The sequence below is a fragment of the Pinus tabuliformis genome, chromosome 3_2 (assembly GCF_031772625.1).
Source record: "Pinus tabuliformis cultivar Carrire ecotype Pingquan chromosome 3_2, CPIR1, whole genome shotgun sequence".
NCBI lineage: Eukaryota > Viridiplantae > Streptophyta > Pinopsida > Pinales > Pinaceae > Pinus > Pinus tabuliformis.
Window position 1 is genome coordinate 788,957,759 of NC_142302.1, and position 72,089 is coordinate 789,029,847.

General features: G+C 36.6%; 1 protein-coding gene across 1 annotated transcript; it reads right to left on the reverse strand.

Annotated features, from left to right (window-relative positions):
* Window positions 1–22,452: 22,452 nt before the first annotated feature.
* LOC149182971 (vacuolar cation/proton exchanger 3-like) lies at window positions 22,453–53,294 on the reverse strand. Its single transcript, XM_089417020.1, has 13 exons — window positions 52,729–53,294; window positions 52,343–52,444; window positions 50,903–51,154; window positions 50,423–50,490; window positions 50,254–50,282; window positions 49,648–49,844; window positions 49,312–49,524; window positions 47,014–47,145; window positions 44,622–44,738; window positions 44,228–44,281; window positions 43,275–43,391; window positions 24,621–24,714; window positions 22,453–23,042 (listed from the first exon to the last, which is right to left on the reverse strand). Exons 1-13 carry the CDS (start codon window positions 52,756–52,758, stop codon window positions 23,029–23,031), a joined length of 1,419 nt encoding a protein of 472 aa, XP_089273146.1. The 5' UTR covers window positions 52,759–53,294; the 3' UTR covers window positions 22,453–23,028.
* Window positions 53,295–72,089: the final 18,795 nt, after the last annotated feature.

Here is a 72,089-nt window from a genome sequence, read left to right on the forward strand (position 1 = left end):
GAGTCTTGCACTCCTCGGTCTTCCTAAGAGCTGGCATAGCTACCAAGACTCGGTTAATGGAAGAGAAAAACTACCAGATTGGGAACGACTTTGGTCGGATCTGATGCAGGAGGAGATAAGAAGAAGCACCAGAGACGGTTCTTCATCCAAGGAGGATGAAGAAATTGCACCTTAGCGAGTAAGGCAAAGAAAGGGAAGGAGAATGATTCTCATCCCAAATCGAGTTCTTCCCATGGTGGAAAGAAGTTTGACAAATCGAAAGTGCGATGCTTTCGTTGTCATGAGGTGGGCCATTTTGCTACAAATTGTCCACTGAAGAAATACAAGAAGGGATCCTTGGAAGGATCAAAAGGTGAGGCACTTGCCTCATAGTTCAAGTTGGATTTCACCCTCTTCGCATGCATGGTTTCATCCATGGTGGGATGTGGTTGTTTTCTTAACAGTGGAGCTTATTTCCACATGACCGGCGACAAGATTTTGTTCAGTACCTTGGAGGAGAAAGATCTCCAGATACTCATAGCGATGGGTAATGATGAAAAATATAGTCTCAGGTGTAGGCATGGTTGTTTTTAAGAGGGATCATGGAGCTTGCATTACCTTAACAGATGTCAAGTATGTACCAGGACTGAAGAAAAACTTGGTGTCGATCGCAATGCTAGAAGACAGAGGCTATGATGTAGTCTTCAATAAGGGAAAGGTTTTCCTTAGACACATCATCACGAGACAAGTGAAGTAGATCGGTTCACGAGTCAAGAACTTGTATGCTCTTGAGGTTCAAGATGCATGCAAAGCCTTAAGAAGCAAGGAAAATGTTGGAGACTTGGTGGTTGAGAGGGAGAGTACTCTACCTCTCAACATGCAGTGCCAGAAGAAGTCTCAGACAATTGTGGAGAAGCCACAGTTGGTGAAGCAGCTTCAAGAGGTTGTGGAGTAGCCACAACTAGAGAATCTAAGAGGAGGTTGAGTGGAGGCATCCATTCATCCAGAGACCTCTAATAGGGGGAAATTTCAAGCCAAGTGGGCAGAGGGATCACATGCAACCATACCTCCAGGTGGGAGGTGGTTCGATGTGGAGTGATCGTCCCACGAAGGCTGAAATAGGGGCTGGATCCTTGAGGTGCCCAACCTTTTGGATTTGAATTTGCTATGTGAGCCCCAATGAAGAGTATCAGGACTGGTTGGGTGGGTAAAGACAGATGCGGAAGGAGCGGCAGAGAGAGCTACAGTGTGGGAGTCCCAAGACTGTGCAGAGTTAGCAAGTTGCAACACTGTGAGAGGCACAGGAGTGTTGCACCAGTGCAGGATGGCACAGAGAGGTGTGCAATGGTGCAAGATGCATGGAGTGTTGCAGCAGCTCAAAGGTCAGAGAGGGAGCACTTGTCAGCGGCAGAGGGAGCTTCAGCATCAGAATATGTTTCTAGCCCAACGGAGAGGTCGGTTGGGAGTTTTTTTGTTTATAGAGTTGTTGAAGCAACCACATTGGGGAGAAGTGTTGCATGCAGAACATTACAAAGGTTCAGGATCGGGTTCGAGTTGAATGTCTTTCTTGTTGAGAGGGAGTGTTGAAAATGGCAACAAGAAATGATAAAAATAGAAGTGCTAAAAATAGCACTGCTATAAATAGCAGTTTGGGTACCAGTGTTGGACATAGCAACAAGGAATGAAAAATGGAAGTGTTAAAAATAGCATTGCTATAAATAGCATTTCGGGATGGATTCCTATTTTAGTTAGTCCGTGAACTAAAATAGAGAAGTAAAATTCGAATTTGATCTTAGAAGCTGTTTGTAACATAATTAATTAATTCACCGTGAGCTAATTAGTTGTAGAAAATCAAACATGAAGTCTATGTGGGGACATGCAATAGTTTCTCCATTGATTGAGGAATTTATCCATCAGTTAAAGAGATAAGGATGAGTTGTAATATTGAGTTGTAATTAATTGGCTTAGTTAACTGAGTCAAGTCCAATTAGATTAATTCAAATAGTTTGTTGAATTAAGTGTGAGTTCAAATAGTTAATGCTTGCATGCATGTAACTGCTGCTCTCCAAATAATTGAATATTCTCTCATAAATAACTCATGCATGACAGTTCAGACAAAGACCCAGTTGAGATCAGAGGAGGGACAGTGTACTATCAGTTGGATGAATTTTTACTATAATGGAAACTCATCCATGCAGAAGGATTTATCTCTGTTAGGTTTGTGCAGTTATTCTGAGCCAAGTGAGTTGTGTGAGGTGGGAATTCACACAAGTGGAAGCACTGGACCCCAGGAAAAATTGCGCAAGGAAATAGGAGGCTTGGAGGGCAGAGGAGAAGGTTGTGATAGCCTTTCACTGTCTATGAGCAGTATTGTTTTGATTGCAGAGAGAGCAGGATAGCTTGAGAGCTGATTCTTTTTGTAACTTGAACAATATTTCCACTTGTATGATAATACAGAGATTGAGGTTTTAGGTTGAGGCTTTCCCCGGGTTTTTTCTTCTGTGTTATGTGTGATTGATTTCTCATTCTCAGTTATATGTGTTCTCTTGATCTTGCTCAATTTGATTAATCTTCCGCAAAGTGTTGTAGAAGTAGATCTTGTATTTTGTTTTAATATATTGCATAATCTGTTGGTCTACAGTGAGAATTTCTAAAATTTCTTTAGAATCTTTGTCATGCCATTAGCGTTGATTATCTTTCCTTGTTTCCATGTGATGCACCTTAATTCAACTTCCTTTCCTTCCCAAAAGAAATCAAAAAAAGTTCTTGAAAATTAAAAGCTATCTGTTGGGTCCCTATAATACTAGTGATTACCCCATTACTATTGTAGTTATATCCTTATTTATATTGTCGTGCCCCTATTACCCCCATATTGTTATTTTTGTGCCCCATAGAATCCCTCTATTGTTATTTTTGTGGCTTTATATTATTATTGTTAGGTCGGCTGGATTATATTGTGACTCCTTAGACTCCTATATATAGAAAGGAGGTTTTGTCATTTGTATCATCCAAGAATTGTTCATTTATGTAATGTAAAGGAGGTTGCCCCCTCGAAGAGGCTGAATTCTAAGGCGTTGATCTATCTTTTCTATCTTTTCTTGAGCTGGTTTCATAACATTTGGTATCAGAGCTTTGGATTCTAGGGTTTCGCTGCTCCAAACAGGTCATCGTGGCATTTTCGCTATAATTTTTTTTCTGTGACGTTTCAGAAGTTTCAAAAAAAACCCATTTGAGAAGAATTGGCGTTGAACCCTGGGTTCTAAATTCAGAGATTTTCGCGTGATATTTTCGGAGATGTGATCTAAGGAAGTTGGCCTTTTTGCAGACTCCTGAATTACATTCAAAACAGGTGACCTGGGGAAAATCGTCATAACTCTCTCTCTGAGGATCGGATTGAAATTTTGTAAAACGGCACAGAAAGAGGACGAACTGTAGTTTCTTGTATGTGTGTTTTAGATTCAAAGGTTGAAACAGTGACTCGTGGCACGTCGTACAAGTTCGCTCTACTGAACCAGTCTAAAAGCAAGTCACTGTGGGAGATTTCACATAACTCTTCCTTGGAGAATCCAATTTGGCTCAGACTTGTGGCATTGGAAAGAGGAAACAGAAGGCTACTACAGGTAGCAATTTCAGAACTGGATGATCCGAAATTACAGAGATACATCAGATTCAATATCAGGCTTCTATAAAGTGAAAAAAGGTGTGTAGTTTTTTTTTTAAATTTTTGTGTAAGCTTGGTTTAACGGAATTCAAAGGGCATAGTAAAGCATTATTATCGGTAACTGATGCCCCGAGGAAAGAAAATGCAAACACCTAGTAAGGAACCTGAAAGCTCTAGCATGACTCATGAAGAAGAGGAAGAAATGCTACATGATATATCAAAATTACAAGAACAAGTGCAACAAATGTCACGCTCACAAAAGCTAACAGAAGCTAAGATAAGTGGTGTGGAATCTAAGATAAAGGGCATGGAAGCTAAGATGGATGATTCGAAGACAGATTTGAAGAGAGACATGGCAGATTTGAAGACAGATATGGAAGAATTGAAGAAGTTGCTACAAGAAAGGGTCACTAATGGTGAAAAGGTAGTAAAGGAAACTCATGATGAGAACAAAAGAAATGTTAATCATGATTCCATAGACTCTAATGTTGGATCGAAGACTCACCATGTTCCAAAAATCGATATGAGGAAGTTTGATGGCAAGGATCCCGCCACATGGATATTACAGATGGAGCAATTCTTCGATCTCAATAATGTGCAAAACACACAAAAGGTACGTATGGCAACTTTATATTTGGAACCAAATCAGTTTGTATGGTATCAATGGCTTTGTTCTCGTAAACAATTTATCACTTGGGCAATTTTTACGGAAGAATTGATAGCACATTATGAGGATACAAAAAGCAACACTTTTTTTAGCCAATTGATAAGTCTCAAACAAAAGGGTTCAATAATGGAGCACATTGAGGAGTTCCAAAAATTGAACATAAGGGTAAAAGATATTCCAGAGGAGCATAGGATTGATGTGTTCATAGGGTCTTTAAAGGATAATATCCAACATGATGTGCGCCTTTGGGAACCTGATTCATTAGAGAAGGCATTCAGGTTAGCAAGAAAAATGGAAAGCAAAATTATGGCAACTAGGAAGCATACCATTCACAACTATAAAGACGGAAGTGTTGTTGCCCATAGTCTTCCACAACCTACAAGGTTGACACCACAACAATTGGAAGAAAAAAGAGCAAAAGGGCTTTGTTACAATTGTGATAGCAAATACACAAAAGGTCATAAGTGTGCTGAGAAGAAATTATTCTACATAGATTGTGAAGAGGAAGAAGAAAAGGAGCAAGAAAGGTCAAAAGAAGAGGATATATTCCAGGAACAAAGCCTAGATGAAGAACAAATAAATCCGACCATATCTTGTAATGCATTGGCGGGAATTACCACTCCTCAAACCATCAAGATAGAAGGACAAATCAAGAAGAAAAAGGTAATAGTGTTGATTGATTCAGGAAGCACCCACAATTTTATTCATTGTAGGGTAGCAAAAGAATTGAATTGCTTCCTATATCCAGCACCAGAGTGTCAAGTGATGATTGCAAATGGAGGAACAATAAATTGTTCTGGAAAGTGCCATAATATCAAGCTATCCATGGGAGAATATGTATTGACTAGCCCAATGCTTTCCATTCCAATGGGAGGTGCTGATGTTGTACTAGGAGTCCAATGGCTACAATCCTTGGGTACAATAGCTTTTAATTTTCAAGAACTTTTCATGAAATTTTCTGTGGAAGGAAAGGAAGTTGAATTAAGGGGTATTGCAGGGAAACCAGGAAAGATAATCAGCTCTAATGGCATGACAAAGCTTCTAAAAAAGGAGCAAAGAGGTGTAATTGCACAATTATGTTCGCTAGATGTTTCCACATTGGAATCATCTATTTCTCCAGATCTCCAAAAAGTCCTGGACAATCATTCCAAGGTATTTGAGACTCCCAAAGGTCTCCCACCTATGCGTGATCATGATCATGCTATTCATCTGATTCCAGGAAGTGTTCCTCCAAACATCAGGCCGTACAGATATCCCTATGTCCAAAAAAGTGAAATTGAACGTATGGTTGCAGAAATGCTAGAGGCTGGTATAATTCAACCAGTCAAAGTTCTTTCTCAGCTCCAGTAGTATTGGTGCACAAGAAGGATGGATCATGGCGCATGTGTCCAGATTATAGGGAGCTCAACAAGCTCACTATTAAAGATAAGTTCCCCATTCCTGTCATTGATGAATTACTGGATGAATTGCATGGATCAATTTACTTCACCAAGTTGGATCTTCGTTCGGGATATCATCAAATCAGAATGAAGATTGAAGACATTCCGAAAACGGCATTTAGAACTCATGAGGGTCATTATGAATTTTTGGTCATGCCTTTTGGCCTTACCAATGCACCTTCAACATTTCAAGGTTTGATGAATTCAATTTTCAAACCATTCCTTAGAAAATTTGTGTTAGTATTTTTTGATGATATACTAATCTACAGCAAGTCTTGGAAGGATCATGTTGAACATGTTGACAGGGTGCTACAACTATTGGAGGAGAAACAATTATATGCAAAAAGATCCAAATGTTTCTTTGGAGTCCAGGAGGTGGAATATTTGGGTCATATTGTATCTCATGAAGGAGTTAAGGTAGACCCTAGCAAAATTAAAGCCATTAAGGAATGGAAAATCCCCACATCCATAAAGCATCTGCGAGGATTTCTTGGGTTGACAGGGTATTATCGCAAGTTTGTTAAGAATTATGGGAGAATAGCAGCACCTCTAACAACATTATTGAAGAAAGATTCATTTTCATGGACTCCGGAAGCAACAAAGGCCTTTGAACATCTTAAAGAGGCAATGTGCCAAGCACCGGTCTTAGCTACACCGGACTTCACAAAAACCTTTATTGTGGAATGTGATGCTTCAGGAAATGGAATTGGTGTTGTTCTAATGCAAGATGAAAGACCCATTGCTTTTGAAAGTCGTCCAATCAAGGGAAAGTTTTTAAGCAAAGCTATTTATGAGAAGGAAATGTTGGCAATACTCCATGCACTTAAGAAATGGCGACCCTACCTAATGGGAAGACACTTCAAGGTAAAAACGGATCATGATAGCCTTAAATACTTTTTAGAACAAAGATTATCCTCTGAAGAGCAACAAAAGTGGGTCACAAAGATGTTGGGTTATGACTTTGAAATCATCTACAAAAAAGGGAAGCAAAATGTGGTGGCAGATGCACTCTCAAGAAAGGATGAGGATGTGGAAGCATTGTTGTGTGCCATTTCTATTATCCAACCAGATTGGATAAACGAAGCAAGGGAGGAATGGAAGAATGACGAAGAAGTGTGGGCACTTATTCGAAAGCTACAACAAGATTCCAGTACTTCTGATACATTTAGCTGGCAAAATGATTCGTTATGGTACAAAGATCGCTTATACCTCTGTAAGAATTCCCAGCTAAAACAAAAGATTCTTATGGAATTGCACACTTCTCCCTTAGGAGGGCACTCAGGATTTTTAAAAACTTACCACAGGGTTAAGAAGGAATTTTTTTGGGATGGCCTTAAATCAGATATTCAAAAGTTTGTGGCGGAATGTTTGGTTTGCCAACAAAATAAAGTTGAAACAATTAAGACACCGGGTCTATTACAACCTTTATCCATTCCAAGCCAACGTTGGGAGGAGGTTTCAATGGATTTTATCACAGGTTTACCCAAGTCTGAGGGAAAGAGTGTCATCATGGTGGTAGTTGACAGACTTACCAAGTATGCACACTTTTGTGCATTATCACATCCATTTAAAGCCAGTACAGTTTCTACTGCATTTATGGAAACAGTTCAAAAGCTACATGGAAACCCAAAGATTATTGTAAGTGACAGAGATCCCATTTTCACTGGAAATTTTTGGACAGAATTATTTTCTTGTCTTGGTACTCAGTTAGCTCATAGCTCATCTTATCATCCTCAATCTGATGGGCAAACTGAGATAGTAAACAAATGTTTGGAAGGATATCTTCGTTGCTTTGTATCTGATAAACAGACACAATGGGTCAAATGGTTGCCTCTGGCTGAATGGTGGTATAACACTTCCTTCCATACAGCAACAAAAATGACCCCATTTATGGCACTTTATGGGTATCAACCACCATCCATCACATCATATTTAAGAGAAAATTCTAAGGTTCAGGCAGTGGAACATCACATCGAACATCAACAACAAGTCCTCCAACTCTTAAAGGATAACCTCGTGTTGGCACAAAATAGAATGAAACAACAGGCAGATCAACATCGCAGTGAAAGAAGTTTTGATGTAGGTGATTGGGTATTCCTACGGCTACAACCATATAAGCAAATGTCCCTAAAGCAAGCTAAGAAGGATAATAAATTATCACCAAAGTATTATGGTCCGTACAAGGTGTTGGAAAAGATTGGTACTATGGCATACAAATTGGAGCTTCCTGCAGCTTCTCGATTGCACCCAGTTTTCCATGTTTCATGTTTAAAGAAGGTTATAGGCGACAAGCTCCCAGTTCAAACAATATTGCCAGAACTTGACGAGGAAGGAAAAATTATATTGGAACCGGAAGCAGTCACAGAAACAAGAACTCGACAGCTACGAAATCGATCAATTTCAGAGTATCTTATCAAGTGGAAGAACTTATCCGCTGAAGATTCCACATGGGAGGATGAGAATTTTATGCAGAAGTATCCAGAACTACTCAAGCGTTGAGGACAACACTTTTTTGAAGGAGAGGGGCATGTTGGGTCCCTATAATACTAGTGATTACCCCATTACTATTGTAGTTATACCCTTATTTATATTGTTGTGCCCCTATTACCCCCATATTGTTATTTATGTGCCCCATAGAATCCCTCTATTGTTATTTTTGTGGCTTTATATTATTATTGTTAGGTCGGCTGGATTATATTGTGACTCCTTAGACTCCTATATATAGAAAGGAGGTTTTATCATTTGTATCATCCAAGAATTGTTCATTTATGTAATGTAAAGGAGGTTGCCCCCTCGAAGAGGCTGAATTCTAAGGCGTTGATCTATCTTTTCTATCTTTTCTTGAGCTGGTTTCATAACACTATCGTACCCAAAGATTGTAACCATTGGACTCCTAGTACAACATCAACACCACCCATTGGAATGGAAAGCATTGGACTATTCAATACATATTCACCCATGGTTAGCTTGATATTATGGCACTTTCTAGAGAAATTTATAGTTCCTTCATTTGCAACCATCACTTCACACTCTAGTGTTGGATATAGGAAGCAATTCAATTCCTTGGCTATCTTACAATGAATAAAATTATGGGTACTACCCGAATCAGTTAGCACTATTACCTTTTTCTTCTTGATATGTCCTTCTATCTTGAGAGTTTGAGGAGTGGTAATTCCTTCCAATGCATTATAGGATATCGTCGGATTCATTTATTCTTTCTCTGGGGTTGGTTCCTAGTGTATATCCTCTGATTTTGACGTTTCTTGTTCCTTTTCTTCCTCTCATTCACAATCTATATAATAATTTCTTCTCAACACACTTATGACCTTTAGTGTATTTTCTATCGCAACTGTAGCAAATATCTTTTTCTCATTTCTATTCCAATTGTTGTGGCTTCAACCTTGTAGATTGTGGAAGGCTACGAGTAGTAACACTTCCATCTGTATAGTTGTGAGTGGTATACTTCCTTGTTTCCATAATTTTTCTTTCAACTTTTCTTGCCACCCTGAATGCCTTCTTCAATGAATCAGGTTCCCAAATATGAACCTCATGTTGGATGTTATCCTTTAAATTCCCTCTAAAGACATCAATCCTATGCTCATCTAGAATACCATTTACCCTTATATTCAATTTTTGGAAGTACTTATTGTGCTCCGCCATTGAACCCTTTTGTTTGATATTTATCAATTGTCTAAAGAAGGTGTTGCTCTTTGTATCCTCATAATGTGCTATCATTTCCTCCTTAAAAATTGACCAAGTTACAAGTGGTTTATGAGAAGAAATCCATTGATAGCATACAAACTGATTGGGTTCTAAATATAAATATGAAATGTGTACCTTTTGTGCGTGTTGCACATTTTGGAGATCAAAATATTGCTCCATCTGTGGTATCCATGTTACCAGATCCTTGCAATCAAACTTCCTCATATTGATTTTGAATCTGGTGGGTCTTCAATCCAAAGATAGATTCTCTAAAATCATGATTAACATTCATTTTATTCTCATCATGGCTTTCATCAAATACCTTTTCACCATTAGGAAGCATTTCTTGTAGCAACTTTGTCAAACCTTCCTTAAAACCTTCCATCTTACCATCCATGTTTGCTTTTAATCCATCCTTCAAACCTTCCATGTCTAATTTTAAATCCTCCATGTCCCCTTTTAGTTCATCTTTGGTTGCTCTTTGTGAGTGAAATTTTTTGCACTTGGTCCCATAATTTTGATATAAAATGTTGCAATTATTCCTCTTCATGCGTCATAATAGAGCTTTCTAAGGGCTTAATTGGTGTAGATTTATTTTGTTTTGGAGGAATTTTAGAACCCAATACTGATATATATGCTTCAGTATGCCCTTAGAATCACTTCAAATTGATTTTTCAAACAAAAGTTACGTAAAATTTTAAAAAAATAATACACATTTTGTTCTTACTTTTTAGGAGCTTGATATTGAAGTTGTTGTATGTCTGTAATTTCGAATCTCAAAGGTCTGAAATTTAGTCATGTGGTATCCCTCTAAGTCTTCTTTCTAACCCCACAATTCAGACCACGATTGGATTCTTCAAGAAATAGTTATTCCTGATCTCCCACGATGACTTGATTATAGACTGGTTTAGTAGAGCGAACTTGTACAAAGTGACATGTGTCACTTTTTCAAACTTCTGCCCGAAAAACGGTATACAAGAAAATAAAATTCATGAAATTTCAGTAAATTTTTGCGAAATTCAAATTCTATGCTTTGAGAGAAATTTATGACGATTTTCCCGAGGTCACCTATTTGAGATTAAATTCTGGAGCCTGCAAAAACCATACCTTCCTCAGATCATATATCCGAAAATATAGTGAACCAAGATCTAAATTTTTTCAAGAATTTAACCATGATTTAGGCTCCCTGTGTAGAAATTCCAGCTTTTGAAGCTTGTAGAAAAAACGTTATAGCGATAGCAAGATGACCTGTTTGAAGAAACGAAACCCTAAAATCCAGAGCTCTAATACAAAATGTTATGCAACCATCTCATAAAATAGAAGAAAAGATAGATCAATGACTTGAGAATTAGCCTCTTTGAGGGGGAAACCTCCTTTACATAACATAAATGAACAATTCTTGGAATATGCAAATGACAAGACCCCCTTTCTATATATAGGAGTCTAAGGGGTCACCACAATATAATCAGAGCCTACATAACAATAATAATGTAAGGGCACAACAATAACAATAGTGGGCTTCTATGGGGCACAATAATAACAATATGGGGACTACATGGGCACAACAATAACAATAAGGGGGCTACGTTAACAATAAAATTAAGGGACTATACTAGTATTATAGGGACCTAACATAGTTAGTAGGCTTTGAAGAGAGGGGAAAGGAGGATATTCATTCAGGGAATCATATGTGCTCTCTTGCAAACAAACAGAAAGAGAGGAAGAAAAGTGTGACATTGGTTTGAGCCTTGGAAAAGGGGGAACCAACTGAGGAACCCTCTGAGTGAGGCTTGTTTGGTGACTTGTTTAGAGAATGTGGCTTGCCTGTAAGGCTGAAGAACCCACTTATATATTTTGGTTTGGTGAACCTGTTGGACTAGGAAGAATAACTTACGTGCTTGTTATGGTTGATGAACCACCAGGATTTCCCCTAAAGTTGGAGCTCTAATGCTTGATTCACCTATGAACCACCTAGAAAGGTGCTTGTGAGGGTTGATGAACCACCAAGAGTCACTCAGGGGCTGAAGCTTTGGTGCTTGAGTCATTGATGAACCACCTGTAATAGTGATTTTCGTACACATAGATAGCTTAACCATTGATGAACCTTCCTTATAGTGGGCTCTCTTCTCCTAAAAGTGAGTTGGAGTTCTTTGTATTGTGAGATGTTGGCATGATTGTGAGTATGCCTAAATAATGTGAGTTATAATGAGTTTAGATAGTGGATGAAAGCAACATGGCCTTGTGAAATCTCGTTTTAGTTGTATTGCTTGACTTAAAGCACTCAGAAGCACTCCACCTCAAGCTTTGGAATCTAGCTCAGGGGTGACAGTTGCAAGGCTTCGATGTGGCTGTCTATGGTTGGGTGGAGAGTTGTAGTCCCAATCTTAGTTTCCAAGTCCAATATTGATTTCAGATAAGTGTCTGCAAATGTATTTATAGTTATTGAGTTCATGTTGAGCTATTAAATTGTTATTGTATTCATTGTATGACTAATTCATGGTTCACTGTCATTGGAATGGTCAAATTATGATGAATTTGTACCTTGTTGTTTTAGTGTTGCACTATTGTTATTTATGTAGTAAATACACAAATGGAACCATCTATATGAGTATTGATTGCACTGAGTGATACCATTGGATGTGGTATGAGCATTTGGAAGTTCATGGTGTGGCTTAGGCCTGTAGTGATGTTTGTTCGATGACCATTTGTGTTGTTGTGCTTGAAAATTGAATCAACCTTAATGTGATGATTGTAGGCCTATCATAATGTTAAGCATGTGCCTGAATTTATGGTTTATGCTTATAATCGAATTGAGAATGGGGTTTCGTGTTTATTCATGGAATGTTGATCTCCTTGTAATCTTATTGAGCACTGCATCTTTCTGGTTGCTTTCATAAGTCTTATTATGCCTGTAAGTTCCTCAAAATCCAAACCTGTAGATATCTTAAATGATATTGACATGTTTCCCGCAATTTATTAAGATTCAAAGGGATTGTAGACGTATGAGAGGTTGAATGGACAATTCCCTTGACTGCGTCATGTGTTTTAGCCATCGAGAACTCGAGAAGGGTAATCTATTGTAAGCTAAAGAGGGATAGCACCAGTGTATGCCTAATATAACTTTCATGGTAATGGTTGATTTATGCCTTAAATCTAGGGAATTACAAAACCACCAAGGTTGAGCCATAGTGAGGTCACTTCGTAAATGGTTCATAATGTGAAGTTAAGGTGGAAGACCTAATACTATAACCCTTGTTCGTTAAACCTTATTGTGGGGTTTCATAGGGTTTACCTAAAGGAAGAAGCTCGATCTAACATGTCCTGGCAGTCATGAGCCCAAGAGTTCAAAATGAAATGCACAAAAGGGAAGTTGGGATGACCAAGACCGAGATGGCCTAGCGGAGGCATCGACCTGGAAACGGCTAGGGTGAGTTGGAGCCCTTGCATTTTTCGTTGAGAGAGTAAACCACCATGTGAGAGAAATATTGCATCATCATAAGGCTTGTGTCGGGGCCCGCTTAGACAAGATACGGTTGCAGAAAATTACGGGAATTTTCCCATCCCAGATTCTATCTCCTGGATTGTAGCCATGCGTAGTGCTTAAGGAAGGGTTAGGATTACTCCGCACTGACATGTCGTGGCAAGAGAAGGCTCGGGTGTTCTACTATTGTTGTCAATTGCAAGAGGATGCGTGGAGTGGGGACGCCAGAGCCATTGAGTAAAAGTGTGAGCTGTAGACCAATTGGAAGGTGTGAGTATTGCAGAGTGGACCTCCTTCCTGGGAGTGTAAGAGAAAGTGAATATGTAGGGGAGCGTAGGGTGACGCGACTCATGACACTGTGGGTTCCACGTGATCCCGATCGTCATTGGATTAGCGCAGGGTGGACCAACAATATAGGTCAGCCCGGAAGATTGACCCCGAAGTAATTTAGGGAAGTGTGTGAAGTAAAGGCTAGGTAACAGAACTCGAGAAATGGGAAAATCATCATTAGCGGATAGCTCATCAATTAAACATAACATTATAAATATGTATAGGCATTTAAATGTGTGACCCATGCTATGAATGAGTCGGTATCCAGTACCCTATTTCCAAGTGGAGTTGGGAGGTTGACTATGTAGCCGCATGGGCGCCACGTGGCAGGTTGATGGCATGGTAACATTTGATTATTTTTAAGTTCAAGTGGTCATATCTCTCAATCCCAAGGTCAGATTGGGACAAAATTTATATCACCAGAATCGTATCGACGAGACGAACCTAATGAAAGCATCCATATGGAGTTTTTAAGTGAGTTGAAAAAGATCAAAAATTTTAGATCCCATTTCCATAACGTTGTCTTGGATCTTGGGGCAACATAGTGACCACCTCCTTCTAACATGTGTTGTGGTGGGAATTAGGAGTGGCGTGTTACACCATCCTACCTAGACACTTCTTTTCTTTTTTCTGGCACAAGACATTCTCTTGGAGTAAATCGAATATGTTCTGGCCACCCAAGAAGATACTCTCTAGATCAAGAAACTTATCTTCTCTTCCAAAATCTGAGGTTTTTCTAGAGGCAGCAAGAACACAGCTTGTGCTAAACCAAGGATTTGTGGATTGTTTTTGTACCCTAATTAGGGCCGCAAAACCACTAAGGAATGTAGTGAGTTTGTTCCAAGTAGTTTTTTAGACAATGGTTACATTTTCAGTTCTATTGCACAATGAAGTTTGATCTAGGGTTGTGAATGGTTCCTTATAGAAGACTTCTTAAACAACAAATACTTTGGGACAAATTGTGATCATGACACCCTTGAGGCAATGATTTAGGGAGAGGTTTATTGCCCGATATTTCCTCATGGTAGACCCAACCAAGAAGGGCAGTAGTGGCCCGTCAAAATTTGCCAGTGGAAACACTGTGATAACAATCCCAAATAAGGCACATCTTTGTATAACCTAACTTGGCAAACATAATACTTTGAGGCAACTCTCTCACAAATCTGAAGTAGTGAATCAATGGTGGTATAACATGTCCTAGGAGGTGGATTATCACATTATAGAGGTCGTGTAATGATCACGGGATATTTTTACAAGAACTAGATTCATCCTTGAGTTGGTAGCAAAGAAATTTGGGACAAGCAGCCACTTACCATAGCACAAATTGTGCAACAGGTACAATTCCACGACAAGGGTAGTTGGTTAAGGGGAAAGTATAATATGAACCTCCCTGAACAATACTATGAGCAGTCTAAATCCTATAAGGTCGGCGAGTACAGCTAACAATTTTGTAACAACCCTGTAGTAAGTAATTGAAGTATTGGTTCACTAAATTTTGCAATCAAAACTAAATTGGTAGATTATTGATTCTTAGGTAGTAAGTCCTAACTTACAGTTCTTGTTGAATAATATTTTTTTGGGATGATATTTATTTTTGTTGCAAATATTTATACATATTATTGAATGAATAATGTAAGCGCAATGATGTTGTATAATATTTCTAATTCATCAAGAACCCTAGGCAAATAAAATGCTAAGGATCAAAAAATACCTTGGGATATTACTGTGGTATCAAAGTTGTGCATCTGCCAGCCTGTGAGTGGATGAGCCTTGTATGCTTCCAAGAGATACAAGTAATATTACAATTACAAAAACAAGAATTATCCATAGTATGCCATGGGGAATAGAGATAGAAATAACCAATTTCTATCCATGGGCAGATAGAAATAACCAATTTTCTAGTACAAAGGCAGTAGTAGATGGCCCAAGGACAGTAGCATAATGGCACAATCAGCATTGATTGATGGTGGAGCAATGTAAAAATTCATTGTTGCAGTCATGGTGGTAAGGAGAGGCATCCTTACTCATGAATTTGAAGGTTTCGAAGTGATAGTAGTTGATGGGTATAATATGACATGCACACAAGTAGTTCCATGTTTGAGCATCACATTAGGTAAGTATACATTGATGATTTTTACATGATATAATTGGTGGATACTAATGTGGTGTTGGGACTGCAATGGTTATACTCGTTAGGAAGATTCATAATGAACTACCAAGCGATGGAAATGGAATTTCGAGACCCAAATGGCAGCAAGAAAGTATTAATATGCATGACCAATGGTGGCCCTGTAGTTGTAATAACCAAGCAAATGGAGGCCATACCTAAGTAGGACAAAGTAATTTGCATGGCCTTTTGTAGGAGTGCAAGTCCTAGATCGTCAAATATCAACTTACAAACTTATGAGCCAAAATGAAAAGAGAACCTTGAACATGACATATTCACATTATTGATAGATTGGGGAACTCACCTCTTAGTAGAGTACTCCAAAAATAAGTATGTTTGTGAATTATTGGAAGGACTCATCCATGATGATAAGTACAAGGTAGAAGATGAGATCATATTAAGATCAAATATATTTTCTCCCCAAATCTACACTCATGGAAAAGCTCATTAGAACTACACGTGACAAACTAGCGGAAGTCACGTTGGAGCTTCACCCTCAAATCAGGGATTGCACAAATATGGAACAAACAGTGGGAAAAAACAAGTCACGGACTGATGGAAAAGACCACAAGGAAAACCATATCACAGCAACAAATGCTCCTGATGTTAATGGTAGTCTTCTAAAAGGGGGGAACACAAGGTATACTAGTTGTAAGAAGCTTCGTAAAAAGAAAGGAAAATGTATGTGGAGATAGACATAAATAGGGAAAATGCTAAGTTTTATCTGGACAAATTTTATGTTTTGTGTAAGAGCGAATGTTTACAGAGTTTGGTGGCAAAGGTTTTTGATTTTCTAGGAGGGCCTCATACCCTTGAACTATATACCAAAATTTGTTATGAGATTATTATTGCACTCAATGATTACAATGTTGCTACAGTTCACAATGTTGCCAATTATATTGGGATAACATAATCTATGAAAAAGGGGAATGTGAAGTGTTTTTCAGACGGAAGGATGCCATGATTGCATTATAAGCTACCATATCACTCTTATCATGGTCAGATAATTGCAATTTTGCAGGGAGATGTATTTTTATTGATCCCTCCCAGATCGATGGGCCCTTCACCTACCCAAGGATGAAGTTATTAAATGGCCAATCATTCATAGAAGACAACACTTTAAAAAATGGAAGCATGTCACCAACAAATAATGTGGAGACATTAGCAAAAGAAGGGCAACTTGTGAAAACTATTATGAACTTGTTACCTCTAGGAAAGGGATCAATTTTTGTAGCTTATTAGAACTATGGGAAGATGCTACTATATCAGGAAAATAAAATTTTACTTCAGCAATAGTACACAGCTGTATTTTTTCACCTATTATCCATTTAGAGGGAGCAGCAACTATTGCATGATGATATTTCGCACCGACATTTTGGCTATCAAGCTACAAGAGGAAAATGGGGGTGTTGGTATGCTCGATATGACAGTTTTCAGGTACCTAGACATGTCATTGCTTAAGGGAAAGCAATGTCGAGAAGGGGGGATTGTAATGTCCCCTATGGATTAATTTCCCAAGGAAGGACAAAGTATTACATTCATACTCATAGGCTATAGTCATTGATAAGGGGGGGGGGAGTGAACCCAATTAACCAATGTTCGGGGAAACATTAGGCAAATTTTGGGGTAGCTAGGGAAAAAAAACCCCAAATTGGGGGTTAGACTTGCAACCCCTCACATTGGAGAAAAACCATAAGGAAACCTATGAGGAGATTTGGAATTGTTTTGTCATCATCAATTTGGATTGGAATATCTCTAATTTTCTTGATCCTGAAGCTCTGAGGGTTTTAAGAACCCTTCTTCTTAATTAGTTTCAATGGAAGTGATCCCACCCTAGCTAATCCCGTCTAATTTCGGAGGAGTTGATCCCATCCTACCTAGACACTTCTTTTCTTTGATTTGGCATAGGATATTCTCTTGGTGTAAACCAAATATGTTCTATCCATCCAAGAAGATACTCTCTAGATGAAGGAATTTACCTTCTCTTTTGAAATTTGAGGTTCTTCTGGAGGCAGCGACAATACAACTTGTGCTAAACCAAGGATTCGTGGATCGTTTTTGTACCCTAATTAGGGCTGCAAAAACACTAAGGTAGTTTATTCCATGCAATTTTTCAAACAACAGTTCCATTTTCAATGTTATTTCACAACAAAGTTTGATCTAGGGTTTTGAACGGTTCCTAGTAGAAGACTTCTCAAACAACAAATGCTTTCGTACAAATTGTGATCACGACACCCTTGGGGCAATGATTTAGGGAGAGGTTTCTTGCCAGATATTTTCTCATGGCGATCCCAACCAAGTAGGGTAGTAGTGGCCCATCAAATTTTGGCAATGGAAACCTTACCTTAGCCACTGAAGCATCCCTGTGATAGCAATCCCAACCAAGACACACCTTTGTATAACCTAACTAGGCAAGCGTAAGTGACTTTGAGGAGGAAACTCTCTTTCGGATCTGAAGTAGCAAATCAATAGTGGCATAATAGGGTGTCCGAAGAGGTGGATTATTGCATTATGAAGGTGGTGTAATGATCACGAGATATTTGTACAAGAACTAGAGTCATGCTTGAGTTGGCAACAAAGAAAGTTGGGACAAGCATCCACTTACCATAGCATGAATTGTGCAGCAAGTACAATTCCACAACAAGGGTAGCTAGTTAAGGGGAAATGTTGATACAAACCTCCCTAATCAATACAGTGAGCAGTGTAAATCTTGTAAGGTCAACGAGTACAATTAACAGTTTAGTAATAGCTCAATAGACGGTGAGTAGCAATAGTATAGAACATTGGACTTTTTTTAAGTAGTTGAAATATTAGTTTACTAAATTTGCAATCAAAACTACATTGGTGAATTATTGGTTCTTGGGCAATCCACCCTAACTTATACTACTTGTTGAATCATATTGTTGTGGGATGTTCTTTATTGTTGTTGAAAATATTTATACATATTGTTGAATGAATAATAGAAGTGCATTGTTTTTGTATAATCTTTCTAATTGATCGAGAACCCAAGGCAAATAAAACCCAAAGGATCAAAAAGTTACCTAGGGATATTACACCACATGACTCCCTTTGAGGCGATTTAAGGTCAAAATCCAGCATTTGTTTTATCTTACCTACTAGGTGTCTCAAATATACAAGTGGACAAAACTCTTACATTTTTGGGTAACATTCTACACACTTCCAAAGGTAATTTGGCCATGGCTCAAAGCCAGAAGAAGCAACAAGTTGATCAACCTTGTTCTGAACTCCATTTTGTTAAGGGGATCAAATGTTTATTTGTTTACAACCATATAAGCAAATCTCATTCAAATATGATCATTTCCATATGCTCATTCCAATATTCTATGACCCTTATACAATACTCCAACGCATTGGACCTATGGCTTACAAATTAGAACTTCCCAGCCACTATAAAATCCATCAAGTTTTTCATGTTTCCTACTTAAAAAAAAAATGATAGGATCCAATTGCACCATTCAAACTGGTTTATAGAATTGGATGAAGAAGGTGCCTTTTGGTTGCAACCAAAAGAAATCCTCACCCATCGTGAGAGCCATCTCCACGAGTGCATCATTTAATAAGTGTTAGTATAGCAGAATGATACATCACTAGAGGATGCCACTTGGGAGCGCGCCAACATTCAGCAACAACTTCCACATCCCAAGCCTTGAGAACAAGATTTCTCTTTAAGAGGGTGAGCATGTTCAGGTCCTAACCACCCTAACCCCTAATAGATAGATTAATATATTGTTATGTAAGAAATGTCATCATTAATAAATAATGCTAGTAGTATGAACACAACTATTATAAGAGGGCTTACTACAAGGTTTCACCTACTATAAAATCCCTCCAGTAAAATTTTCTAGAATGATAAAAAATAGTATATATAGAGGTAGAAGCATTGTAAAAGAGGACTTGAAAAATTCTTGCAACTGAGCTCTACTCTACTAGATCTTGCCCCCTCAAAGAGGCAAGTGAAGATCTTCTCCTAATAATCAAGATATTTTATTTTGGCTACTATTACAATGCACTCGTCATTTTCATTACGTTCTATTAATTATCTAGATATTATTTGTTTTTATGCCCTGAATATTTCTATTGGTTACACTATACTGGGAAAAATCACCCTACCCCACGTTTATACTACCCAAAAAGACCCAAAACACAATAACACATTATGAACATCCTCCAAATGCTTTGAAATGGTTCAAGTAGCATTTCAAAATGTGAAAACATAAACCAAAACACAGCCTTGCAATTTAGATGCATTTCAAGTAGACAAACTAACTTGACTGGATAATGTAGCATTTTCTACCATACCTCTAAATTTAAAAATCAAGTGAATTTAAGATCAAAACCTAAAAAATAAATAGACTTTTCAATGGTGGCAATTAATCGAAACATATAGGTGTTCCATGTTGCTCATGCTAATTGATTTAGAACATCAAATGGCATCCACTATTGAAGCGAATCACAAAGGCAAACTTCATATTACAAAATTTTGTTTAATCAAACTAGTCAACTAAACTTCATAGAAGCACCTAGACTTCATAGAAGCTATGTACATCTATGTACACATTTGATTCTAGTATGATGAATTTTGGACTTTAAAACCCACTTGTAACCATAATTATAATGTATAGGATGAATTTTGGATTTTAAAATTCATTTATAACTATAATGTATATGCATTTTTATTCAAAGCCTCAATTATTTATATGATAAAACTTATAATATATATGCATTTTTATTCAAAAGCTTAATTTTTATATTATAAAACTTATATTAAATAGCTAATAGGACTTATATTTTAATCAAATTTGAGGATACTTTTCCCATCCCAACCATATAAAAATATTTTTTTGTATAATTCATTTCCAATAGTTTGGAATTTTGTTGATGTGTGTTTTGCAATATTTTAAAATAAACTCAATTTAGTAGTTTTTCAATGACTAGCATTTAAAATATTTGTAGTGTGATGCATTTAAATATTATTATATTTATCTCAACATACAATCGGAGCTAACACGTAGGCATGAAGGATAAGATGCTATGCATGTCATTACAGCATTACTTATACGTTAATCTATTTAAAAGGACAATCTATTTAAAAGGACAATATGTAGTGAATCTATTTAAAAGGACAATATGCTAACTCTCCAAAATGTCCCCACAAAGTCGGGTTTCACATGTGTCGGTCTACCTCAATGACACAAATGGGAGACATTTCAATTGCAACCTCAATGACACAAATGGGAGACATTTCAATTGCAAACGTCCAACAATCATTTCGTTTTTACCTTTTCACAAGTGAAAATTTGTGAATTTTTAAATATAATGTTGAATATAAAAATAGATTTATGGCTTTCATTGAAAACATTTAAATCTTACAACTGTAAAACTTAGATTTATCATTTTAGCAAATCTCTAATTTCAAAAAAAAAATCATTAAAAAATCAAAAACATTAACCTCTCATAATAAAACTAAATGTTTTCAAACTACTACATTTCAAGATTATCTCAAAACTATAGTTTATATGTTATTATTAAAATATTTATTGATGGAATACTTTGCATTCCAGATATTATAAACTTTTATTTGACTTTCAAGTTCTTATTGAATTTTTAGAAGTTTTTGCAATTAAATATAATTTAATTTTTAGATTGATGATGATTCTAAATGAAAATTAATATTTAAAAAAAATATAAATAAATATGTTAAAATATACAATTATCACATTTATTGGTTATATATTCTGAACTGGGGATGTGCTGGGTTGTCTATATGCCAAACACAAACACTTTATTGATTTATTACTTTTTAACTTTCTAATTGGGATTTATTATTAGAGCTGAAATCTAATCCATGTTAACATAGATGGCAATCTCTGCAACCATATATTTAATTATTGACTTGGATATCATCATTCTTATGTCCATGTAAACATTTTATTAATCCTTTACAACTAGCATATTTTTTCCTCTAGATAACCGTCTGACAACTTGGGTATTTTGTTTATATTTTTTTCCTCTAGATAACCGTCTGACAACTTGGGTATTTTGTTTATTAGGTGTATATTTGTTGGGACATATTAGCTTGCATAGCTTGCATATTTCTCTTGCAGACGACCTTCAACCAAGATTTAATTATCGATGGCCCTACGCCTTCACTATGTGCTTATCTTATTTTTCTTATAGACCATGTTTGAATATCTAATTATTTATTATTAATGTGTGCAACTCTTTCTATCTAATTTATGTGCTTATCTTATTTTTCTTATAATCCATGTTTGAATATCTAATTATTTATTATTAATGTGTACAACTCTTTCTATCTAATTTAACTACGCTGCAGGGACTAGCTACTGTATATCACTTGTTTCTACTAAATCACGATTGATATAATTTTTCTTCTTAGTTATCTAAATAAAATCCTAGTTAATAAAATATGTATATGCTTTATATAATAAAAAAATCAGAAACGACAATTACCATTTTCAAAATTTTATTTTGGAGTATTCTTTCCATGCTACACGTGTTCCAAAAGCTCTCACTTTTCCTTGTTTTGTATAACTTAATTTTATACATTTAATGATCTATTTCTTTTTTTTTCTCATATATCCCCATAGGCATGAAAGGAATGTCATATTCAAGCATCTAATGTATAGTGGGGAGAGGAAGACAGGAAGTGGTATTTTTGTTGACCTGTCTGCAAGGGAAGCCATCAAAGCTTCAACATACTCTTATTTTCAAAACTTAGCTGGATCATAAGTAGCCAAGCTCCAGATATTGTAAATATCAAAAAGTGAGCTTTTCATGTATGTAACAACAAATACTTAAGCAAGTCTATCTTCTTCGTAACTCTGTTCTTCTGTTTTAACCAACTTATGCATGACTTGAAATCCAATTCGTAAATTCGGCCTGCTTATACAAATTGTAAAACAAATTTTCAAGTAAATTCAATAGCATGTGTCTCTAATCTTACCTATAGAGCAAATATCATTAGAACATATAAATCCAAGGTACAAAAATTAAATGATCTGCTGTCAAAATTCTTGCACATAAAACCAAGCTGAATTGGAATGAAATCTTATATCATCTTAAGCCCTACTGTTAATTCATTATTCTTTCGTAGGGGAAATATATATAGAAATATTTATATATTGCCAGTACCATTTCATCTGTACAGCAGAATTTACAATATACCTCCTCACATACCACTGTAGTCACTTAAACACCAAATTCAATACCAACTACAGCAACTTGTTACTCCCAGAAGATACAAATGTCCCACTCTTGGAGCATCAAGAGACCCACTCTTGCAACATGGTAGCTAATTACATTTAAGAGACTCGCAAGATGAATTGAAAAGAGATAATTGCAAGGCAGAAACAATGCCAGAGAACCAATTCTGGCAAAACTAAAACTTAGGAGCAGCAAGCCATGCAGTGATCATCCTTCATTTGTAGGCATTAAGTTGCTCCTATAGCCCAATGAAGTGCCAGCCATAACATGCTTTCTCGATCGAATTTTAAAAAATAACTCATTTTAGCTATTCTCTGGAGCTCCAAATCTAATTCTGTCATTCACGGAAGCTGTCTCCTAGACGTTATCACCTAGAGATACACAAAATATTATGAGCAGAAACATTTAATGCCAAAACAGTTTCTACCTATACAGACAAGATTCTTGCAAGAGATTTATCTCAAAATTCCACCAATGGAATGCAAGTATCCTATCCACTGTATAAGCTTCAGACCACTATTTACATGTATGCATTTTTTTTAGTATGACCACGGACACTCTCAAATGAATGTACCATGATTGATAACGAAGATAATGATCTATAAAATGTGAACACCAACAAAGTGAGTAGCATCAGATTGGCATGTTAAATACTTCCATGACAGAATTGCAAAAGAGAACCCATAATAAGGATGGCCAAGAATAAGTGACAATGCCACACATACAGGGGCAGCTATCAGACAACAAGAACCACAATAATTTTGAGAAACAATTCCTAAAAGCATTGCACAAAACTTTTTTTGAACATGATCATAAGAAATTCTTGGCAAATTTCCGTTTCTTGCATGGTCCTCGAACATTAAATGAATAAAGATTGTAAAAATTTCTTTCAAGTATAATTAAATCAAGGCCTTAAAATTCACTGTATTTTTTGCGGATTAATTTGCAACAGGAAAAACTTAATCTACAACTAGAAGCCAGAAACATACTTAATCACGACATTTTCTTCCTTGCGATGAACAAAGATTCACCAAAAAGTATTTCATTTTGATAGCTAGACAAATGACTTTTAATCTTATTTCTGTCCATTGTAGAGGGAGCTATAAAGCTTTAACCGATTCCATGAAAATTCTCCCCCTGACAAAGAGTCCCATACAAGAGTGGGGCAAAGAAGGGCTGGCAGGAAGTATTAGAACCACCCACAATAACACAGGCCACATGGGATAGGAACTGAAGAGGTCATCATAGACAATAGAAGAAGGGATTACATATAAGGAATTCACCTCGGCAAGAACGAAGAGATGAGCATGCACTACAGAGAGCCACCATGTGATTTAAGAGCAAAACCAAAGAGGCTTCACAAATGGTAGAAGAAAGGAGAATTAAAAGGCATTCAGTGTGAATGATCCGTACTGAGTCCTATTTGGTATTCAAATCGTAAACATTCCACAATTGACAAATTCATAGTTTTCTACAATTTGTTATCATTTAAGCTTGGACTCACTGTTCTTTCTTGAAACGTGTCTGTACTTTCTTCTGTGACATTAGACATTTTCTTTGTTATGTGTAGCAGAATAGATAAAGTGTAGTAATAACTTAATAAGCACCCAGCCTCCTAATTTCTTACATGGTTTAGGACTGACATAACTATGACATGACATGATCTAATAGAAAATTAATAGTTAATTATAACTGATCAAACATGATCATTGGCAGCTTGCCACCTGTTGTAGCTAAAGTTTATTACTCCAGTTTCACCTTTTATTTTAGTAAATACCATTTCTAAATACCAAGACTAATGAAGAACAAAACAGGGATCCAAGTTGTATCAATTTTCACAAATTGAGAAGATAGATTGAAGATTCGTGGTTGTCACTACACCAATAATTGTTTTGTATCTAAAAATCTAGTAGCAAACAAAGAATGAAGTTCAAAAGCAAGAAACTAACCCATTTTATAGTCGGTATGCACAAAGAAGCTAGCAGAAACTATCAAGTAGCATAACATTAGCATCAACCCTTTAAAATAGTTTGATGTACCTTCCTGCAACATAACAATAAAGCTCATCAAAATTTATGTTTTCTCCAGATGGGTCCTCGAATAAAAAAACTATACCATGAAAAAGAAAAAGAAAAGTTACTGCAATTTCATGGAATTCACAAAATATGGAAAAATCAGAAGTATCTTTCAGAAAGATGCAATCCCATGATACATTTAAACATGCAATGTTCAGACCATCTTTGACTTTGTCAACTATCAACTGGTCTTACATAAAATTACAAAGAAATTAAGATGTACTTCTACATAGATAAATCGTAACAGCTATGTTCACCATCACCAGTGCCGGTGCAATACCCAACCATATATGACAGGTTAACATTCACACAGTGTTTGACTCTAAGTTGTATGGTATAGGGAGACGGAAACATGTATCTGAAACGGGAACAAGCTGGAAACATGACCCCCAAAAAGTTAGGAAATGGAGATACACAATATATATATATATATATATGAAAATTATACTGAAACTTTGAAAGAAAGCATTTAAGTTTTAACATTATAATTTAGGATACATATTCAAGAATAAATGAGCAGTGCTCAGTTCTCCCTTGCTCAAGACTCACAGTGTGAGGAGAAATGATAGGAACAGCATCTTTTATAAGAGATCATTTATCTCTAGAGGCTTCTAGAAATCTCTCAAAAAAGATATCAAAAACATAATACTAAAGAAAAATATTGTTTAAACAATTAAAAGTGGAAATTGAGCCATATCACCATGCAGACCCACACACATTGTATAGCTGCTAATACACATTGTACGGCGCTGATACACACTGTATGCCGCTTGATACGCATATCAAAAACGTGATATGCGTATCACCCCTCTTGATATGCATATCAAGCACATTTCATCGTAACCATACTGAAATGCACTTGATACCGGGGGGGCACATAGGTTTGACTTCATTAACTCTCAACTAAGTCTTCATGTAACGACCATTAACTGAAAATACGGTAAGAACCAGAACTGAAATACAGTAAGAACCAAAAACTGAAATGCAGTAACCGTAAGGGATTTTGAACACCTACCTAAACTGCTGCCTGCTCTAGTGTAGTTGATGGCGTTGCGGTTACTCTGATCCAATTACCGGGAAACCAATTCCACCCAGCCAGACTGAGCAGAGCCTGGCTGCTCAATCCAGTAAGCTTCTCGTAGAAGCTCACTGTGCCCCGTGCCCAGAACCTCAAAATGCCTAAAGCTCTTCCCTTGGTCAATTGTCTTCCTCTGGTTTGCCCTCCCTTCTCTCCTGATTTTCTCCTCCCCCTTTTTATGCGTTCCTTTCCCCCCTTGACCGGCTCAAATCAGCGGTTTTATAATTGCAGGTTTGGCGGTGGCCGCCCTCCCACCTACGGCCACCGCTCTTCCTCCTCCCGACACGCCTTCGCATGCATTTCAGACTCTCAGATATTTATCCATCTGATCTATTTTGTTTATACATGTACTTTGTTTATATCACCAGGTTTGGTTTATGCGTCACCTTTTATATAAGGTTTTAAATTTTATTTTTATTATAAAGTTTAATTTTATGAAGTTTAATTTTATATATTTTATAAAGTTTAAATTTATATTTATTATAAAGTTTAATTCATATTTATTTTAAAGTTTAACTCATATTTATTTTTAATATGAAGTTTATCATATCAGTTTTAATATAAAGTTTAGAACTTTATATTAGTTAATTAGTTTAGATGGGTCGTTACATACACTCCCCCTTCAGAAAACTTCGTCCCGAAGTTAGAGTTTTTTTTATCTTATCTGATTACTTATGATAGTAATCAGTACCCCCTTCTTAGATTTTAAAATTTTTGTTTTAATATCAAGAGACTATAAAATTAAAGTTTTAGGTTTATGATTTTAAATGGATAATTCTTACCCTACCCAGGTTCCCAAGCTATTCTAAAATCATCCTATCCTTCCTAATCTCTTCCGCTCCCATCCTATCCGTCCTCTACTGGAGTATGCCATGGCGTCAGTTTTACTGACCTAACCATTCATAAACTCTAAGGTGACAGCGTTGGTTATACCGACCTGATTCCCAGTAGGCATCCGGCATTCATCATCACACGTCTAGGGGAGCGTGATTCACACAGTCCTCCCATGACTCCAAGGTTCGGAGGATAAACGGTGGGTAACACCTCCACCCCTCCCAGTAGAATTAGGGCTAATACTTTATCATAGAATCACTTTGAGCTTTAATGGTTCTGAGGTTCTGTCATCACGTGGTTATCTCGGTAACTGTTTATTATCTGCAATCATACACTTACCCATACATTTGTAAAATGTGCATTAGCATATTCAAAATAACTCATGTATTATTCACATATGACATTACAGTATAACATATTTTGCCATATTCCATGCATGTCTTTTGACTTTCATCTAGAATGTATTCACTTCCTGACTTCTATTCCATTGTTCATGTTGACATGCATAAATAAAACAGATTTATAATATCTTAATTTCTATCAGAAGTAAAATCATTTAACGGTCTTTAACTTTACCTTGACAACTATAATTTAGTAAAATGAACCACATATATCGTTTTGGTATCCATGTACCAGCAGAAATTAAACATATATTATGTCACAAAATTTCACGTATATCTATAATCATTCAAAATGTTTCTGAGTCTCTGATTGCAGTGAAGTAAATATATACTAAACATAGTTTAAAGTTCTTCAAAATTGACATAGATTAGGGTATCTTTGACATATGTCCTCTGTATTTTCCCAAGTTGTTGATCCAGGACTATACTTGTCCCATTGGACCTTAACTTGGTCCACCAAGCGGTTCCTCAGCTGTCGAACCCTACGTTCCAGTATACGTAACGGTTCAACCGTTACGACTCCCTCGTCCGATACCTGCAATTCCTTCCATTGAAGGTTATGAGATAGATCAGCTATATAATGCCTTAATACAGAAACATGAAATCCATTATGAATTCTATGCAGGTGAGGTGGCAAGGCAAGACGATAGGCAACAAGTCCAACTCTTTCCACGACTTTAAACGGTCCAATAAATCGGGGTGACAACTTTGTCCCTTTTCCAAATCGAATAGTACTTTTATTTGGTTGGATGCGGATGAAGACCTGATCCCCTACTTCATACCTCCTATCAATTCGGTGAGCATCAGCATAACTCTTTTGTCTATCCTGTGCTTCCTTTAATCGTTGTCTAATTTGTCTTACCTGCGATTCCATTTCATGGATTAATTATGGTCCTATTATCGCTCGATCTTCTAAACTGTCCCAACTTAACGGTGTTCTGCAAGGTCTGCCATATAAAGCTTCAAATGGAGGCATCCCAATCGAACTGCGGTAACTGTTGTTGTATGCAAATTCGACTAAGGGTAAGTACTTTTCCCAATGTGATTGCTGATCCATCACATACATTCGTAGCATGTCTTCAAGTACTTGATTTACTCTTTCAGTTTGCCCATCAGTCTCAGGATGGTAAGCAGTGCTTAAATTTAGCTGAGTACCTAAGGTTGTTTGCATGCAAGTCCATAATCTAGAAGTGAATCGCGAATCTCTATCGGATATAATCTTCTTAGGTACTCCATGAAATCTAATAACTTCATTTATGAATACTAGAGCTATGTCAGCAACATCGTAAGTATCTCTTACGGGAATGAAATGGGCGCTTTTTGTTAATTTATCCACCACTACCAAAATGGCATTGTGTCTTTGAGAAGTAAGAGGTAGTCCAGTGATAAAATCCATCGAAATGGCCTCCCATTTAGACATAAGAATGTCGCGGGGTTGTGAGAGGCCCGCTGGGTGACAATGATCTGCCTTTACTTGCTGACATTCCAAACATTTTGCAACAAATTGAGTGATATCACGCTTCATGCCTGCCCAAAAGAAGAGTTTCTTGGTATCCACATACATTTTCCCTACTCCAGGATGAGCACAATATACTGCTCTGAGGGCTTCCCCAAGGATGGTATCTCGAAGATCTTTATCATCAGGAATATACATCCTTCCATGGAATCGTAAGATCCCATCGTTTTCTAATTCATATCCCTCAAATTTAGATTCTTTTGCCCTAATACCTTCAAGACTTGCTCTCACCTTTAAATACCAGCTGTCTTTTATAAGATGATCCAGTACTCGTTGTCTTAAGTCTACTTTAATGGGTATGAGAGAAAATATCCGAGGTCTCCTGCTTAAAGCATCTGCTACTACATTTTCTTTTCCCTTAATGTATGATATTCCGAAGTCATATTCACTTAGGAATTCACTCCATCGCCTTTGTCTGGCATTTAAGTCTCTTTGGGTGAACAAATATTGTAGACTTTGATGGTCGCTTTTAAGTGTAAAACTTCGTCCCACTAGATAGTGTCTCCAAATCTTTAAAGCTAGCACTACAGCGGCTAATTCTAAATCGTGAGTAGCATAGAGTTCTTCATGAGGTTTTAACTTTCTGGAAGCATATGCTATCACTCCTCTATCCTGCATCAACACTGCACCCAGCCCTTGTTTGGATGCATCAGTACATACCGTAAAATCTTTGTCCATGTCTGGGACTCTTAGGATTGGTGCACTGGTGAGTAGTCTTTTGAGTTCAGAGAATGCTTTATTACATTCCTCGGTCCATTCATACTTAACACCTTTACGCTGAAGGGTTGTAATTGGCTTTGCGATTTTGGAGAATCCCTCCACAAATCTCCGGTAATAATCGGCTAAACCCATAAAGCTTTGTATCTCATGTGCATTTTTCGGTATTGGCCATTCCATGATCGCTTTTACCTTCTCAGGATCTATTGAAATCCCTTCACCTGATATGATGTGACCCAAATAATGAATCCTTTCCTGAAAGAATGAACACTTGGATAGTTTTCCATATAACTGACGTTCTCTAAGACAGGACAATACTATCCGCAAATGATCTTCATGCTCTTTCTTATTCTTGGAATAGATGAGAATATCATCTAAAAATACTTGCACAAATTGATCAAGATATTCACGGAAAACACTGTTCATAAGATTCATGAATACGGCTGGTGCATTTGTTAACCCAAATGGTACCACAGTAAATTCATAATGTCCAAAACGTGTCCGGAATGCAGTCTTAGAAATATCATTTTCAAAAATCCTTCGCTGGTGATAGCCTGATCGAAGATCAATTTTTGAAAAGACAGCAGCTCCTTTCATTTGATCGAAAAGATAGTCGATTCGAGACATAGGGTATTGATTCTTTACTGTAGCTCGATTCAAGTCTCGATGATCTATGCATAATCTTAAAGATCCATCTTTCTTCTTCACAAAAATTACAAGAGCGACCCAAGGTGATGTATTGGGCCGAATATGCCCTATATCGAGTAGTTCCTTCAATTGAATTTGCAATTCCTGAAGTTCTAGAGCTGTCATTCTATAAGGCGTTTTAGAGATCGGTTGGGTACCTGGTTTTAATTCAATAGTGAGATCCAATTCTCTTACCAGGAGTAATCCAAGTAGTTCTTTTGGAAATACATCCGGGAATTCGGCTAACACCGGATATTGTTCTAAGGATGGCCCTTTTCCTTGGCTTACTTCTTGAATTACATAAGCCTGACAACCTTTCCTTAAACAACACTTCATCTGCATTGCTGAAATGTAGCGTAAAGAAACTTCCCTCTTGATTCCTTGAATTTGGATTACTTCTCCTTCATCATTTATGCCTAGAATCCTTTTCCCATAACAGTCTACCTAAGCTTGGTGAGCTTCTAGCCAATCCATACCTATGATAAGATCATACGTTCCTAAGGTTGTGACATAAACTTTCAGTTTAGTCGAACAGACCCCTAGGTCAATTTTGCATTGATCCACACTCAAGCCCACGGTTTGGAGTTCTCCTGAGGCCATTTCCACTTGATGGAAATCATTTTGTCTACGAGCTGCCAACCCACATTTGTTTAATGCATATGACGAAATGAAACTATCTGTGGCACCAGTATCAAATAAGATTTTGAGTTTTATACCATTGATAATACCTGAAGATTCGACTACAGTGGATTGATGGGCTGCTTGGTCGTGGTTGACTACTGCATGAATTCTATGATTACCTCAATTGTTTGATATCGACTCCTTTCCAGTCCTATGCAATATATTCAATGAAGCTTCTGGGCAGTCACATTGAAAATGCAGTCCCCCACATCCCCAACAATTAAGCTGCGTTGATCCTCTTGAATCAGGACGTGAATTTCTAGAGAACGAGCTTCGTCCTCTCATGTTGATTCCTCTCGAATTTCTTCCTCTACTGGCAGTCCCTCGAGATGTCCATGGACTGGTGTTTGATGATTCCACGGCTATAGTGTTTACTGCCATGGGAGCTCTTGTCCCTATATTTCTTGGGGTAAACCTGTTACCGTAAGGTGGCCTCGAGCTACCTCCTCTGAAGAAGTTTCGGGGAGTCTTTCCTGGAAATCCTGATTGTAAAGGCCCTGCTGGCCCCATATCTTTTTTGATTCCAAGGTGCTCTTCTGCATAACGACCACATTCGACTGCCTCGGCTACTGATGATGGTTTCCACATGCTTACCAAGGCTCTGATGCGAGGATTTAACCCAAATATGAAGCGTTCAGCTTGACGTTCATCAGAATCTAAGTAGTGAATGTATTTTACAAGCTCCATAAACCTTATCTCGTACTCTTCCACCGTTTTATTTCCCTGAATTAATGTATGAAAGGCTCTGGCTTGCTGTTGTTGAAAGTATGGAGGTAAATACTTTGCGCGGAACCTTTCCTCAAATAGTTCCCAAGGGACATTATCCAATGTAAGGTGCAGCTGCTTTTCCAGATTTCCCCACCAAATCAAGGCACTTTCCTTTAGTTGAAACACGGCAATTTTTGTTTTTGCCGAAGAAGAATATTCTCTTAACCTAAAGCATCTGTTCATTCCTTCTAACCATGCTTCAGCGCGCTCACCTGCTCGACCTCCTGAGAATTCTGGGAGTCTAATTTTCTGAAGCTCCCTAGAAATGTCTTCTTTCGATCTTCTGGGCTCAAAATTATTTGGTTCCGCTGAACTGGTGGCTACATGTTGAAATTCCTCTTTGGTTTTGGCCTTAGTTGATTCTTTTAATGTTTCCAATCAATGTTTTAAGACTCCGACTCGGTCGAGGATCGACTCCAACTCCGGCTCCGAAACGGTAATGACTCGGTCGGCTCGATTTCAATGACTCGGTCGTTGTAAAAAATACATTAAATATTTATTTTTTTATAAAAAAACATAATTTTAAAGATTTTAAACATAATTTTAAAGATTTTCATTCATGTTTCCAAACACACAGCATTATAATATAGATGGAAGACAACATATGATCAAAGTAGGCTCATGAACCAATCCATTATATCAAAATGGTATCCAATGGCAATACATAGTCAACTATCATACATGATCGAAGACTCAAAACAAAAAACACATAACCAAGGAGGCTAGAAATGGCCTCTACAACAAAAGTAAACTGTGACAGTGACCAGACTCCAGTACTAGTACTACAGTACTACTGGCTAGTAGCTACTGTCAGAGGAGCCAAGATCATGTCGATCAATCTCTAGATCATCATCATCAGAGTCAGACAGGGGGCCCCATGGCTGCTCATCATCATCATCCCCAACTGCAACTATAGAAGTGGTACCACTAGCAGGCTGTGCAACTGCAGCAGATGCAAGCTGAGATAGAGTAGATATGCGGCCGCGCTTCTGTCGTGGCTGCGCAGAGGAAGCACCTACAACTGGAGTCCTTGTTGGCTGTGAGACTGAGGCTGGTGGATTGGGATCTGCATTCAACTGAACAGGCTGAAGTTGAACAACATGTTCAAGTTCAACTGATGTCTCCATATCTAAATCTAAATCAAGATCCTCATCAGGATCAAACTCTGCTGGACAACTCTCCACTACCCAATCTGATGTTGGATCAATGTCTTCCAACACAATGGGATCTGAATCAGGTCTTTTGTTCAGCAAATGGTTTCGTCTGAGCCGAAGGTTGTATTGGACATAAACTAGATCATTTAACCGTTTTTGATCCAAACGGTTTCTCTTCTTTGTGTGAATCCTCTCAAAGACAGCCCAATTGCGCTCACACCCGATGCACTGCAAGTTTGACTCAAAATACGAACTGCAAACCTTTGCAATTCAGGACAATGGCCACCAAAGGCCTCCCACCATTGTGCTGCAAAAAACATAGGAGTGTAATGAGTTAGCTCAACAAAATTACAAATTATATCTAACTTTCAAATTATAAACGATTTAACAAACTTTAAAAAAAAAGTAAAACTATTAAGAATTTGAAAATTGAAATTTTTGTTTACCTGGCTCATCTGCTTCTCTTGCAATCTTTGCTAGGTTCTTCCCAAAGGTACCTGCTGCATTGCTGAAGATATTGGCCTATCGGTGTATCTCCAGTTGATCAGACTCCAATGGGATCATGCGTTCAATGCAATCAACCAGTCCATCTCTGACCTCCCCCCTCAAAGCTCCTGACTCCTTAGCTTTATAATGATACCGTGGGTTCAAAAAATACCCAGCTGCATGTATAGGGCGATGGAGTTGATTGTTCCATCTTTCATCAATGATTGCCCAAATGGGCCCATACTTTGCCACTCTATCCTTGTATACCGTCTTTATTTGCTCCTTTGCTTGATCCATAGCCTCATAAATGAAGCCCATAGCCAACCTTTCCCCATCCACCAACCGCAACACCTTAACTAGTGGCTCAGCAAGCTTCACAATCTCTGTTGCCTTTCTCCAAAAAGTTTCTTCATGGACTTTCCTTTTCAATTCTTTGCCTTCTGGTTTATTAGACCAATTGCTTTGATTCCATTCATCACTAGAAAACATCTTTTGCAAGTTTCTATGTTGGGAAAGCATAGATTGCAATGTCAAAAAATGTGTAGCAAATCTAGTGATGGCAGGCCTAATAATATCCTTGCCCCCAGTGTGTTTCCTCATGAGGCTCAAAACCAATGTATGATTGTAGATAAATTTTGTTATGCTTTTGGCATGATCTATAGTGTTTTTGACCCAATCTAATTTTCCAATATCCTCAAGCATGAGGTCTATGCAATGTGCAGTGCATGGGGTCCAAAAGATGGTCTTGTGTTTTTCCTCTAACAGTTTACCAGCAAGAACATAGTTAGAGGCATTATCTGTGATGATTTGAACAACATTAGCCACCCCCACCTCCTCAACAACCTGATCCAATAGCTGAAACAACAAGTGGCCATCTTTTATCTTATTAGATGCATCAACTGATTTTAAAAACATGGTTCCCTATGGGCAGAAGACAAGAAAGTTTATGATGGTACGGTTTCTTTGATCAGTCCATCCATCTGACATGATGGTACACCCTGTTCTTGCCCATGAGTCCCTGAACTCTTGCAAATACTCATTAATGGATTGAATTTCTTTCTGCAAACGAAACCCCCTTAGCTCATGCATAGTAGGGCCTTTGAAGCCTTTTCCAGCAGCATGTATGGCATCAAACATAGGCTCATAATATGGTGAACGAGCAGCATTAAAGGGGATATCAGCATCATACCACCATCTAGCTATGTAATCACAAGCAGTCTCCCTCAATTCTTTCTTCCAATGGTCATCTAAAGTGGGTTGCATTTGAGTTTTACTAACTTCAGGACCATGTGCATCTGATGGAGAGGAGCGAGTGAAATAACTTTTGATAGTCACATCACCCTTTTTCAAATTCATACTACCCTTTCCCTTATCTTGAACAGAACCAAAAGAGGGAGGAACATATCGGAAAGGGTTGGATGCCTCAGTTTGAGGGATAGAGGAAGAACCCTCAAAATCATAGTGGGGGTTGGTAGCCATCATTTTTTGTATCTCCCTCTTCCTCCCAATTTCAGCCTGTATGTCTTTTTGCCTAGCCTTATTTTCTTTAAATTTCTCAAAGCTGGCCAACAAATTCTTTCTAATCTCCCCAATTTCTGGTGAGGTACATGGGGTAATTTGGCCTCTAATCCCTGCCAAGTGTTGTTTCAGCCTATGAATGCCCCCAAGACCTTCCTTAATTTTCCTATGGCAAAATTTGCATTGCATTTGACTATCAACCATTTCAACATATGCCCAAGCAGGATCTCTTGCTCTAGGTGCCATTTTTTGACTAGGAAATGAAAGCAAACAATCTGAAAATGAAAAAAAAAAAACACACATTGATTCAATGTTCATTTATTTGACAAAAAACACTCTCTAAGCTTTCTAGATATGCACCTAAAATTTACTAAGCAAAAACAGATTTATAGAGGTGGAAAAAAATACCTCCAGGCACAAACTGCCTCCTCAAGCTTGCTCCAAGAATCAGCTCCTCAATGCTGCTCCAAATGGCTGCCTAAGAAGCTCCTCACTCCAGCTACGATGCTCCTCCAAGACTCCTCACTGCTGCTCCAAAACAAGCTCAGGAACTACTCACTAACTCTCAAAGAAGACTCTCACTCAAATGCATAAGACTATTGTGAGTGAATGAGAGCACTTGGGTGTGTTAAATAGGGTTTGGGAGGGGGAAATGGACCCCAAAAATCATTTAGCATATTCATATAACTGTTTGGGGTCCAAACCAAACAAAAAACAATTAAAAAATCCATTAAAAAATTATATTTTTTGCTGTTTATGTGTGCCTGGGCCGTTCCTTTGTGACTCGGCCGAGTCATAACGGAAACGGCCGAGTTGGCCGAGTCACCCATAACTCAGCCGAGTCATTCAATGACTCGGCCGAGTCATGGGTGACTCAGCCAACCGGACCGTTTCCATGGCCGGGTCACTAATTTTGCTATTGAAACGGATCAACCAGGCCGTTTCGGTTTCGAAACGGCCGTTTCTTAAAACAGTGTTTCCGATAAGGCTTCCAAAGAATTCATTATCACAGTCAACTCTGGCGTTGGGGCGATTGATGTTGATAATGGTTTTGGTGATGACGATGGTGATGGGGATGATGATGGCGACGGTGGCGGCATTAATGGTGGTGATGCTGCCTGATCATGTCGTCGTCGCTCATACGTCCTTACCATTGTAATGGTTCCTGAACACATAATAAAATTCTATAAAAATTTTGAGGTAGACAACCGAATTTAACACATAATTTTCTTTTGCAACTTCACATTCATAAACGGGTATAGTTTTGCTATTTTTATCCGCTAGGCGGATCTTACTGGTACCGAGGTCAAGGAGGGTGGTCTCGTGACCTCCTTGTCCTAATGCAGGGTATTCTATCCTAATATGAATAATGCAGAAGTGTATGGTTATTAGCTCCTAAGGTAAGACATCCAAAGTTTATTCACCAAATAACATCCACGATTGAAAAATGTTAAATGTCTCGTTACAATATATGTCGGTAACATACCCGCCATACCTCAATCTAGCTATTACATTTAAGGAAGGTCATACATATTTATATTCTGAATATATTACTTGGATATGGATTAAATCTATAAAAAGAAGGGTTGTTTTGGTTCCATATCAGTTTGACCTTTAGCCGTAAAATTTACCATAGACATGTCATGGTTAAAATCTAGAAGAGATACAGTTCATCAGTATATCATAAAAGTAGATTGGGTTTAAACGGAGGAAATAAATTAGGATAAAATGTGATTATGAATTTTAGAACCAGTTTTGTTTTAAGAATGACTCCGTCAAAGGATATAATTAGTACAATTTTGTTCTCTAACTGATGCTTTGAAAAGTAGTTTTTATAAATTGCACATAACACTTTAATGGTTGATGCAAGTGCAAATTGACTGCAATAGGATTCATGGAAAATTTTGTGCTATCATAAGTTCAGATTTCACAATATTTGGCAGAAAACTTGCATAGATATTACCTGAGAAATTTAGCTGTTCCTGTCAACTGGAAACTGGCAATCCTAGGAGGCTATGAATGATCAAACAACATATCCGGGAACCTATCAAGTTAGAATCGATTACTGTCAAGGAACATAAAAAGGAACCTGTTTAGAAGGGTTCACCTTCCTTTGGAAGGGGGTGTATAACAACTTGCAATGGTGACTAGGCTAATGCTTGTCTTGGACACTTGACTACATTTAAAGTTGATCTGGAAAAACAGATAACAACCATAATATATCAGTATAGAGAAGATGTAGACTCTGTCCAGACTTGGATGCAAGGTTCTATAAGCAATGGCTTTTTGTTTTCTTCTGAAACCTGTTTGGAAGCTGCTACAAGTGATATTTCAAAATCTTTACTGATCAATCCTTTACAGGCCCACAATTCGTTGTTCTTTGGTATATGGCGAATGAAATGGATTTCTTTAACCTCAAAATTTGTCCCAAAACATGTCTACTGCACCTTCAGGAAATTCGTATGCCCTTGATACTTCGAAGTTTAGGGATTATGGTAGCTTAGACCTATTCACGATTGCTTGGATTTGCAATAATTTTTGGATGCCTTCTAATGATCTCAAATGAGCGAGCTCAAGTGCCGTAGAAAAATACTGTCACAATGACCTGAGTGCCTTTAAAATTTGTATTAGCGTAAGAGAGGACGCGTGAGTTCTATAAATTTTGTATCAGCGCGTTGCCCTCTGATACCATGTGTAACGACCATTAACTGAAATATGGTAAGAACCAGAACTGAAATACAGTAAGAACCAAAAACTGAAATGCAGTAACCGTAAGGGATTTTGAACACCTACCTGAACTGCTGCCTGCTCTGGTGTAGTTGATGGCGTTGCGGTTACTCTGATCCAATTACCGGGAAACCAATTCCACCCAGCCAGACTGAGCAGAGCCTGGCTGCTCAATCCAGTAAGCTTCTCGCAGAAGCTCACTGTCCCCCGTGCCCAGAACCTCAGAATGCCTAAAGCTCTTCCCTTGGTCAATTGTCTTCCTCTGGTTTGCCCTCCCTTCTCTCCTGATTTTCTCCTCCCCCTTTTTCTGCGTTCCTTTCCCCCCTTGACCGGCTCAGATCAGCGGTTTTATAATTGCAGGCTTGGCGGTGGCCGCCCTCCCGCCTACGGCCACCGCTCTTCCTCCTCCCGACACGCCTTCGCATGCATTTCAGACTCTCAGATATTTATCCCTTTGATCTATTTTGTTTATACATGTACTTTGTTTATATCACCAGGTTTGGTTTATGCGTCACCTTTTATATAAGGTTTTAAATTTTATTTTTATTATAAAGTTTAATTTTATGAAGTTTAATTTTATATATTTTATAAAGTTTAAATTTATATTTATTATAAAGTTTAAATCATATTTATTTTAAAGTTTAACTCATATTTATTTTTAATATGAAGTTTATCATATCAGTTTTAATATAAAGTTTAGAACTTTATATTAGTTAATTAGTTTAGATGGGTCGTTACACTTCAATAAGGTTACAAAGATATTGTGATGCGCTTCTACATAGATAAATTGCCACAAGCTAACAGCTATGTGCACCATCACCAGTGCTGGTGGACTACCCGACCATCTATGCATATGAAACAGGTACCTGCTCACCCATTTTGTTTGGCAACCATGCTTTATATGTCTCTCATCTCCATAATGCAAGATGGATGACCTGGGGACAGATCAATACCCATACCTAGCCTTGTTCTAACTTCTAAAGAATACTGCCCTAGCTCAAACTAATTAGAAATGTTAAACCTGGTAACACGTTGGCATCTATTCTTTTCTGTAGACAGCAAATATCTCCACTGATCATCTGCCCGTCTGATTCTTCCTTGAAATATTGAATCTCAATCTCTCAAGGACAAGATTAATACTGCCATAATTGAAGACCTATATAAGGTCTCTGCTCACACATGGATCTAACCTTCCAAAGAATCAGCATGCAAATACGATTTATATCAAGACATTTCCTGCATCTGGTTGATAATATTATTGTCCCCTAGGACGCTTGAACCTTTGCACATCTCAGAGACTGAGATTTCCCTTGGGCCATTTTCATGTCACCTTGCATTAAATCACAAAACGGAACAATATATTTATAGAAGACAGGATCTGTATACTCTGCTCCTCTGTATTCCGATCAAAAGAGCATTTTATATGTCAATAGCCTATCGATAACTAAATCTGGCGTTAATGCTACTGCCTTTACAGAGATGCCCCATTTCTCCTCAATAATTAAGATGATTAGCAATGTGTCATGTTACCCCTCCTTTAAGGGCAGTTTGTGACATGGCATAGCCTTCCTCCTTGATCTGGTTGCATTCTGATTTCTGGGTACTTTCATATTTCCCAAGGAAGCTCATGTTGATCAAGGAACTTCACGTGTATCGAGGCATTGGTCACGCCTCCCAAGGCAGTTTTGGGGTCATTCATGAACACCTGGACCTCTCCTACACATGCCATGTGGAAGGTCCTTGAGCGCTATCCTGTTTGTTACATTATGAGCTGATTTGTACTTATTTTGAAGGCCGATTTTACACACTGCACTTGTGGGGTTTTATTGCAGCCTTTGGATAACTTGGAAGGACTCTATAGATGATGTATCACTCTCTTAGTGTACTAGGGATGGATGTGGACGTAGCTTGGGAAAATCATCTTGGAGAATATTGATGTGGAATGAGGATTAATCTCTTTATAATTTTTCATCACTTTATTTATTTGGGGTTTTATAACCCAAATTTTGACTTAAAAGGTCACTTGCATCCTTGGGTCCTCAATTGGGACATTTGTTCGAGGCCTTAAGTCATTATTTCACTTAATTTTTGGAGCTCTTAACATGATGCCACTGCCTTGATATGGTATTGGCACACTTTCATGAGGTCATTGCACTAAAGAAGGAGAACATTGGAGCCCTATGACTTGGGAAGACACTTTACCATTGATGATGGACCATCTACATTAACTTTGGACCATTTCAAAGGCTAGCCATTGGCATCTTGGACCATTTATCTCTTCTTGGGTGGATCAACCCCTCTTTTGAGGGCATTTACTCATCAAATCACTGTACATGTGGTTTGACACTTTATATTTATGCTCTGACAATTTACTTGATTTTACGAGTTAGTTAAATTTAGCCTTATTAGGATAGATCTAGGGAATTAAATCAAATAACGATATTTTATTGTGAAGGAAGTTGGATCTCACTCTATAAATAGAGGAGAACTTCCTCATTCGTACTCATGGTTGGACTGTGAGAGCGCTCTTCTCCTTGGAGCTTAATGGAAATATCTTTGTGGGAGCATTTTTGTTGTTAAGGTCTTATCTTTGTGGTGAATGGTTTTGAATTAGAAGCGATTATTTCTTGGTTATTCCTTCTACATTATTAAAGGCATTAATGTGATTGTTCAAGAATACCATAAGGATACAAATATCGATCCATTTGAAAGGAAACTTTCTCACATGGAAGGAGGACATCTAGAGGTTCTTCTCACATGCTCTCTCTTTTGTTAGTTCGGGGTAAGTTTAACCCTCCCTGCTAAGCCATACACCAAAGTTCCTTAGTAAGGGTTTTTCACTTTATGTCATGCCATAGTTAATTTTGTGGTTGGAGGCTTTCTCTTTGGAGGGATCCCTTGTAGTGGGGCCATGACTTCTTGAATTTCCTTGATTAGCCAAGGGATTAATTTAACTGTAGGGTTCTAACCTATTGCCCTAATCCGGAAGCACCTGATAATTGACTTAAGAGGGTTTTCTTCTTAATATCATCTTGCCATTTGATTCCTCTTGACTCCATAACCATAATAGGATTTGGAAATGATATTCATCTCTCCATTACCTTTTTCCCCTTTTTTACAAAAATCCCTAAAAAATATCTCCAGAAAATATGTTCCACTAGGGCTACCATTGACATCACCTTGAACCTAATTGAATATGCCTTAATGATCCTAGTAGGCAAGCCCCCCTTGAGTTGGAGGAGAGTCGGCCTAAAGTAAAAGGACAGGTTGTTGAGGTGATAGTGGGTGACCTTCCTAAAGGTTCCCTTCAAATTGTGCATTGTAGACTAGGGATTTTATCACGCACATACAATTTGGGTGGTAACATGTCACACTACTTTTATGGGAGTTGTTCCTATAGTTGAAAAACTTACAAATAAGCATTTTTGTTAAAACCAGCTATACAAAAGACGATAACATCATTTCTTTAGACTCATTTCACTGTTGAAAATGGTATAAAATTCACTTTCAGCCACAATGAACCTTATATTGTAGTCCTTATTGTATTTCTAGGCTCGATTAAGGCCAATCTTGTACACATGGGTGAATCCATGAAGCTAGGTTGCACTTTTTGGCAAGTTGGGTGTGTAGAAATGGTCTCTGTAGACTCTCAATTGAGGTGTATGTGTAGACCCTTGATTGAGGTTTTAAGCCCTCAGTTGGTTTTAAGCCCTTGATCAAAGGCTTAAAACCATGATGGATGTTTTAAGTCAAAAATGACCCCAATTGAGGGTTTCTATATGCCCTTGATTGAGGTATTTTAGAACACTTGATTGAGAGTTTAAAAATCCAAAATCCTTGCCTATTCTCGCAGGGTTTCATGGAGTTGCAACTTCCAAGAGGTGAAATACTTTCATCTCTTCAATGGAAGGTGGCAGGCTTGGTGCCTATAGATTCTTCATTGAATCCTCTATCCAATGGCATATAATTTTCTCATTTTCAACTTCATAATATATTTTAAATTTATTTTTTCTAAACTTGTACAAAAGAAAATTCCCTAGTAATGAAAACCCCATGATAAAATAAGTATCCTAAAAATTACACAACCAAAAAATTAGAAAAATATTTGGGATACCCATGGATGTTTACTCTTCAAAATGGTATTCCTATTTTTTGGTTATACATAAATAGGAGAAAAAAATGTGTTAACAACACAAAGATGTATAAAATGTAATTCAAATATTGATTAGTAACCTTCGTAAAACGATAAAAGATACAAATTCCAAAATAAAAAGTGGGATAGCATTTTATGCTAGTTGTGCTCACATAATATTTTTTTTATATTATACATTTAACAATGAATTAGTTGTTGGGAATAAAAGTCACTTCTAAATTTTCTGGAAATTTGCAAGGACAAACAAAATTAAATGCAAATATGACACATTAAATAAAATTACTTTCTTTTTGAAAAAATTATTGTTAGTAAGACAACCAATTCCCTAGAAAAAAAAATTTACTGAACATCAAAATTCACAAGGCATATATGAGTTTTGAGGACTTCAATTTAAAAAGCATGTAAAATGTCAAAATTTCATCACCATATTTGACAAGAAAGTGGAACATATCTTCATGGATTCACCCACATCTAACGTTGTCCACAGACTCATAACCCCTCTTGGGGAAAGTGCATTACTCTTAAATTGTATATATATACACAACCTCCATTTGTTATTGATCATCATGTGATAATTCATTCTACTTAATAAAGGGTTTCACCTAAAGGCACCCTCAAGTGCTACTCTCTCTTTTGTTCATGGGTTTCTTTCTCTCACTGGCACACTTCTACAAGACAAATCTCTCTCTCTAGGGTTGCCTCCCTCTTTGCTGTTTTCTCTTCAAGAGTTGGGCTACCCTGGTGCTGGTTTGTTCTCTTTAATGCAAAGTTAGAGTTTCCTGTTTGGTTCCATTCGATCCTCTCTTCTCTTGTGAATCTCAACATTCCCCTGACTCGGGGTTCACATCAACCCTGACACTTCTTCATCCTAATGAGAGACACTATATACAAATTGTCTTCTAGTATCCTCATCCACATCATTATCTCTTGTTTGAGGTCAATTTTAACAAATGTTACCATGACTCTTCTCCAGCCTTGCTTTCTTATCTATGTCTACATTCCACCAAACAGTAAATTTTTTATAGGGCTCTTCTTGTTGCTGCTCTCCAACCAAGTTTCCTAACTACTGTCTAAGTTCTTTTGTAGTGCATAGAAAATGTTTCTAAATGGCAAATGCATATGCATTTAACATGTGAACCAGCAAACAAACAAAATATCCTAACCCTGCTTAATCTTTTCAGCAACAGTTAGCTCAAGTCAACTCAGTCAGAATTTGAAAAAACTGATCAGGGCAGCGAGGGAAAAATGATGAGAGACAATGCCACGCATAGAATCCTTCCAAAATTCACAACCTGCAGCTCTATTACCACGTTCTCAAAATACCAGAAATAGGTAAGTGCAAGCACAGAAAGAGTAAATCAAAATGAAAAAGCTTGTATCAAAGGAAGAGAATCAAAAATCCTTTAGTGATAATATATATTATAAATAGAAATAGAAAGATCAATATGACTTTTTCTTTCAATTTCCCACTTGACATTCCATACATGTCAAGTTTCTAACTTACCATGCTGAAAATACACAGACATACGTTATTTATTTACAATAATTATTTACATTGCATTAGACCATTACTTCCAACATGAAACACATTGCAAGTCAAATTATTTTACTAAACTAGAAGTAGCGGCAAACTATGAGCATGTAAGTAATACACTTTGATGAAACCAGTGACCATAAATAGAAAGCAATATAACTGCTATCATAATAATTGAGGGGGCTTGACCAGTGCCTGACACGTTGGGTGCAAATGTGTGTTGTTTGAATGTGTCAAGAAAGAGCTAACAAACTTGATGAAGGTAAGCATAAACCTGAAGCATGAATGCTACCACAAGAACTGTGATAAAGAGTGTGGCAGTCTCAAAGAGCTGAAAGTTCAGATCCATAGGTTTTCCCATGATCCAGCCAACAACAACACAAAATGGAATCTGCATCAGAAAAACAACACGTTTTCAGTTATATTTACAAATAAGACATGTTCTTTGGTGAATACTTGCCAAAATAAAGAAAACACTTTTTATATAATGATTACAACAAAAATGGCACAAGAATGTAGGTTGATTATGCTTAATGATTTTGCAAAGGAACCTCCATCTCGGCTCATGAACCTTGCATTGATCATGACTGACATATCTTGACTTTCATGACATTCAATATTTTGCAGTTCTTGTATCAATGATCAGACAAACAATACATATTCAATGACAATTACAGACAAGAGAAACACTTTAGGAATATATTTGCCACAGCAAAGGCAATTTTTAATAAAATAATTACCACAAAGATATATCTCGTCCAAGAATGTAGGTTAATTACACATAATGATTTCACAACTGAATTAACATCTTAGCTCAAGAATCCTGCATTGACCATGACTAGCATTCATTTCATCACTTTTATCATTCATGACTAGCACCCACTTCTTGCATACATAAAAGAACAATCACTAAAATTGAGACCATATTTGAATATGGGAATGAAGACAGTATGCACATACTATTTTTTTTTTAAACGATAAATATTTTAGTCGATTCACTTCATATGAATTCTGAACCCCGTGACAGCTATAAAAAGAAAATGTTTCATGAGTAGCAAGTATTTCATGAAGTGAAACTATAATCAATGAAAGAAAATGTCTGAATCACTAAGATTTGCAACGTAGGTGCCTGTCATAAAATTTGAATCCATACAGCATCAGTTTGGTGAGATTTGGAGCAAAATGAAACAAAGAGAAGCATACATAAGCAATCCAACCTGGTCTTACCATAAACATTGATATTTGTGTTGAGGATCCAATTGCAACACCCAAAGAAATGTCCTGTAATAAGTGAAGAACCAGATAAATTAAAACAGATAAAACATAATGAAAAAAATAGATGATACAAGTGTATCCTAACTAGATAAACAATTATTCTTAGGTCAATTAGGTCTCGCTTGAGTGGTAGAGAGGAGAGTTTGTTATCCTCCTCACACAAGTTCAAATCTCACTTGCGGCATGTTTCTTCTTTGTGAGCTGATTGTTGATTGGGGCTCTTCGTCAGATTATTCTTGATTGGGGCTGGCAAGGTACTAGCAATCTCATTCTTGCCTACAGGCTGGAAGGTCAGAGTTTGGAAACATGGAAAAATAAAATAACAAAAAGATAAATTATTGCTTACCAGTTTATCTTTCATGGCAAACATTACTGCACTTGCATGCTCTGCAGCATTCCCAACTAATGGAAGCAAGATAACGCTCATAAAGGAAACTGACACTTTCCAGTTATCAGATGCCCCCTGTTTAAGACAAAGACATTTTAAATTAGCCCTTTCACTGATCAGAATGGATTGCTACAGATCTATAAGACAATATATAAGAAGTTAACACAAAGTTCAAATTATCGTGGGATCAATCATAAGTTATAACCTAGATATAACTTTGGTGAATAAAGTCTAATCTGTTACATAGTACATAAAATTTCATTTTGGTTTTAAAGCAAAGTCAGAAAACAAACAGACACCAAAAAGAATGCAATAGAAGGGAAGATCAATGAGGAAAGATTGTGTATTGAACAAATAAAATTAGTTTACAAGTCCAAACTTGAAACTGAGTAAAAAAACTATATCAGCATTGTTCAGTCACAAAAATCAGTTTACAGGACCAATCAGACATCATAAGAGAGCCTAAAGAGAAACAAAATACTAAAATGATGTACACAGATAAAAGCTTGCCCCTTATGAAACTCGGGAAGCAAGTACAAGAAGGAAAAAGAAGCATAGATTGAATTGAACAGTTGACAATAGACATTTGTGAAGAGACCATGCAATTTGTTCAAGTGTAAAGAATGTTGTCATTATGGTCTCAACTTCTCAAATGAAGGGTTTCCAAAATGTCATCTACTGGAGTCTTTTAAAAAACCAATAAAAAGAGAAATGTCTCTGCTTGCACAAGGAAACCTCAGCTAAATCTCACCTCAAACTTAATCCTTAATGGATATCAAATAGAGTAAAGGTGTGGACTTCGGCAAAGGAAGCAGCAATATGAAGGAAAATAGAACATTAAATTAAACGAAATGTCAAGGCTCAAGTCAGATACAAGAATATTTGCACTAGCTTGAGTGGTTGAGTGACTTGAGCTTCATGCAAGAGATCTAGGAGATGATTCCTACACTGGCTGCCTCCATTGTGTGCCTCACTCAATGTCCCTGTCAGGTCAGGTGTCATGATCAGCATTGAAGGGTTTGCATTGGTTACCATCTGTAAATGCAAGGAAGTGCCCAAGAGTTTCCCTACAAGGTTTTGATAGAAATTACACTGCATCTTACACCACCCACCCTAAGTAGTTCCCTTCCCACTCCCCTCCCTTTCCCACTTCAAGTCATTGAACACATCCATAGCCAAATATGAGATACTTTCCTCCATCCTTGTGGAAGCAGCCCTCAAACCCCCACTCTAATCAACGTCACACCCATAAACCTACCACTGGCTCTTGTCCCATGAACCAGTGATTTGATGACAAATGCAAATCCCTCCAACAACAGATCTGTCTCACCCACACACACGGCCCATCTTCCTCCCCTCACCTCATTAAAACCTACCGTAACCTCCTTCGTCATAAAAAAAAAAAAACCATTTCTCTCCCAGTACAAGATGGAAAATGATACTTGCAATAAATTAGCACAAAATCGTGATATAATCACCATTCATCATCCAAGAGAGGGAACCCTCCAATCAAAGAATCCTCCCCAAGACATTCACTTGTCAGTGTTCCAAGGCAACTAAATTGAGACAAGACAAGCTAGTGTGCACTACTCTCCAAGTGTGTGTAACAATGATCCAAAACTAAATCAACTTCCCTCTAATTATATGAGGGAAACCAAGTCGATTTAGTCCAAAATTAGAATAAAAGCCCTAAAAAAATATGAAATGTGATTACAAGTTGGATAGGTCACAAGTCAACCTCCAAAGATAGCTAACTCAATAAAAAATACAAATGATATAAAGTACTATGTCATCATAATCCTTATAAGTGACCCACTATGACTTTCTAGTCAAAATCCCTACTCTAGAATACCTACGTAAGTGTGCATCTTGTATGGTTATGACAAAGATGAAGAGAATCCTTTAAAAATTTCACAAGCTACAATGATATAAGATACTCTATCACCATAATCCACTATGAATTTCTAGTAGAAATTCCTACCCTAGAAAACCTACATAAGTTTTAAAGCTTCACTTATCTACATGTATCCATTTCATAATATTATTTTTTAGAATCCAAATAAGGGCAAGCACAAATCTACAGATTAGTTTGTGTTGTAATTTGTAAAATCCAACATGAATACCTCACGTACTAGTTCCTTATGCATTCTTTCCAGATCATATGCATATGCATACCAACCAACATGTTGCTTTCTTTGTAACAAAAGCAGATATCTAACATCTATTGTCTTCAGTGAGGCTTCCAGTTGTTTAAATAAAATGTAAATTCGTGGTTAGCAACAACTCAGATCAGGACTAATAATATTGGACATGACTCCTTGGACAGTATATGTTGAAAGTTATAGCTTACCTTCATTGTATTAACAAGATAACTGGACAGAAAAGAAACAAATGCAGTCACTATAGCCAGCCATAATACTGCTTCCCACAATGTTAGCTCTGGAAGATCGTCTTCCTCTGACCCTCCATCATTCCCCTCACCCTGCAACCATATACCATGCTAAATATTTCAATTACAATAGTTACCAGAAAATAACAAGAAACACATAGCATCTCATAACAAAAAAGTATCTAAGATTATAGGCACGTCTAAATGAAGAAAAGTAAAATACCAAGAAACACATAACTTCTCGTAACAATAGGTAACTAAGATTACAAGCGCATCTACAGGAGAAAACGAAGCCATCTAATCACAAAAGATGATCATATGATAGTTGAAGTTGTAACTTTACTTTTGTTTGGACAAGCACAAGTGTAACTAAAAAAAATAATCAAATTTTTTTATCAGTTATTCAGATAAGCACTCTCTTCAAAACCATCTAAAATATTGTTTCGATTATTCATATCTTAAATTTATTTTATTTGCAAGTATTTAACTATATTTTATATTACCATTGATATTATTTTATTATTGGCACTAAGGCATTGGACACCTTGGTTTGACTAATATTTGTACTTAAGGCATAGTGTTAGCAGTTAAATGGGTTATGGGTCGTGGGCAAGAACACACCTTGGCAGATCCTAGCCCACCATCTTCTGCAAAGTGCTACTCATGTTAATGTAAATCACATAGCAGGCCCTTACATCATATGTGGCATAGTTGGTGCAACCAACACTTCCAAAATCACCGGCTCAGGTGTTCTTAAGAGAATTTGGCAAATATGGTAGTTAATTTTCAAACAATTATTGGATTTTTGTTTTGGTAGATCTAAGATTACTGAAGTGTGGCGGCTTGGGTTTCTTTTCTTGCAAGAAAAAGGATGAAGAAGAAAGGCTTTTACACAAGAGAAGATATGTGTTACAAAGCCATGGGTACATGGTTGTCTTGGAAAACTCTCAACTGTCGTCTCTGGGCTCTACACAAGCCTATACACTTTCCATTATAATTACGGTTGACAATTTGTTTATGTTAAATTTGGATGATCACAGCCCCATTTGGAAGGAATGGAAATGGTCCTATGGAAAGTCCTTATCCACTCAGTCATTGTCTTAACAGGAAATAGACCATCCAAGACAAGGAATCAAGATGGCTTCAAAGGTGTCAATGTCAAGGTATCTGAAAGTCCCACTCCACTTTTAAGACCAGCAAAACAACAAATGTATTTGATAATCATCGATAGGTAAATTTGTTTGCTAATAAAGGTGCAGCAAGAGCTTCCCCAGTCAGAGAGGCTTCTAGAGAATGTATGTGCTCAAATCCTGAAAGAAGTCCAATCTAATCTCTGAAGAGAAAACATCAAGGAAGATTTCCCCAGAAATCAAAGAGAAAACAGCTGGGAAGATTTCTCAAGAAATTGAAGAGAAAATGTCGGGCTAAAAAATTAACATGTAGTCAATCACTTATACCATTAACATGTTAGTAATGGTGTAAAATCATAACTGTCAATTTCTTAAGCAAACTAAGAGAAACAACTTATATATGGCCATTTCTTCACTTTGGACAACAATTGAAGCAATTAGATCTAGTGGTGTATGATATTTCATTAAACATGTGATTATTCTATGCCAAACCGGAGAGAAAAATATGCCTATCGGTATAACTAGAGTACTTGTGTGGTTAGTCCTCCATGGCAATTTGGCAGTTAATGGTCGACTACATTGCTTTAGTCTTTTAGATAGTTGCTAGTTGGTTTGTCACAAAGATGAAATGTTAAGCATGTAAATGTGGACTTGCAAAGTTGCTAAAGCCTTTGGGCATGGGTTGTTGCCTCCCTTGTTTTAAAAGAGATTTTGAGACAAATGGATTGTTAGACAAGTGAGCATAAGAATCTGCACTGTTTTTTTTTTATTTTCATAGAACAACAGTGTTGTGCAACCTTTCATGCACTGGCTACTTTATTTCATTTGGGCGAACTTACAATGTTTAATCATAGTTGGCTACATAGATTTCTACCCAGATCGGAATTTCTAGATGAGATGTAGATTCTATTAAGATTGGAACCAAAGTGAAAATGCTAGCTTTCCTTGCTTACATAGAAAGACAACTTATAAGCAATTGTACTTTGAATCCATGATCTACTGAATTACTTGACTTAATTATATGAATATCCAGCTAGATCAGACTATGCATTTCCAGATACATGCATATTGTGAAACAATGACAAAATCACTGCAGCTAGGTAAACAAGAATAAAGGAAAATCACAAACCTCAGTACCACAACCATAAAGATCTGGATGACTCTTCAATTGGAAGACAAGGTAAGATGCATATGCTACAAGCATGACATAGCTTGTAAACCTTGAAAGAGCTAACTCTGATTGACCAGTATGGAGTTCCGTATGAGTAAAGTGCAACACAGCTGGGAAAAGCAGGCCCATAACAACCATCAGTAATAATCCCAAATTAACAACAACAATTACCTGTAGAAAACATATCAACCATTCTAGTGTTATTTAAGTGCATGTCATATGGATTGCAAAATATTTAGAAAGCCAACATTCATGTAAGTCTAGCAATGATGAACACCCAAGACTTCAGTGTACCTTGTTAAAAGTTTGATCTTTCTTATTGTGTACGATACCACCAGTTAAAAAGGTTGTTCCGAGCACAAGCAACATATTTGATAGTATGGAACCCAGTAATGATTGTTGTACAACACGAATCATCCCATTCCTTAGGGCATAAATTGAAATGATCATCTCAGTGGCATTACCAAAAGTAGCATTTAAAAGACCTCCAACTGCAAAGATCAAAATCAGAAAGAAAAAAAGATTAGCAAACATGATGGGAAAAAAGCCCTTCAAAAGAGAGGTATTGAAGAACAATGTGGATCAGATGAGGGTGAATAACAGGCTTTAAGAAGATATGGAGAATCACGATACAGGGTAATGTGCCAGACATTCTGCAAGGAAATAGGCACTACATTTATGCAAAGGCCTATACACAAAATTGTTGAAGGATGTGGACCATATGTTGTGTCAGTGAGTTCAGTTACAGTGGATGGGAAATAGGAACTGATATTAATTTCAATCATTTAGAGTCAGCCAGCCATAAACATCAAACATAATCATGAACAGAGACAGAAAACCGCCCATACTTTCCTTGCCATATATCAAACAAAGGAACAAGAAACCCAAAGAGGAACACACCTATAGGACCAGTGTAAAATGCTAGCTGCCTGTATGACACAAACATTAGAAAGGATATAAGGCGGTGCCATCACCAATCTTGGTATGTTGTAAAAATCATAAAGAATTCAAAACCTTAGTTAACAGAATCTAATGCTTATACTAAAAGGATATGGTCACCAGCTCTTACTCTGTCAGAAAACCAAGTCGTTCGGCCAAAGGAGTTATGCCTAACAGGCTGAACAGAAACACCCAACCCTACAGTAAACAGTAGTAATAGGCATTAGCATAGAATCTATAACCATAACCACAAGATATAAATGAGAAGAGAAGCATCCCGTCATTGATTTCTGGTTTTTACTGTAAAAAATATATTAGAGCCTTCTGACACCTGAATGAAATAAGGTTGAAAACATTTTGCACAGTAAAAACCAGAAATTCAATGACAATAAAAGCATGATTCTAGGAACCTTCAAGGTAAGTGTATAGCCTTATCTTTTGAGTTCCCTTGAGCAAGGAAAAAGATTCAGGCATAAAGATAATTGAAAACATTTTAGGCCTTACTGGTCCCATAAGCACACAACTCTCTGCAAACAAGGTGACTGTAGCAATGACGAAACAATTCAATTATCAGTAACAAAAGTAAAACCAAGAAGTATTGATCACTTACATGTTTCGCATTGCATGTAGCCGCAATAGCAGCAGCAGGCCCGAAAGGCAACAACAAATTAATCTTGTTGTGGATTAACACCACAACTATGCTCCTCCATACACTACATCTTAGCCCACCAAAAATTGAGCAGTGGTGCACATCATCGAGTGATGCATCAACAATTCTCTTTAATTTATGAGCTCTGTTAGCGACAGTACGCACAAGCCTTTCAGCCTCACATTCACTTTCTACATAAGCCATATCAACCATCTGCAGAAGCAACCAAGCAAAATGAATAATCCATACAACACCAAAACCAAGTTCACTAGATCAATGAAACATGGTTTATGTCAATACAATTCCTTAAGTCTCAAATCTTTTAAGTCGGAGAAGTTTAAAAGGAACTACTCTAGGCACCTAAAAGACATAATCTCTACTCCAAACTACGGAAGAGTAAAATTGAATCCTACTCCAAACTAGGAAAGGGTAAAATTTGAATCAAATTGCACCTTTAATTTCTATGTTATGTATTATTTTTTATTCTGATTTTTGAATGCTAAGGGTTCAAACATAGAGTCATGTCTAAGTTTACTGGGCAGTGATATTCTCTCCATGACTTGGATAAAGGTCTGCGTCAGTTGGTTACAAATAAAACATGTAAATATAATAAATTGGAATAAACTATATTCTCGTGACGATGTAAATGGAATGAAGGGGGGTTGTGTTCGAGAAGCAACTTGAGCTGCTATCATTGCAATGACCTAGTTTCAAATCCTGGCGGGCGTGTTCTATATGCTTTGGTGCTTGGCATTGCAGTTTCAAATCTTAGCGGGTGTGCTCCATATGCCTAAGTGCTTGGCATTCCTGCCATATCCATTTAGTGACCTTGACCTAGATGCATTTGTGACATAGCCTGATGGCTAAATAATGGTTCAGGATCCTGATAATGATAATAGAGGAAAGTACTAAGTTTTCCAATAGAAAAAAATGCAATGGAGAATAGGAAGAAATTGAATACTCTTCAGGTGAACAAATAACTAAAAGTGGTATTCTGCAAACCTAAAGCACAAAATATGATAGTTCTAGCAAAACAATTGGTGTGTTAAAAATTGTCCACGGCTAAACGCCCATCTGTCCACTGGAAGCACATGTACCAACACTCCTGTTAACAGTATATATAATAAGCAGTCTCTAAAGCATCTTCAATTTAGGTGGATGGTTGAAATAGGTATAAACAGTAAGCAAAATCTAATTTATGAATCCCGCTGGTCCTAAAACTGGAAACTTGGTAAGAATAAGACCAGAAACTCAAAAAGTAAAATTACCCAAATTTAGGACTCTAACCAAGTCCTTGGCTTCCTGAAACAATTCAACATTTAAACAGACAACTCTATCCTTCTCGTTAAACTTGTTATAGAAAGGGGGCAAAAAAAACGGAAGAGGCCCAAGATAATTTACTTCATATTGATTTCGATCTCCATTTGCATGTGTTGACTCTGGAACTTCGGCCATTTGTACAGAAGTCTTAGCTGGCAGTCCGTCCCAACTGTCGTTCATCCCCTGCCAGAAAAGCCAAGAAATTTGTCAAGAACTGTACACATGTAGAAATACCAATACCAATATCATGAAGTCACTCGCTATCGATAGAATCCTTGCAGGTATTGGAGATGCCACTAGATCTATATAATCAAACACGAATGCTTTCTTTGGGCTGAACATCCAGAATGGGTTTCAGTTTCTCACACACAAAAATAGCAGAGAACGAAAATCCTGGAGAAGTCTACAGTGAGTAATGTTATCTGTGGCCAGAATTCTAATCAGAATTAGCCTTAAAAACCTTGTACCTGTAAAGAATGTTGGTCCACCTGACACATGAAGTAATCAGAGCAGAGATCCTCTCACAAACTAGTCCTCCCGAGAATTGCAATTGTGCCAGTGAATCAATAGTTGCAGAACATGGGGCATTCATCAAAACGCCAATTCAACGACACAAGACAGATACATAAAAAATTAGATGAACCCACACGCGTTCCACACCCTGTGTTCTTGTTCAATGGTGACCTAGGTTGCATATTCAAACTCTGGGTCTCAGAATATAAGAATGGGGAAGAATTCAAAAAAGGAAGGAGGGAGGAAGCTTCGTGCAGGAAGAAGATTCAACACGTCCCCTTCTCTAAGTTTTTTTTATTTTAGTGCAAACGTCTGGCCAACAACTAAGCCAAAAATAATGCAACCTCGTTTCATGCTTTATACCCATCGTTGGACCGAAAAGCATTTGGCTGGCATGTTACAGACCCTTTGCCGGAGAGATCCTCTGACTGGTTTGGTCTTGCTAATGTTGTTTGCTAATAATAGCACCAAGACTCCGGACCCAGAAACGAGGTAATAGATCAGTTCTTTTTATGTTGTCATTAAGATTGATTTTTCTGGTTATTATTGTGTTACGTCTTCCATCCTGTATACCGGCCATTTTTATTACATGTCGGATGTGAAAATAGTTAGTTAAAAAAAAATCAGTGTAGTTATTTTGGGTTTTTTTGTGGTTTATATAATTTTGGATGAGTTTGTATGTAATTTAATTTTTAAATGCGTTAATGAATTTATTTTAAAAACCTATAACATTTATTATTTAAATTATAGTTAATTTTTTATTTAAAAAAAAATTGTTAATTTATTAAATATAATTAAAATTAAACATTACTTAAATTAAAAATGATCATATTGTAAGAGTCTTTATAGGCTTGGCAATATTGTAAGAGTCTCTATAGACTTAGCAATAAAGAGAATAGCTTTCTTACCCAAAAAAAAAATTGATATGTGTAAGAAACCTATTGTCTTTATTCCTAAGTCTAGATAGACTCTTAAAGTGTTGCTAACTCTATAAAGATCTTTACAATATGATAATTTAATTTTAAGTAATGATTCATTTTATTTATATTTAATAAATTAATAATTTTTTAAAATAAATTATGTTTAGTTTTAGAGCAAAATTTAAAATTGTTTAATATTTTTTAATAAAAAATAAGTCACAGTTTAATATTTAAAGATATTTTTTGGGAATGAAAGTGTATAGTTTTACATAATAATATAAGATTCAAAGGTATTTTATGGGAATGAAAATCTATATTTTTGTGAACTACGAAAAGGAGTAAAGTTTTCGTTAAATAATAGTGATGAGTCACCTCGTATTTGTAGATTATTTTTATTACCATATGACCTTTAAATTATAATAAATTTTGTTATTTTCAAAATATATTAGAGTATTTTTAATTTTTAACATTTTATTTTTATTGGGTATAGTGGCACTCTCCAGTCTTGTATAGAAGAGACGTTGTAATTTTATGTTCTTTTTATTGTACCGAGTCCAATAGGGAAGAGATGTTGCAATGTTATGTTATGTGAACATATTCACTCGGTCAAAGGCATAAAAAAAAAAATTGGAGGTGAAATTATTTAAAATAATTTATTTATTTTTAAATTTTTTACGATTTTTGAGTTGGTTTTGTTAATGGTATTATTATGTAATATAACCTATTTAAAGTTGTATATATATATAGAGAGAGCGCGCGCATAGATCCATCTTAACTCCAAATCTATCAAGCTTCTAGAGGGATCAAATTTCTAATGGTGCAAACATTTTTTTTAGAGTAAAACTTGAGGAAAGGTTTGCACTTCCAAATATTTGATCCCTCTTGATACTTACAAATCTAACAGGAGTAAGATGGATCTAGGTTGGTACCTAAAATTTTGTGAAAGAATTTTTAACATTCATATATGTCACTTAACATTTGTTACTAAAAGGCATTGTCTAACTTATTCTATATTTTAGAGTTTTAAAGAGTGGAAAAACATATCATAGTTCAATTACCAGATGAGTAGTGGGGACAGTTATCATTTGCTAATATTGCAAATGTAAGCTAACTTATCATTGTTATTCAGAGAAAACCACGACACTTTGAATTACTCGCTAGTGGACCATAAGGAGGCAAGTTAAAGCTTTCACTCCTTGGGTCATTAACCAATTTCCTTATGTCTAAGGAAGATGAACACTTAGTCAAACATAATTAGTTTTAAGGGATACTCCAGGCCCATAATAATCTTTGATCATTTTTTCTTACTTTGAATAAAAGCACGAGAAACCTCGGAGTATTTTCCACATTTCATGGATGGTAAATAGAGTCTTGCACCAACGGAATGGAATATAGTCCAACTGGTGATTAGCAACAATATCAAAGAACTTCAAGTATAGCTCTAGGCCACTTGAGTTAACCCTTAAGGTTAATAGTCTTTGATCATATTCATTTATATAATTATTCTATTATTATTTAATTATTTTAATTATTTTTAATTATATTATTAAGCCTATTTATTTTAAAATTTTAATTTGAATATCCATTAGAGTAGTTACATAAATTAAATAGATGATAAATGTTGATAGATATCAAAGCTTCCATCATTGCCAAAATTAAAAAATCCATAAAAATTAACTAGTTATAATTTAATTTTAAATTGTTATGTTTATAATTAATTAGAAAAAGACTTATATATGAATTAAATATATAATATATTTTTAATTATGACTATTCACTCCCATTTTCCATGAAAATTCTTAATTTATAAATAGTCTTGGTCACAATACCCTAACTACTAATACTACATGCCAAAAAAGTTAGAAGTTGTCTTTAGTGCGACTTTTTGGACTTTAGGTGCCAGTATTCGAAAAATGAAATCTTGATTTGTGTTATGTAAACTGGTTTTTTTGACTATAGAAATCTTGATTTGTGTTATGTAAACTGGTTTTTTTGACTATATATATGGATTCAGCACCGTGAAAACCCCTAGGGCAGGGGGGTTACCCATCAAACTTGTGATTTTAATAAATTCGGATTTTACAGAAATTAGACCAGAAAAACCCACCCCAAAAGCTTCCAAAAAATCTCACTAAATACAACTCCAAAAAGTAATAAATCATATTCATATGACAATTGTTTTTAATTAATCAATTTAATTAAAGGGGCAAAAATGACATAATTATTTTTGAAATAAATCTCAACCTTTCATTTGTGACTATTACTAAGAATATTCTAGAATATTTTCTCGAGGTTAAATCTCTACCATCCACTTAATAATTATCCATAATTAAATTAAAATTCTAGAAACTTTATTCCAAAATGGACAGGTTTATTGACGTAATAATTAAATGGAAGGTAGAGATTTAACCATTAAGGAATATTATGGAAGGTAGAAATTTTAACATTAAGGAATATTTACTCAATATTTTTAGTAGTAGTCAAGATAAGGATTGAGATTTATCTTAAATGTAGTTGTCATTTTTGCTTTTCAATTTGTCTAGTCTACCTATTATACATTTTGGAGCTTTTCCGAACATATTTTTTAGTGTGTTCATCCAAAATAATGCGGGGATTAATATCACGATTTGACCAAAAAATGGTTCGCCTTAATTCCAACCAAAAACTTCAAAATTGCCTTTCAATTTAATTTTTAAAAATGTTATAAAATTAAATTAAAATTAAAATATATAAAGTATATTTTATCTCTTAAATGAGTTATGGATTTTTGGACATGTGGTATTGATAAGTTGTGGTATTAGCCCATGATATTGTAACAAAGCTTATTTACACATCATGAATCTCCATGGTAAATTCAAGATGAATTTACATGATTAAGAATCATGTTACATGTTTTTTTAAATGTATATATGTTTAACTCATATATTAATTCTCTTTATAATTAATAATAATAATAATTTAAAATATCCTCATTGTGAGTGTTTGCATGGGGGCCATCCTCCACAAATTGAAATGAGTGTCGGGAAAATAAGGAAAGGTTGCAAAACTGCAACCAAATGGTGTTTTGCATGTTACATGGTACATTCACACTTGATGGGAAAGTTGGTTAGTTCGTGGAAGGGCACCGAAGTGATTACGATTGCCACATGGGAGTCTCAGAAAGGACCATCCATCCTGAATTTGGTTTGCAAAAGCATCTCAATGACAAGTATGGATGTGTTGGGTAATCGATTATGTATTATAACACAGAGTAGTGGGAGAAGTTTATAGTTGGGTTAAATAGACGTTCTTCCTGATGTTTATGATGTTTATAATATCACTAACGAACACTCCTTGTGGCCTCTTAAGGGATTTTCAGAGTTGTCATTTATGGAATACATTGGTTTAAAGAGAGTGCATGCCAATCTCAGTTTCACGATGGAGCTAAAATTGTATGCTAACATAGTTGTGGCCATCATCTATCTAAATTAATAGCACAAGATGAATCACCTCTAGACCACTGTGAACTTGGATAAGGAATTTCAGGTCTGATTTAATGTTTATCTTTATCATGAACCGTCCTTCGCTAGCAAACTTCTTGCTTTCGATGTTTTGATTGTGTCTTACATGTTTTTCTTGTGTCTTAGGATATTAGCTTTCTAGTTTTTCTCTCCCCTCCCTTGGGCTATTAATTATGGGTGGTATGTTCTTTCAGTTTCCCCTTTGAGCCTATTTCCTAAGGTTCTTTATTTTGCCTCATCGATATCTCTTTAACTAGTTCGCTAAAGGATGGGTTTTCTATGAATATCTTCGCTCTACTAATCTACCACCTCTCCTGCTTATACTTATGGTGCACCTTTAGTTATTCCCATGTCACTTTTCTCAGTTCCTTCCCTAACTATGAATAATCTCTCCCTCTCTAAGTTATCCCCTCTATTTTCTCTCTCATTGTGCTTCTTATGACATGGCTAGAAGTCGCCTCTCCTCCACTCATAGAGGAGGCAGGAAAAGCCATCCTAGCCCCTATGCAGCCATTGATACATCTCTCCCCTCTACCAGTTAGGTTCATGCTCAAGCAATGACTCACTCTATTATGGCCAGATGCAGGAATATCATCCCTAAAGTGGTCTTCAAGGTGATTTTTGTTGTTGAAGAACAAGTCACACATGCTAGAATACTCATTCCTAACACATCGGTCGATTGAGATACCACAAACTAGATACTTGCATGGGAAACTCATTTAGAGCTCGCCATTCCTCCTACATGCAAACCATCAACTTATATTGGCATATCAAAATTCTCATGGCAAGGTGCTTATAAATAGATCATACATTTAACAAGAAATGATAATTTGCATGGTTGAATTAATGCACAAAGTGGGTAGGCTCAACAAGAGAATCATAATTCTTGCCTAAGAAGTTGGAAAATTTTGACTTTTCTTCCTCGAACGATGATATTGAGCCATAGTTACCGAACCAAATGTTTCAAATAAAGTTTCTATAATGGCACTTCCATTGTCATGTGTGTTATCTTGTGGTTTGATTTATTTTCTAGTTTTCCTAGTTCTTTTTAGGCATAAAAGACAGTGTAGTGCAACTATAAAATTTTGAACTTATGTTATTGGTTGGTTTCCCAAGCGACATACCAATAGCTTGTGATAATTACTATATAACGTTCTTTTTTATAATAATATAAATGGCGTTTGGTTGGGCTAGCTCAAATAGCAATGGCTGTGGAAATGAAGTCTCACCAAATCGGAACTCTTGGGTTCAAATCTTGTGCTATCCCTCTCGATGGGTGAGAAGTTGGACATAATGAAGATGTAGTCCTACCAAGCTTATATATATATATATATATATAAATGACCTCATTTAAAACTAATAATAATAATTGCTCAAAATAAAACTATAATTTAATTAATTTTTATGATTTTTTTAATTTTGGCAATGTGAGATATATTATGAAGTAAGTATTTTGATATGGATATGGATTATGAACAACTATTTAATTTATATAACTATATTAATTTACATATATTAATTTTTTTAATTTATCTTTTTTCAAATATAAAGAAACAAATTAAAATATTAATAATAAAAAAATTTACAATTTTTTTTTAAATCAATTTATATATTTATGATAGGTTTATTTTCTCTTTTTAACATATTAAGTTAATAATACTAGCCTACTTCCATCTTAACTCTCGATCCAGTGCTGAGAGGGACCAAATCTCTTGAGATGTAAACATCTTTTAGAGTGAAAAGTGATTTGACCCCTCTAGGAGCTTAGTAGATCCAGAGTTAAGATGGATGTAGGCTGGTATAATATATATATAGTTGACATTGAAATATTTTATTTCTAATTCACGTTCTCCACATTAAAATGGTAAAATATGCCCCTTCATATTTTTTCCTCTATGTATACATTTAATTATTTTTATTAATAATATTTTCTAGAATAGTAAATATCAAATCCATATTAAGCATTGTAAAAATTACAAATTTCCCTTATACATTGAATTAGAAAGCAACTATTAATGGAATAAGAAATCTGTCAATCTTTTTCTCTATATATGTCTATGTTAAATTCGTTTACTCAACATGTGTATTGAGATATTTTATTTATAAGCTAAGTTAAACTTATGCATCAATTCCAAATCAGAAATAAAATAAATTACACATCTCCATAATTATGTAAAGTGAAAATATAAGAAACTTTTCAATTTAAATTACATTATTTTTCTTTATATAAATTAGATATAAAATTATGTTATTGAATATGAACATTTAAATATTTTACTTATAGTTGATAGTAAAATATTTTTTGTTATTAACATATTTTTATTTTAAATATCACATGTAAGTGGAATGTAGATTGAATTACACATCATATAGTATGCATAATACTATTTCTTGTCATCTCCAAACTAAGTAGTGAAAAAATTACATTTTTTCCTCTTAGTAAAAAGTAAATTATTATTTTTACCTATATCCATATTAAATGGCCAAGAAAATACATTTCTTCCTCATATTAAAAAAGGTAATTTTTTTTTTTCTATTACTTTATATTTCTACATAAAGTTACATAAAATTAAGGCGTAAATTGAAATATTGTAATTATCAGCCGACATTAATTTTTTTTGTTATTACTATTTTTAATTTATCAATTTAAATTATTATTTCACTATTTTTAAATATAATGTTACGTAACATCTATTTGAGAATTGTAACATCTTAAAACGCTTTCGACCCAATAAACATTTTAAGTTTCTTTGAAATTATTTTTGTTTAACATTATTGTTTTACTTGTTTAAGTTTCTTTGAAATTATTTTTTTTAACATTATTATCTTACTTCTTTGATAAAAATAATAATGCACCAGTGATTTTTAAGTCTATTTTTTTAAATTTGTTATGTAATTTTTTAAAATAAAAATGTTATTGTTTTTAATGTGAAATAATGTAACTAAAATTGAAGTTATTGATACATCAATATAATTTATTGTTTTTCATTTATTTATTGTAAAAATATATAATTAGTGAAGAAGTAGTTTTTGTAATGAATTGTGCGAATAGAATTTGAAACATCAACATTTTTGGCGAACACTTCACCCATTATCTAGAGATGAAGTAAAAAACATAGGTTAGGAGGGAAAGAGACCTCATCAATTTATAAGAAGTTTGCACACAAAGAGAGATTAGAAAGATAATTTATGATTAAGAAAAAAAACATCAAGGTTTATTTAAATTGAATTAATAATAATGTTATTATTAAAAAAGTATTATTATAATGATAATGATATATTACAAAGAATTTATATGGTTAATAATATTAATAATATTTTAATAATAATAATATAATAATAAGTATTATTAATAATCAATATGATTAAGCATTATTATTATTATTATTGGTAAGCAAACGAGAGTCATTATATTACCAAAAATATGTTACATAAAGTACATTTAGAGAGTAACTGTGAAGGTGGGTTATCAAACAAGAGGAACTCTGCTTGGTGTTGAGGCCAAACTGAAAAGAACTAGAAATGGACCATCTGCCCACTAAGGGGAAACCAAATGGTCCTTCATAGTGATCAAAGACTTGATTGAGAAGCATAGGCCATAGAAAAATATAGAGAGGGCTTACATAAAGAATTTTTCCCTACAAAAGGGATTCTTGCTAGTGTGGCCATCAAGGAGAGACAATAGCAAATGAAACATAAAGGAAGACTTGATAAAGTTGCCTGCTTACCCCTAGAATTGGATGGTGCTTGTTATGTTGTATGATTCCTTGCCTCGCTAGCCCTCACATTGCCTAGAGAATCTTCTTCCACCTTTTCTTCCACTATTAGGCAGCCATATGAGCTTGTGTTCTTGTTGAGAGGGCTCTCCAATAATAGTTTGGGCATCACTAATAGGAGATTTCTTTGAATTTCCTGCTTTTTCTTTAGGCTTATGGCTAGGAGATTCTTGAGCTACGAGACCTTTTCCATGGATTTCTACAGCAAGGGGATCAGGGAGAGGAGGAGATCTTGACTGGTTGGGGGAATTTATGTCCTAAGAGCTTTCCAAGGAACTAGAGGACACCGAAGATAAAGGAACAAGTGGGAAGTCAATACCAATGGTCCTAGATAAATTGCGCAACAGGAGACACATTCTGTCGAGTTGAACATTCACCTTAGCCATCCTTTGTTTTACACTCTCTCTAGCTAACTCCATGGTCCATAGGTGGCATACGAGCATGGGACTTCCCAATGGTCATCGCCCAAGTGTCTGCTTTCCTCTACCTCCACTGAAGCCACCCTGCATCGAATGTGGATAGGAATATCTAGGTCGAACAATTCAACATGTTCATTTGCCAAGGAATGTGGAGTGGATGCCCAAAGCCCCTACCTCCTCATATTTCTCTGCCCCTTTCTACAACCATGGCAACAGACTATGAGTCGATGAACCTAGTGTAATGACCTCTTAAAACTATGGCAGGAAGAGCGATGGAGTTTTCGTGTCTATCAAATTCTATCCTTTGCATGAAGGAAAAGGGTGACCATGAGGCCCAAGACATGTAAATTGGCTGGAGCATTAGAGAAATCGTAATCTCAATCATGAGAAGGATGCAGGAAGAATAATATATACATTTGGTAGTAACTCGAGCGTCACTCACCTGGAGAAAATTGGCGATGCATGCTTGCCACTTGGAGGCTTTAATCATGTCAATATAGAATGTCGTCATGTTGAATCTAACAGGGATCAATGATCAAGGTGTCACCTGGATCCGAGATGATTAAGCATTATTATTACTCAAAAGTATCTTGATAATATTAATAATGAATGTGAGGAGTGTTATTATTATAAAAATATTATTAAAATAATATATAATAATAATAATATGATTAAAATAATATTATATTATATTATTAATAAGATAGGTTTTCCCATTATCTAAGAAAAAATAATATTATTATCAGAAACAATATTATTATTTATAAAGAGCCTTGAGGGTTAGCTCAATTGTCATAGCTAAAGCACCTTTGTTATTGAGAGGTCACAGGTTCAATTCTCTCAACACCCTCGGGGTCAGGCTTTGTGGCTGAGCTCGCAGGAAATGATCCCTTCGAGTGGATATGCTTGGTACAAATGTTCCATGGACGTAGTGGTCACCAATCTCTGAGATCCATGAACCACGTAGAAAAAAAAATATTATTTATAAAATTAAATTATTATTGATATAATAATAACAATAATAATAATAAAGTATTATTATTAATATTAGTCAAAATTATCTTAATAATATTATTGCAGAATATGAAGAGTGATATTATTAATAACAATATTTATTATTAATTCGAGGAGTGTGATGGAGCGGGCTCTGAAACATCACATGGTGGCTAGGGGTTTGGTGGCCTGGGTGTAGGCGATATAAACAACCTCTCAAATCTAGCTATAATTTCTTCAATATCTGGCCAAATTCCTCCTTCTCTACTTATTGGCGTATTAGTCATTTACTGTTAAACTGACAACCTCATGGGTTTTCCTCTAGAACCCAAATTCTTGTTATTGCCGCAATTTATTACACAGAGCCCTTATACTCTATCGGGACTGTAATTCCAAAGGAATTACACAAATATACTATTAGCAAGATTTTCAAATGGAAATAATGCAAATAGCGTTGAATATACTATCAACGCTAAAACCCAAGGAAAAAATGTGTTTTACGCAAATAACACAATTGGCGGCTTTTATTCCAAAGGATCGGAATAACATAATCGACACTTTAATATGGTGATTCCTCGATGCGATATGCCACGTGGCTATCGGCAATCGCTATTGACGATTCTGAAAGTCCACACAATAGATTCCTCCCACTTCAACCTTGCGATGCGATAACCTTGCGGACCCAAAAACTTATCAACCCAACTATATAGTATTTCGGGTTCAAGCTTATCGAGGATTCAGACTTCGACGGTTCCGCAGGTCTCTTCCGCTCCACTTATTGTTATGCGATGTGATAAAGGTTCAGACCCGATACGGGTATGAACCAAATTTAATAATAATTCAGGTCCAGAACTACGTCCAGCTTAAGCCTTTTTCACAATTTTCCTGTGTAAAGCTGAGTTTTATCTACGGGACTTAACAATGCATTTAAGAAGAACAGTCATGCCGATATAAGGGAAAAACTGTACCAACAAGCTTAATTCATGTATATGATAATAAAATAAGGCTGAATCACCATTAATAAGGCTCAGAAGGAAAGAATCGGCATCAAAAACATATGCAAATATACCAATTAACAGAAAACTGTAAGTTCCTATGCACAGAGTGGACTCTTCAAGAACACAATGCCTCCGAGATCTACCCTCTGTAGAGCGTCCCATTATTTTATTTATAAATAATGGATAATCCCTCTCGGTCCTTATCCTATACAAAAGCATGCCTTTTACATAGAGTGACTTAAAGCAATCATGCATAAAAACTTATTATCGCTTATCCATAAGTGATTATTACAGAATGCTTTTATTCTTAATTCTATCCCTATCTTAAACTAGAAAAGCATGGAAACTGCTGGCTAAAGGACCCCACTCCTTTGCCTGTAGATTTTTTTGGATTTTTGGAATAAGTTTGAAGATTTTCCCTCCAAGTCTCATGCTCCTACATCAAACTCCTGAGGACAAAATTCTTCATGGGCTCCTGTCCATGAGTTCATCTACAGAACTGCCCAGTTTCTGTAGCATGTCTTCTATAACCCAAGTAGCTTCAGCAGTTGGCTGATCCTTCCACTTTACCAAATACTGGAAGTATTCTCGTCCCCTTGTTTTCTTAAACACCTTCTTGTCCAGAATTCTTTCTAGCTGCAAATTCTTTGCTGTGGGTAACTGTTTTACCCAGTCAATCTCTTGGGTCTCTTGATCTTGTGTTGTATCATCTGCAGTTTCACCTTCATACTTGTACAGGTCTGCAACATTAAAAATTGGTGATATTCCAACATCAGGGGGTAACTCAATCTCATAGGCATTTTCAGAAAATTTCCTCCACACTCTGCATGGTCCAATTTTTTTGAACTTCAGTTTGTTATACTCCCTCTTTGGAAACCTCTCCTTTCTGAGATGTGGTAAAACCAAATCTCCAACTTCAAAAGTTCACCTCTCTTCTTCTTATGTCTACTCTAGTTTTGTACTTGATGTTGCTATCCTGTAGCTGTTGTTTCACTTGTTCATGTATTGCTTACATTTATGAAGCAAAATCTTCACCCTTTGCACTTCTCATCTCTTTTTTTCCCAAGTTTCTTAACTCAGCTACTCCTCTTGGATGCATTCCATAAACAATATGGAATGGACTTTGTCTTGTACTCCTATTAGGTGAGTCATTATATGCATATTCAGCTTGTGCCAATACTTGATCCCACTGCTTTGGATGTTTTGCAGTAAGGCTCCTTAAAAGATTACCCAAACTCCTGTTCACAACTTCAATCTGTCCATCAGTTTGTGGATGATAGGCAGAACTGAAACTTCATTTAGTTCCCAATTTCTTCCATAGTGTCCTCCAGAAATGTCCAACAAATTTGGAATCCCTGTCTGAGACAATACTTTTAGGCAACCCATGCAATCTTACAACCTCCTTAAAAAACAAATTAGCAATGTGAGAAGCATTACTAGTTTTATAACATAGAATAAAGTGTGTCATTTTTGAAAATCTGTCCCCTACAACAAAAATTGAATCATTACCTCTTTGAGTCTTTGGTAATCCCAAAACAAAATCCATACTTACCATATCCCAAGGCCTATCTAGAATTGGTAATGGAATATACAAACATGTGTTTTGGCTCCTTCCCTTTGCATGTTGACAGACTTTGCAAGTTTTCACATACTTCTCCACTTCAAATTTCATTTTCAGTTAGAAATAAAATCTGTTCAACTGTTCAAAAGTCTTCTCTATGCCAAAATGTCCTGCAAGTCCTCCACTATGTTTTTCTTTGATTAAATTCTCCCTCATTGAACAGTTTGGTATGCACAGCTAATTTTTCTTAAACAACAATCCATCTTGTAAGAAGTAATCCAACCATTTACTCCTATCCATCAAAACAAGATTTTTACAAGCTTCAAATGCCTCTTTAAAATATGGATCTGTTTCATACAATTCTTTAAGAAAATCAAAACCCAACACTTGGATTTGACTTTCTTGAAATAATACATTCCTCCTACTTAAGGCATCTGCAACTTTGTTTGATTGGCCATTTATATGCTTCAAAACAAAATGGAAACCTTGAAGATATTCTACCCATTTGGCATGTTTCTGGCTAAGCTTTGGTTGCTGCATGATATATTGTAGTGCATGGGTATCTGAATAAAGTATGAACTCCTTTGACATTAGATAATCCCTCAATTTCTTCAATGACTGCACAACTACATATAACTCCTTATCATAAGAAGAATACTTCTTTTTGGAATCATTTAGCTTTTCACTAAAGTAGGCTATAGGTCTATCTTCCTGGATTAATACACCTCCAATAGTTTCTCCACTGGCATCACACTTCACTTGCAAAGGCTTACTAAAATTAGGTAAAACCAAAATAGGCTTTTCAGTGATTTTCTTCTTTAACAGTTGAAAATTTTTCTCTGCTTCAGCAGTCCATCTAAATGGTTGTTTGTCCTTCTTTATGGTCTCAATAATAGGTGCATTAATCTTACTAAAATTCTTAATGAATTTTCTATAAAAGCTAGCAAGACCCTGAAAAATTCTTACCTCAAAAACACTCTTGGGTGAAGGCCATTCCATGATTGCCTTGATCTTCTCTAGATCCATCTTCATCCCTTCAATAGAAATAACAAAACCCAAGTACACTAGCTCTTCTTTCATGAATGAACACTTCTTCAAATTCAGCAATAATTTCTCCTGCTGTAGCCTTTGTAAGACATAATTCAAATGCCTCATATGCTCCTCCTTAGACCTGCTATAAACTAATATATCGTCCAGATATACTATTACAAATTTACCAATAAAATCTTTAAAAACTTCATTCATGAGTCTCATAAATGTACTTGGTGCATTTGACAACCCAAAAGGCATTACTCTCCACTCATATAATCCCTCATTTGTCTTAAAAGCGGTTTTCCACTCATCCCCTTCTCTTATCCTTATTTGATGATACCCACTTTTAAGATCTAGTTTTGAAAAATACTTTGCTCCACTCAAGCAATCCATTAAATCTTCAATTCTAGGTAAAGGAAATATGTACCTGATTGTGATTTTATTGATGGCTCTTGAATTTGTACACATTCTCTAGCCTCCATCTTTCTTTGGACTCAGCACTGTTGGTATTGCGCAAGGACTCAATCTTTCTCTGATTAGCCCTTTGTCAAGCAATTCTTACACCTGCTTCCTAACCTCTTCATTTTCTGTAGGAGTCATTATGTAAGCTGCTTTGTTAGGTAGACTTGCTCCAGGAATCAAATCTATATGATGGCTAATTCTTCTAATGGGTGGCAACTCATTTGGCAAATCATCAACAATAATATCACAACAGTTCTCCAACATTTCTTGAATTTCAATGGGTAAATCAGAAATTTTAGTAGAAGTCATTATTACCTTGGGCTTGCAAATTACAATAAAATTTACCTCATTCTCTTCAATCTGCTTCAAGTATTCCTTTCCTCCTAATAACAAATTTTTTGGATCAGTCTTCTTTCCTAGTACATCTTCTTCTTGCAGAGGCAACAATGTATGATTGACACCATCCTTTCCAAACTTGTAGGTGTTTCTTTTTCCATCACGCATGGCTCCTCTGTCATATTGCCAAGTTCTTCCAAGCAATATGTGACACACATCCATTGGCATCACATCACATACAATGTTATCTTTATACTTGCCCACCTGAAATTCCACTTCACACTATTCATTTACTAACAGTTGATGTCCCTTTTGTAGCCATGACACCTTGTAAGGCGTTGGATGTTTCATTGTCTTCAGCTTCAATTTCTCCACCAATTTTGTAGAGACCAAATTATCAGTGTTGCCACTATCAATGATCATCTAGCAACATTTCCCTTGGACTTTACACACTGTCTTGAATAAAGTCTTTCTTTGTGATGGTTCAACTATCTCCTTTGTTGGCTTGAGCAAAACTTTATTAACTACCAAAGATTCTCCCCTCTCTGGTATATTTTCTTCTTATGTCGATGCTGTCGCTATTGCTTCTCCCTCAGCTTGAGCAACAATGGCATTCCTCTTATTTGTTTTTGAATTCTTTGGGCACTCAAAAGCTCTGTGTCTCAGTTTGTTACATCTGTAACATCTTGTTTCTCTGCCTCTTCCTCTAGAAAAACTCCCTCTGCCTCTTACATCAAATCTTGTGGGTGCATGCTGGGTTGAGTTACTACTAGATCCATCTTTAGGTGTTGTAGATCTTCCTCTACCACCTTGACTTCCCTATCCTCGGAAAGTACCTCTCCCTCTGGTAGACTGCTTCCTCATGAGTTTTTCTTCAGCTTTCAACGCTATCTGATAAGCTTCCTCTACTGTTTTAGGAGACAGTAGACTTATCTCATCTTGAATGTCCATCCTAAGGCCATTCACATATCTAGCCACCTTCTCATCATATCCTAGGCTTCTCCAGCTCTTATGCTTACCTTGTAGAATTCCTTTGTGTATTATTTCACTGTCAAAGACTTATGTCTAAGATTCTGCATCTGTCTGAACAAGGTTTGTTGATAATTACTTGGTAAAAACTTACCTCTTAGCTCTGCTACCATCCTGCTCCAATTCTTGATTGGTTGCTTGCCAAGTCTCTTCCTTTCTGCTTGCACACCATCCCACCAAAGCGTTGCATGGCCTTTTAACTTGGTGATAACAAAATTGACTTTCTTCTCATCTTCTGTTTCTTCATAATCGAAGAATTTCTCCATGCCATTAATCTAGTCTATCAATTCTTCAGGATTCAGTCCTCCTTTATATATTGGAACCTCGATCTTTGGCCTAGCTGTGGATCTCAACACTGACTGGAAGAATCTCATCTCAAGGGTAACTGCTACAGCTTCCTCCTCTGAAACTTAAACCTCAGGTTCACTAACATCTCCATCATCTATATTTCTACCTGTTGTTAATGCATCCAGTCTAGCTTGCATCTGTTGCACAGCTTCCATTACTTCAGCGTTTGCAACAGGTCATCCTCTTCCACCACATCCTCATCCTCTTCCAACTCTGAAAGCCATAGTAACTTTCCTTCTCATGCTTCTGAGATTCAATTCAATGTCAGCTAGTGGCTCTGATACCACTAATGGTGGCCTGGGTGCAAGCGATATAGACAACCTCTCAAATCTGGCTACAATTTCTTCAATATCTGGCTAAATTCCTCCTTCTCTACTTATTGGCGTTTCAGTCATTTACTGTTAAACTGACAACCTCATGGATTTTCCTCTAGAACCCCAATTCATGTTATAGTCGCAATTTATTACACAGAGCCCTTATACTCTATCGGCACTGTAATTCCAAAGGAATTACACAAATATACTATCGGCAGGCTTTTCAAATGGAAATAATGCAAATAGCATTGAATAAACTATCGATGCTAAAACCCAAGGAAAAAATGCGTTTTGCGCAAACAACACAATCGACGGCTTTTATTCCAAAGGATTGGAATAACACAATCGACACTTTAATATGGTGATTCCCCGATGCAATATGCCACGTGGCTATCAGCAATCGCTATTGGCGATTCTGAAAGTCCACAATAGACTCCTTCCGCTTCAACCTTGCGATGTGATAACCTTGCGGACCTGAAAACTTATCAACCCAACTATATAGTATTTCATGTCCGAGCTTATCGGGGGTTCGGACTTCGACAGTTCCATAGGTCTATTCCGCTCCACTTATTTTTATGTGATGCGATAAAGGTTCGGACCCAATACGGGTATGAACCAGATTTAATAATGATTCAGGTCCAGAACTACATCCAGCTTAAGCCTTTTTCACAATTTCCTTGTGTAAAGCTGAGTTTTATCTACAGGACTTAACAATGCATTTAAGAAGAACAGTCGTGCCGATATAAGGGAAAAACTGTACCAACAAGATTAATTGACGTATATGATAAGAAAATAAGGCCGAATCACCATTAACAAGGCTCATAAGGAAAGAATCACCATCAAATACATATGCAAATATACTAATTAACAGAAAACCGAAAGTTCCTATGCACAGAGAGAATTCTTCAAGAACACAATGCCTCTAGGATATACCCTTTGTAGAGCGTCTCGTTATTTTATTTATAAATAATGGATAAGCCCTCTCGGTCCTTATCCCATGCAAAAGCATGCCTTTTACATAGAGTGACTTAAAGCAATCATGCATAAAAACTTATTATCGCTTATCCATAAGCGGTTATTACATAATGCTTTTATTCTTAATTCTATCCCTATCTTAAACTAGAAAAGCATGGAAACTGTTGGCTAAAGGACCCCGCTCCTTTGCCTGTAAATTTTTTTGGATTTTCGGAATAAGTTTGAAGATTTTCTCTCCAAGTCTCATGCTCCTGCATCAGGGTTCATCCTAACCAGTCGCCCCGTCCACTGGTTGATCTGAAAATCACCCTATGAGTGATCTCAGTTGAAGATTTATTAAACAAAAAGGTATTACATACCCATGTGCTGGTGTGTATGTTCTGTGTTATTGAAGCAACGGATCGATCAGATTGCCAATACACAGAAAATAAATAGAAAGACAGCAGAGAAATACAGTAAGCAACACAAAGGCACACACAATTTTTAATAAGGAGTTCACCCTATTCTGCAGGGCTATGTCTCTGGTCCAGCTTCAGTGGTGGCCTTGTTTTATTGTGTCTTTCAGCAGAGAAATTACAATGCAGGGACTCAATATGAGTTCTCTTGAAGCAGATTTTGCTTGTCAGGGTGGTTCTTGGATTGCCCAAGCCACTTGGAGTACACAGACTCTTGTTCTTCCTACCAGCTCTGTGACCCTTGGTCTACAGTGGAAAGAGCCAACTCTGATGCTCAATCCAGATAGATTCCTCTATGGGAAGGCTTGATTCTTCAAGCTCTCTGGTGCTTGATGCTGCCTGTGGTCAGCTCGGCCCTCTGTCTCCTCTGCTTGGCTTTACTGCTCTCTATGCTCAGTCCTCCTCTCAGGGTTCACTGTTCACTGTCTCTCTTGGTCGCTTGGACTCTTCGCTCTGAATCTCTTGATCTTCATTCAACTGTCTCTATTCATGGCTTTAGCCATTCGACCTCCACGCCTATTCGGTTCCTCTCCTTCCTGCGTCGATTCTCCTTCCGCCTATGTGCTGGGAGTTCCCTGTTCGGCATCAGCATGAACGCTCGGGAAGTAACCATGTGTCTCCATCAGAATAGCGCCAGCCTATTCGTCAATTCATTTCTTTCTCCACTGTGGCGGTCAACGGATTCCAAATCCCCTTAAATCGCGGCTTAATTCCCTGTCGATTCTGCTTTTGTCTATCGGGCGCAATCTCAGCCGTCCGATCTGGGCTCCTCCAGATCCAACGTCATACGCGTCGAGCGCAGTTGACTTGCTCGACCGATAACACGCATTCACGGCGGTTTTTCTCTCACCTCCACTGCCACGCGTCGATCGTTGAGTGTGATCACTCCGTTTTCTCCAAAACCTCTTACCGTTCAAGGGTGCCCCGATCAAACCGCCAGTTTCCAGGTTGTGGGTCCCACCTTCATACGATGGCGCTTTTCGTTTCTCCGCCCATGGTCCTCTGGCTCCCAACATGACCGAGTGCTTAAGGCTCCACCATTTCAACCCCGTTCACCCAGCGATGCATGACTTGCGCCGAAAATCAGCTCCTTTTCCCATTATGGGTCTCCCAGGGGCTACATCGACCTCCTGCACAGTCTCCATGGGCCTCAGTCAGCGCGCTTTGACCAAGGTCCTCGTCATTTCGTGCCAACTACCATGGCCATTGGTTCAGGGTGTTTTCGATATTGTTTTGGATTCTTCAAGGATTTGTTTCATCCTGTTATAGTCATGGTTCTATGATAGTTGTTTATGGATTTGATTCGGATCACGGCCTCCCTACTGAAAAGCTTTTGGACCACCAAAAGTTGGTTTTTTTTCTTTTCTTCAAGCATCAACTAAGTGAGGAAACTGCTGTCTCACTTGTCCAATATCAATCCACTTCGCACTGCTCGGCTTCAAACCTTTAAGCCCAATTCTGAGGTATTCCACCTGTCCACTACGTGTCATCCTTACCTTCCTCTCCAGCACTGTATCTTCCTGCAACTCATTAAGATATTCAGGTAGTAGGTCATCAACAGAAGGCAATTGACTCTACTCTTCAGGGTCCTCAATCATTGAAGGTTCAAACAACCTCAAGCGATTTGCATTCACGACTGAGTAGATGTGCATGTAAGCTAGAAGATCAAGGCAAAAAACATTTTCACCAATCTTCTCAAGTATCCTGAAGGGTCCATACCTGATAGGTTTTAGCTTCTTGCCTTCACCTTGCATCATGTCCTTGTTGATATACAGCCAGACTTGGTCTCCAACTTGAAAACTATGCTCCATCGATGCTTAACATGCCTAGCCTTGTACTTGGCCTGGCTCTTTTCCAGCTATTCCTGTACTGCCTGGTGGATCTCCTGGATCTGTTTAATGAACCTAGTTTCCCTGTCCACATCACTGTGTCCATCAACCATGGTATCTTTACCAAAGAAAAAATCCAAGGGAGACCTTGTTATGAAACCAAAGCAGGTCTCAAAAGGAGATCTCTGGGTAGAAGTGTGTTTGGCTTTATTGTAAGCATGCTACACATAACACAAGTGTTCATCCCAAAGCTTAGGGTGTTTGCTGTAATATCTTCTCAGTAACTGGATCGCTGTCCTGTTAACTACTTCTGTCTGGCCATCTGTTCGTGGATGAAAAGCTGTGCTTTTCTTTAATTTGGTGTCCAT

Excerpts from the sequence above, each read along its gene's own strand:
- LOC149182971 (XM_089417020.1), bottom strand. The coding sequence starts at position 52,758 with ATGTGTCAGGTGGACCAACATTCTTTACAG. Across the intron at positions 51,155-52,342 it reads GAGATCGAAATCAATATGAA|ATGGTTGATATGGCTTATGT; the intron begins GTAAATTATCTT and ends TTGCTTCTGCAG. Across the intron at positions 43,392-44,227 it reads CACAAATATCAATGTTTATG|ATTCCATTTTGTGTTGTTGT; the intron begins GTAAGACCAGGT and ends TTTCTGATGCAG.